Genomic DNA, 68,866 nt, shown 5'->3' with positions numbered 1-68,866 from the left:
ATGGGAGGGTGTATCGGATCCAGCCGGTGGAGGGAAGTGGGCCTGAAAAGAACATCCATAGAACAGAACTAAGAGTTATACCAACAAATGCTCGGCCAGACCTCAACGCCCCGGGAACATTGGCCCACAAAAAGAGAGGCCCGCCACGCACAGGGCAAGAAGGGGTTACCCGGAAAGGGCCCATAGATGATGGGGAAGACAACAGTGAAGAGGAGTGTGAGGCAATCCTACTGGAATCTTCAACCAGTCCGCACCGGTGGCCACAACAAGCTACCAACCAGCCTGACTCCATAATCCTGTCTGAGGCCCACCACCAGTCGGAAGTCGGAGGCACGGAAGGCGGGACCCCCGATCCATCGCTGAGTGTGGGGGATGAGACAGAGGACCACATAAGCCCCAATACCAGCCTAGAGCAGGTGGATACTGACCCAGACCCCCCCTGCCACAACCCCACACCTAGACATTCAATAAGGTCAAATAGAGGCCAACACAGTAACCCATTCCATCTGCCAAGAACTATCCCTGGCCAAGCTAATGCTGCTGAAGGCAGATCATAGCCCCCATTGCCCCTAGCTAGCTGCTATAGATCGTTGGGAGAGTGGGGAGGGAAGTCCTTGCCGGGACGGCAAGTTTCAAAGTTGGGGTGGGTGTAACAGGGTGTTATTTACTCCATCCCTATAGAGGGAGCCGATATAGATCTCAGCCCTTCAGGGACTGGAGTGGGTAAGAGGAAGAAGCTGATTAACAGATTCAATCAGAGTAGTTCAAGGTAGCAGGTGGAAGCACCTGTACGTGAGTCGCCATTCTTTTGTCTGTACAGCGTGTGAGCGGAGTCGCAGGAAAGTTTGTTAAACTAACCGTGGAATAAACTAAATAGCCTACTAACAGGACGGCTGCTGCAAGCGGGTAACCACTTTATCGGCTGGGTAACAACTTTATCGGCTGTGGCAAGCGGGTAAAACACTTGTCTACGTTTGCCTTGGGCCTTATGAGGTGGGCCGTGATCAGCTCGGCGTTACATTGCTGCTACAGACAACCAGTGGGCAGATAATTGCCGCTTTTCCCCTAGTATTATTTTGTAGAGTAAGGTCACACCTCCAAAGAACATTTGATGGTTTTGTTTTCTTTTATTATTTTCGTTTTGTTTAATTGTGCATTGGGAGACTAGCCTTATTCAGCACTCCATACAGAACCCAGGACAGGCCAAGCCCTGACTGAGCCCCATAGTTTCACTAGTAGCTGTGTTTGCCTTTCTTATAGAAGTGTGTGGTGACTATTGGTTGCTGTGTATACCTTTCTTACGCGTGGTGCAGTATTTCCTAGTTGCTGTGCTTGCCTTTCTTATAAAGGGTGCAGTGTGTTATTCCACAGTGTGATACTGGCTACTGGCCTACCTGGGTCATGTCTTCGGATATGTTGTATTTGACTGGTCCTTCATATTTTAAACTTGCATTTGTGGTATAATAAACTGAATTTTGTATTTTTTGATACTAAGACTAAGATTTCTGGTAATTTTCCCATTTAAAATGTGTCTCCTCTCAAGTTAGAAAGTGCAATAAGACCAACTGAAAATGAAACCTGGCGTTTTTCTAGGCTTATTTGACATGGAACTACACTCTCATCTGGCGTAATAATCAAGGCAACTTGCAAACGTACCACAGGCGCAGTAATATCGTACGCAGCACCTGAAAATAGTCCCCATAGACAACAAGCAGTAGTAGTGCCAGTAGTCTGCAAGTTGCCTTGATTATTACGCCAGATGAGAGTGTAGTTCCATGTCAAATCAGCCTAGAAAAACGCCAGGTTTCATTTTCAGTTGGTCTTACTGCACTTTTTAACTTGAGAGGAGACACGTTTTAAATGGGAAAATTACCAGAAATCTTAGTCACTTTTAAACATGAAGCTAGCAGGCGAGAAGCTAATGGTCTAATCCGATTCAATGATCTATGCTAGGCTGAAGCTAAAAGTTGTATCGCCAGACTCACAGAATGGCTGGATGAACGGGAACAAGGTAAATATCGATTGTTTTGCTCGAGGGGAGGTGGAAAATGAGCGTATTTCCAAAAATGGCGGAATATCCCTTTAAGTAAACTCTGTGGCAGGGAGACCTTGGGAGATAGCATCCATCTTGTTACAATAAGAAAAAATATAAACACCCAACAGGTAAGTGAGAGTAACCTAGAGGCAAATGAGGTAGGTTTCTGAAGTAGCTACAGTCAAACTGCTAAATAGATTTGCCATTCAAAATGTAAAGGGTAACAGTTTTATTTTTACAGGTCTTGGGGAGTTATACTGCAAATGTCTAAAAAGTTGAATGAACCCTTTTATGGCCCCAGAGGAAACTGCAAATAATCTGATAAATTGCCTCCAGTGATGTCACTCAGTGGTCAAGTTGTATCGTGGATAATGTCGATACCAGGTGTTGAAAAGGAAGAAGATATGTGAATAAGATATGTGGAATAAAAAAGGTATCTTAATATGTCTGTTTCTGCTGTATTGATTTGATCATAATCATATGTTCAACAGTTTCATAGTATGGCAAAGAAGACAAGTGAAATACTTTTAAAACCTGGCACCCACTTTACCCATAATGCAATTGCAACTGTGTGACAACATGGAAGTAATTTATCAGCTTAGATGCAGCTTCCACTGAGCCACAAAATAATTTATACTACTGTTTTTCACATACAGCGCCCTCCATAATTATTGGCACCCCTGGTTAAGATGTGTTCTTTAGCTTCTAATAAATTCATTTTTTTTCCAAATAATATAGGACCACAATGAAAAAAAGCCTAAAATCCAACCTTTAATACAAGTGCATTCATTTAGAAGGAAAAAAATCCCACATTAAGAAATAATTATTTTACATCAAATCATGTGTGCCACAATTATTGGCACCCCTGATGTTAATGCTTCGTACAACCCCCTTTTGCTAATAAAACAGCACCTAATCTTCTCTTATAATGTTTCACAAGATTAGAGAAAACAGAAAGAGGGATCTTCGACCATTACTCTTTGCACAAAATCTCCAAATCATCCAGCGACCTGGGTCCTCCCCTCTGCACTCTCCTCTTCAGCTCAACCCACAGGTTTTCAATGGGGTTGAGGTCTGGGAACTGAGATGGCCAGGAGCTTGATACGGTGTCTGGTGAACCATTTCTGTGTAGACTTGGCCATATGTTTAGGGTCATTATCTTGATGAAAGAGCCAGTGACGACCCATCTTCAGCTTTCGGGCAGAGGCCACCAGATTTTGATTTAAAATGTCCTGGTATTTCAAAGCATTCATGATGCCATGCACCCTAAGGTTCCCAGGCCCTTTGGAAGAGCAACAGGCCCACAGCATCACAGATCCTCCCCCATACTTCACAGTGGGCATGAGATGCTGTTCTGCATACTCATCTTTTTGTTACGCCAGACCAACTTAGAGTGTTTGTTGCCAAAAAGCTCTAAGTTTGTCTCATCTGACCTAAGCACACGGTCCCAGTTGAAGGCCCAGTACCGCTCCAGACGTTTGTGCTTATGATTTTGAGTGAGAAAGGTTTTTTCCGTGCATGCCTCCCAAACAACTTGTTGGCATGTAGATGGCGCCTGATGGTTGTTTTGGAGATTTTGTGACCCCAAGATGCAACCATTTGATGCAATTCTGTAACAGTGAGTCTTGGAGATTTTTTTATTTCTCTTACCTCACTGTGCGTGGTGGCAAAATAAACTTGCGTCCTCTTCCAGGCTTGTTTACCACTGTTCCAGTTGTTTTAAACTTCTTAACGATTCCTCTGACCATAGATATGGGCAGGTGTGCGAGGCTATTTTCTTGTAGCCATTGCCTTACTTGTGAAAGTCGACACACATCTGCCTTACTTGAACAGTGTGTTCCTTTGTCTTTCCCATGTTGAAGAGAAATGGCCTCTGTGTCACATCACATTTATAGCCCAGGGAAACAGGATGTTAAGAATTACTATTTTAATATTCTTACATACTCTGATAGACTTTGTAAACTACTGTAGTAATGACAGAAATGACAGAAATACTTTAATTACATTTATTTCCTAGGAATTGTTAGGGGTGCCAATAATTGTGGAACAGGTGATTTTATGAAGAATAATTATTTCTCAGTCAGGGATTTTTTTCCCACCTTAAAATTCACGTGAGTTGAAGGTTACATTTTTCTTCAATTTTCAGTGTGAGAGTATGCTTCTACAATAAAAACTGAATTTATTTTAAGGCTCTTAACACATCTTAACCAGGGGTGCCAATAATTATGGAAAAAACTACTGTACACACATTAGGCTTCTGGACACTTAAGACTGGTGGAGTCATCCTTTAAAACACAGGGTTAGAAAGAAAAAATAAAACTTACATCTGTAAGAAGGATCAGCCCAGTTTGGTCCTCTCTAAAGTGTGCCATGAGCAGCTGAACAACACAAAGTGCCATGTCATTATGTTCTCCATTAGAGAGGATATCCTTGACATCTTTGTTGGTAGGTTTTTCCCTGAAGTATTGTTTAATAGCTCTTCCACATTCCTCCATACTGAGTTCCAAGCTGCGAAGCACATTGATGTTTGTCAGCAACTCAAAATGTGCGTATATATACTTTGGCATGAAAAGAAAAGGCCATTTGCTTTTCACATTTTGAATATCTGGTGGTGGAAGTGTATTTATATGGCGACGTTGTAGAGGGAATGTGAGCTCCATTAGATGTTTCACTTCTGCTCTTTCTGCTCCACCTGCACCTTCCTGTCTGTAAAGCTCCTCAAGTCCTCCTCAAGCTCCTCAAGTCTCTGGCGGCGCTGCTTCAAAGTGTGCAACCGTATGTATCAGTTGGACCCCTCTTGCCTGTAGAGGATCGGTGGCGTGAGAAGCTACCATCACGGTTCACATTCTCAATGCGGTTCTTCACTTGGATCAAAAGTGATGTATAACCTCCACACAGAAGTGACCCATCTGGTGCAATATCAGCAAAAGTCTTTTGGTACTGCCTGATGATATTTCGAACCACAGTTAGGCACTGTGCGCGAGTGGGGTTAGCTTCATACCTTCTCATTTCATCCGCGAGTACTCGTACCATCTGGCGTCGCTCCACTGATTTAGGTCTCCTGCCATCTGCAATTGCAGAACGAACTTCTGGTGGCATTTGTTCCCAAGGGACCTGGAATGTTTCTGGCCATGTTTTCATTATCTGAGATGTGGAAGGTGTTGGCTCGCCGTTTCTTGCTTGACTTGAGCATGATGAAATGGCGGATGGTTGTGATGGCTGTGATGAGCTAGAATGAGGTGGAGTGCATGACCCAGACCCAGACCCAGACACCGACCAATCAGTATTCAGTGGTGATGAAGTTGGAATGACTTCAAAATCCAATGTGACTGTCTCTGCAGCAAAAAAAAGAATTAGGGCACATAAGGTAAGCGTACCCATTAAGACGTACCCATTAAGCCCACCAAATCTAAGTTCACATATTTGTCATAGACATTTAGAGTTTATAAACATGATCATATGTTAAAATGATGGATCAATCGCTCATTTGAAAGTATATTAATTTACTTCCATATTTCAAAGAACAAACTAAGCACTCAGAGAGCGCAGACCTCCGCCTGTATTGTTCTTCCTAGGTTGTCATACATTTGAACCTAAACTATTCAGATCGCCACCACGTGGCCATACCATGCCATTACACCACTAAGCCAAAAATTGTTTCTTCCTTGAGTCATTTCTGACCTTCCCTGAAAATTTCATCGAAATCCATCCATCACTTTTTGAGTTATCTTGCTAACAGACAGACAGACACAGACAAACAGACAGACAGACAGACAAACAGACAAACAAACAAGACAACACAGACAACAACCGCATATGTCGTGACAGCTCTCAAATCCATCTTTGCGAGACATGGAATTCCGGACGAAATCGTGTCGGACAATGGTCCGCAATTCTCAACTGCAGAGTTCAGAACATTCACACAGAAATGGGAATTCGTACACACCACGTCAAGTCCAGGATTTCCACAGTCTAATGGACAAGAGCGATTCAGACAGTCAAGAATCTGCTAAAGAAGACTGGGGAGTGTCAGAGTGACCCATACATTGCATTGTTGGAGTATAGAAATGCACCACTTGATGGCGTGAAACTATCTCCTGCTCAGTTATTAATGGGACGCAGACTGAAAACAAAACTTCCTACATCAGCACAGCTCCTGAAACCACACACAAGAACACACATAAGAACATCACAGACAGGCAGCTGAAACAGAAACATTACTTTGATCGTGGAGCAAAACATCTACCATCTCTTGAGGAAGGAGAGAAGATCAGAGTATAGGCTAAGAGTGAAAAACAACTGATGAAGGTGAGCTGTTAAAGGAAATATGTTTATTCTATGTTAAAGAGAGAGATGTGATGTATTGTAGTTAGTTGTAATAGCCTACTCCTTGCCTGTTGGTGGGGCCCTCTTTGGTTTGTACCTGAGTCTAATATGTAACAAGTGAATTACATGAGTTCATAGTGACCCAGTAAAGTGATGGTCATGCAGGAAAGCAGTCTCCGTGGTTTCTCATCAAATATAATAATAACAAATACCACAATGCTTCTAAGATGATACAGCTTCATGTTTTCCGCATTACAGTGGCACACGGTGGCATATTTCGCGCCATTACCTTCACTGGCTTCATATGGCTACATTGTTAAATAGTGAAGATACCGTTATAATCACCCACTTTCAGTATTGGACCGATTATGTATCTTCAGTTTTAACTTGACGAGAAGTCATAATCCCAAAGCATACTTCGTTTGACTCTGTCCGTTTCTTTCCAACTTCAATGAAGACATACATTTGCACAGACGTCTGCATAGTGGAGCAGCATAATTTATTCTCTCGTCTTTTAATTAGTTTGAAATGGAGATTGAACTCGTTATGTCAGTCTCTCTACTGTGTTCGAAGCTGCAGATGTCTTAGCATAGATATGCGAGGCAGCTGCCAGCAAAACCTTTTTGTCAACCGTGAGTTTTTGAATTATAAATCTACACACCTCAAGCATGTCTTGACTCTTTATAAACATACGTCAAAGCAATGTAGTTTCTTTGTTAAGCTATGTAAATGACACCATTTTACTGTAGGCAGTTCTTCAGTTCACCTTGCATACTTCAAAATCAAAGACTGGTTGGTGTTCTTTCTGGATTTAAATGGCATTCAGAAGGTCAATGAGAAAGTCCACGTTCCACGTTTTCATATCAACTTAAATTAAGGAGGTGGTAGATTAGTCTGGTTCTTTTTTAAAATAAATCACGCCTCTTTCATAAGCCCGCCTTGATTCCGAATTTGCACGGTGTGTAGGGTGACCACCTCCAGTCAGACAAAATGTGGGACAAGTACACTCTCAGAAATGGAAGTACCAGTGTGTACCTAAATCGGTACAAATGCTTGTCGCTGGGGCAGTACCCTTTTGAAGTACAATAATGTACCCCTAATGCAGGTACTGTTTGGTACCCTAGCCATTTGTACCCATCAAGGTACACTTGTGTACCTGCAATGACCGAAATGTACCTGTGTATATCATTACAGCATAGCAGCCTTAAAAGGTACTAATCTGTACTTTAAGGGTACAACCCCAGTGAAAATTTAAGGTGGTATAATTGAAATGTATTCACACAACCAATAAGTAAATTAAAATGTTTATTCTGAGAGAAAAATCACTTTGTGATATTACACACAATACTCCACATGAATACAGGTACATAAAAGTTAGCATGTTCATATTAAAAACACATTCATATCAAAACATCAAAGTATCTTACATTAATCAATATGCATATTAACGTAAAACATGTTGTAACTCTTTATGTAAGTGTAAATATAAAACAGTTTGATCTCAATATTTTGCTTCCACATTGTGTTTATATGCAGAGGGAAAAAAATGATTAACTTGCACCATAGGTGATCAACATTAATAACCTTGATCTATATTATAACAATATTTGAGTTAACAACTTCACACAAAAACCTTGCATGCTTTTAAGTTCATTTTAATACTAACATATGAGATGAAAATGTAGTATCTGCTTACCGTCACCATTACAAATGCATTAAAATGTTAGAGAAAAGCTCCCAGCACTATCGCATCTTGTGCTTGTCACTTGAGGTTTTTACAAAACTAACATTGTCCTTGCAGTAACTTTGCAGTTGCTATAATCTTAGAATTCTCATGTTTGGATTCACAGTGCATACACTAATTGAGTAAAAGATACGCGTCTTGAAATGTGATACAATGAGTCACAATGACATAATTGAGTAGTATCTCAGAAAACAATGTGAAAGCCTAAGCAAATATTATCAAGCCATATAAACATATACAATATAAACACACTCCAATCCTTCCATTTGGGTAGAATGAGGCGTGCCATTAAAAAGCCAAGAGTCTCAAAAGGCACTAAAGTTCAATATCAAAAACTGGCAGAAATCCAACAAATTCTTCAGGAGGACTTCGACTGGAACCTTACTTGATCTACAGGACGTTGACATATTTTCAAGCAGTGGTATCACCAATGACAGCAGGGGTTGTACGTCTGTTGGAAGCAAAATGTAAACACAAACCTCAGAATTAGATATTTTCAACCACACAAATAAATAGCCTCAGACAGATTGTGTAAAATACACATGTATGCAACTACAGTATGTCAATCCACTCACCTGGCATAGATCATTGCTAAGTCATTGCAAGTTCCGTGGACTGTCTGACTCTCCCAAAACTTCTCCATACATCCTTTTCACCTTATATTCATAAAGCTGCCCGCTCCGCTATGCGTTTGAGAGAGAAATGGCATATGCAATACATTAATATAAATTAAAAAAAATGACACAATGAAACAGCACAAGATGACCCTAAGCAATAATTTCTCCTGAACAAACTAAACAATCTAAAAATTGTCTGTATTATTTTCATTTCTATGTGTATTTAACATCAATAAGAAAAATACTATCAATACACTAAGAAAAACGACCAAGTTGTGTTACTTACGTAGCCATTCCTTCAGTAAAAGCAGAGCCATAGTTTTCTCTATCACTCTGAGTAGAGGTACTTCCACACGCCAACATTCTGCCTTGGTGGTTATCTGTGTGAGAGGGATTAACGTTAGCAGCTAGCAGAACGTTTCATAAGGTTCATAATGGTTCATAAGGTTAGGTTACTAGCGAGTGCTAATGTTAGCCTTTAAGCCAATTTGACTCATTCACTAACTTCACATCAAAATGGGAAACAGTGATAAAACCATGGATAAAACACACACAAAATGCCTTTCCTTAACATCTATCATGATAGTCATGCATTACCGAGGGCGTTTGAACACCGTTTAAAAATATTCATAGCTAACATAGGCTACGTTGCTAGCGAATGCTAATGTCAGCCTATTATGCCAACAATTTGACTCAGTTAACAGTATTCAATATTTACAAACCCGAATTTCGATAAATTGCAACTATACCTTACCTCATGCATTACTGAAGGCGTTTGAACACCGTTTCAAAATATCTGAATATAGCTAACATGACATGGGCTACGTAGCTAGCGAATGCTAATATGTTAGCCTTTAAGCGAACAATTTGATTCCGTTAACAGTATTCAACATTTACAAACTGAATTTCGATAAATTGCAACTACATCTTACCTCTGAATAGCGTTGCCTCCTGTTCCATAAAGATTATGCCAGCACCACAGCACGTTTCCCCACACCAAGCTCCTCTGCTGAAAACTGCTCCTCCATTACTTTCAAATTTCAATACTTTGAGTGAGACGAAAAAATAACGGTTGCTCCCGAATCTCCTCCCCTATCAACTTCTGAGTGACAGTCCATGGGCTTTTTGTACCCATAGGTACAATATGGTCCCTTGGTGAAAAGGTACATTATTTATGTACCCGAAATGGTACCTATTGGTACCAATACAAGGTACAGGGTCAAAATTGTACTTGAAAGAACGAAAATGTACCCCAACAGTACCCCTATTTTTGAGAGTGTAGCATGGTAAAGAGGGACAATGTGGGACAGACGTAATAACTTTGATATATTGCCAGATTTGATTTACTAAGCAACATTTTTTTTAATCTACCGACATAAGATTAAGACACTACCTAGGCTAAAAGACAAAACATTAATTTTGCAACATCTCATCTTTATTGGGACTATCAAAATTGTCAGCTGTCCAAGGGACCAGGCATTATGCAGCTGAAAGAATGCACTCAGTGAATCAAATTCTTAAAATACAACACACAAAAAAATATTAGACCCACCTAGCCTAAATTCAACCAAATATGAGGCCTATAGTCTATAGTTGAGGCTTAAAGTTGAACTATTTCAGTGCAAATAGGTAAACCAGAATCTTTTATGATTTGCATGTTTCTTTGATGTGTTTTTTATTATCTGCCAAGGAGGTTATTTTCATCTGGGCGTGTTTGTCTATTTGTTTGTCTGTCTCCGTTTCTCCCGTTTTAGGGGAAACTGAGGGAATGCGACCATTCAAAAACATGATCTGGGTTTCTAACGATACAAGCTTAATGCAAATAGATGAAGTGTCCCTTTAAAGGGATATTCCGCCATTTGTGGAAATACGCTCATTTTCCACCTTCCCTCGAGCAAAACAATCGATATTTACCTTGTTCCCGTTCATCCAGCCATTCTGTGAGTCTGGCGATACAACTTTTAGCTTCAGCCTAGCATGGATCATTGAATCGGATTAGACCATTAGCTTCTCGCCTGCTAGCTTCATGTTTAAAAGTGACTAATATTTCTGGTAATTTTCCCATTTAAAACGTGTGTCCTCTCAAGTTAGAAAGTGCAATAAGACCAACTGAAAATGAACCCTGCCGTTTTTCTAGGCTGATTTGACATGGAACTACATTCTCATCTGGCGTAATAATCAAGGCAACTTGCAGCTACTGGCACTACTACTGCTTGATGTCTATGGGGACTATTTTCAGATGCTGCGTATGATATCACTGCACCTATGGTACGTTTGCAAGTTGCCTTGATTATTACGCCAGATGAGAGTGTAGTTCCATGTCAAATCAGCCTAGAAAAACGCCAGGTTTCATTTTCAGTTGGTCTTATTGCACTTTCTAACTTGAGAGGAGACACGTTTTAAATGGGAAAATTATCAGAAATCGTAGTCACTTTTAAACATGAAGCTAGCAGGCGAGAAGCTAATGGTCTAATCCGATTCAGTGATCTATGCTAGGCTGAAGCTAAAAGTTGTATCGCCAGACTCACAGAATGGCTGGATGAACGGGAACAAGGTAAATATCGATTGTTTTGCTCGAGGGGAGGTGGAAAATGAGCGTATTTCCAAAAATGGCGGAATATCCCTTTAATCCGATGTCTGGATTTCCCAGGCTAAAACACTGGCACATCTCATAAGAAAACGAAATTCTGACAAATTCTGACAATTTCAATACAACCATATGGTTAGTCTATGCTGACAAGAGTCAAAAGTAGGCTAATCTATTAGGCATAGGTTCATGTTTGTGCCCACTTCGCAGCCGCTGGGGTAGCGGTTTGTTCTGGGCTCCAATGGCCTTCCATAGTGACTGGCAGGGAGAAGTGAAATTTGATCCTGATGGCTTCGCTATTCATACCCATTATTCCGACTGACACGGCGGCAGATCAGGTCGGACCACAACCGCAGACAAAGTCCATCTCGAATGCAACGCGCTGGTCACGGAAGGACTTTGACTTCGAACATAATGTAATTCCTTTAACAGGTCAACCATGGCGAAGACCGATGGAAGCTTCTATTTCCAAAGAAGTGGACTATTTTGGATTGTAACTGTAACTCTGTCCATGAGCTACTACACGGTAAGTTGGTTTTGTTGACTTAACAAAAGCCGAGGTGCCTATACGAAGTTCGTTATGACACAAAATGATCACGGTCTTGCTACTGCCACGTGAGCTTTATCATGCCCATTTGAAAAAAAAGGTTTTAAAAAGGGATGCTATTCTGTAGATGGGAATAATCATGCCGACAATAACATAGCCTAGCCTATTCTTTCACACAACTTTACGTCACAGACCACTTGGAGGTAAACAATATTGGATTTTTGGTTGATTTGACCATCAGTTCAAACGTCAAAACAGGGATTTTCTTTGGATAGATAGTAGCTAGCGTCAACAAATCTAGACTGATGCTAACATCTGACACTTCCGTGTGACGTCGAATAGCACATAGCCTAAAGTTACCAAATTGATAGCAGTGAGCTAAGTGAGCGTGACAAAAAAAATGTGCGTTCATTATTATACGACACGACAAAAATACTTTCACAACCCCTGAGCCAGCTCCTAGGTTATATGTGAATGTCAATGCCTTGCAGCGTTTGTTTGCACCTCCAGCAGCCTGTTACAGGTGCGTAGGAATGCAAAAGATCCGGTGGACCTAAAAGAAATGGACAAACAGACTCTGTTGTTCTCAATGGGAGGGGACCAGAGCCCGTCTACGGAGAGCCTGCCACTCGCTATTAAAGCAACACCATGGAGTTTTTAACCTTCATAATATATTTCCAAGACCCTTGTGATGGTACATTGATTTACAATCGGTTGAATGACACGTCTGCCATAGCCTGACGGTGTCTGTATCGCTTTTACTGGCACTACGGAACTTTGGATTTCGGGTGTGCATCCATATAAAAACCCAAGGGGGCAGCGAATCGTTCTGAGAGTGTAGACAGTATGGCGGCCGCCATGCTAAACAGTAGACCGTGGCTATCTGGCCATAGAGCTCCACAGTCCCGCCCACAGCCTTGCCCGGAAGTAAAAATCCAGTACAATTTCTCCATTGACAACTGGAGAATAAGCCATAAAATCGTAACCGTCCATGGTAGACTTAAAACCAGCTACGATGTGGCTAAGCGATTATACCGGATCATATAGGCCTAGATGTCAAAAGTTAACGGGGCATCAACCTTGTTTTTGAGAAAACAATGTTTTATTCACGATTTAACGAGAGAGTACTACACTACCCAACACCCTACCGTGTAAAACTGGTGAAAGCAGAGCCTTTGATTGGTAGAGATCGCCGTTGCCATGGCAATCCCAAACAAACTGTACTCAACTTTTCCCGCGCCTATCGTCCGGCCAGCGTCTCGCTGGAACTTCAAAACTTAAAATGGCTGCAGGGCTGTCAGGACCGATGTGTGGTCTTCCGAAAAAGAAAGTTTTTCTCATCTTGAAGGTTGAATTTACTCAATGGAAACGGTAGGAAATAATCATCTTCTTTTCTCAGATTAATATGGAACCATGTTAAACTATCGTTAGGCTGCAAATGTTGGAAATGTGTGTACGTTTGCAAAGCATCACGGGATTTGAGTTTTCTAACTCGGAATTTAAGATATGTACACAGTCTTGTACCTTTCGCTTTTTTTACATTTTCTGTTAATTTTTTCACTCGAAATTATAAGTTATATGCTTATGAGTCACATCGTAGCTGGTTAGCCTAAGGCATGGTCTAAAACTCTTTATATCTGGATTTTTCCAGAAGTCAATGGGAGAAATGAATGAGAAATTTTCTTCCGGGCAAGCACCTCTCTCGGAGGAGGGGCGGGACTGTGGAGCTCTATTCCATTGAATCCTATGGGGCGTAAGCGCCACTTTTGACATCAAATAACGTTACAGCTGAAGCGTTTTAAGCCTTTGAACATTTTCTATTGTCGGAGTGCATACTACATTGTGAAATTGGCGTCATAATCTCGTAACTGTTTTATCGGCAGAGTAATAAACTTTTTCCGAGATCAATGCTAACATGGAAATGCGCATGCGTCCATAGAGAGTAAAGCGTTGCCATAGGTCAGACTACGTGCCTACGTCACATATACGACACCTGAGCCTGCGCAGAAGACCTATGACGGAAATAGTAGGCAAAAAAAAACGTTGAAATTTGCTTCCTCGGTCTCTGCTGACGTCTACGTGATAGCTCTGTCCATATCTTGTACTGTCTATGAAAAAAACCTACAAAATTCGACTGCTTTACGGCATAGGCTACACTTCCCTCATATTCAGCCCAATAGCCCAATAGCTAGCCCAATAGCGTGTATGTTGAATAGACCGTTGATGGCCAAAGCAGAAACCCAGACAGTAATTTAGCTCTTGCCGACGTCGGGGCGGTGTGCCTGCGCCGACATAAAATGCCCCGGCGCTAGATGCATAGGCTACCAATACCTACACTCTTCCATGAGTGGGGTCAAAAATGACCCCAATTAGAATGCATGCGTTTTTTGCTGTAAACTCAAATAATGTCTTTCATTTTGGTTAATGATGATGATTTTTATTATATATTTGTCAAAACAATAATTATTTCATGTTGGAAAAGTGATTTATCACTTTTTATTAACATTTTATTACAAAACAGCTTTTAGAAAGCCAAAAAAGGTAAACATCCTAAAATGATCTCAACATAGGTGAATAGGGTAACATTTTTAACTTAGAGATATCTTAATGAAACTTTACCAGTTGAATACTCACATAAATAGGAGAAGAAAACGTATTGCAAGTTTTCTGTATTTTATGTTTGAATATGCTAATTAGGTCATATCTAATTAAATATGCGCTAATTTGCATATATGTTTTGATGCGAAGAATCTGACCATTGGAAAAAGCCAGGTTGAAAATGATTTTTTTGTAGTGTTAATATATCAAATAAAAAAACATTTACAGAGGTGATTATGAATATCTTCTTTTGTTATCCAGTAAATCAGAGAATACTGCCAATTAGCTAAAATTAATTGATTTTCGCCCTATTTTTGGACATAAAAAGTCATAAAAATCAGGCCAAGAATGCTATATCAACAAATCCCTCTGTAAATATCGCTTGGTGAATTCTGCTTTACAATAATAGGAAGAGTGGACATCAAAGGATCAAAAAGCGACGTCGCTATGAACACTTGGCCGCCACATTATATGATGATACAGTTTAGATTTATGTTGTTGTGTAAAAATAGCCTTCAGGATGGTGAGACTGCTGACATGAGATGTGATAATCAACAGTAAATGTATACCTGACTGCCACAGTTGATAAAAATCAAAAGATCCTAGGGTTAACTTTTGAAATTCCATAGAAAATGCTTGGGGTCATTTTTGACCCCACGTATGCGGATCGGTGGTACTGATACAAAACATGAAATTACTTAAAAAATGTAACAATTAGACACAAATCCAAATGGCCTCATGTCAAAGACAACCTATTTGAGGAATACATGGAAGGTTAAATGAAAAAAATGTAAAATTAAGGAGATACTGCAAGAAAACAACCTCTGGGGTCATTTTTGACCCCACTTATGCATCTAAGGGTTATGGATATCGGTAGCTAATCGGCAAGATGTCGGGAAGATGTCGGCATTAGAATGATCGTTGACCATGAGCCCACCTAAACCCGATATTATCATGACCTATGCGGCGCGGTCCCACTACAGCGAGGAAAGCATTCGGACGGCGCTCTCCCATTGACTTTCAACACTCACCATTGAAAAATACAACAAAAATAACAAATCCGCTCAAATAGTCTGTCAGTTTAAAATAAAAGTCAGTCAATCAGTCAATCAATAGGTGGATTCGACTTCAGTTTTTGCCTCGAGCAATTTTTTGCAATTGAGTTAATCGAGTAACTCGATGAACGTTTTAGCCCTAGCTTATGTGTTTTACATTACTTATCTCTTTTGCAATACTTATGTGTTATATTAATTATTTATATTTCAGTGGACTGTGTTTTGGTCTGACGCAATCCCATATGACAACTTAGGCCCACTCGGTTCCTTGACAAAATATCTTGTGGATAACCATTACCCTCTTCTGCACTATGGGTGAGTATCATTAGTAGTTATTGTTGTGCATGACACTTCATTTAAGTTTCTTGATTGTTTGAAGCTCATATTTCTGCACATTCCTGTTAAAGTTTCAAAAGGATACTGTTTGTGTGAACTAATTATGTGTAACTTGGAAACTATTGCAGTTGGTGGCTTGCCTGGGCTATACATTTTTTTGAAGCAGTTGTTGCCATGAAGATATGCAGGTAAGCTTAAGCATCTGTCATAGAATTATGTGTCATCCTATTTACAGTAAAGGCCATGGTTGTGCCAGCAATTTCCCATGTTAATGTTATGTGGGGCTAGGAACTATGATAGCTGGGAGCATTGAACGTGTCATTATCCATTTTGAAGGCCAATAAATGGGAAATCTTTACACAATTATTACAGGGGTTGTTATTCTTAACAACCAAGATTCATTAGATCAGATGAAGCCTGATTGGCATATGTCCAGTGATGACAACCCCTTGCACACTAACTGTGCGTTCAGACCAAGACCGTCAAAAGTGTCAAGAGCGCATTCATTTTCTATGGAGAGTCGGCGTTACCGGCGTCAAAAGCGTTCTGGGCGTGAGCGTGGCTTCATGAGCTTCATGGGCGTCAAACAAAGTTGAGCCTCAGTTGACTTTATGGTAATGAGCAATGACACGGTTCGGCATCAACTAATCAGAATGTCAAACTCGCAGAATTGCTGCTTGTGGTTTGTTTGAATGTTTCAGGTCATGGCTTTGACGCTTTCGCCGCCGAACTGGGTTGAGCGTCAAGCTATGAGCTTCACCAGCGACTTTGACGCTTTTGATGGTCTTGGTCTGAATGCACAGTATGTGTAGTCCATCATCCAGTCGATGCAATCAATGATGCGAAGAACCTCAAAATCTTATATAATCTAGTCCACTAGTCTGTAAGAGTCTGAGCTCAGCCAAAAAGCTGAAAAGACACTAGCAGGAGATGGAAGAGGGGGCATGGGAACAAGGTTGTGTAATGGTTATGTTCTGTTATGGATGGACTTACAACAAACTACAGGGACATTTATGTATGTATGTGTGTGTGACTACAATTAAATGTGTTTGTGTTACTCAATTACCGAATTGGTCTATTTTCCAACTTTTCACATATAAAGCGCACCGGACTATAATGCGCAACGGACTATAATGCGCATTGACAAAACAAAACAGAAACAAAACAGTCTGATAAGTCAGTCAATCAAACCTTTTCAAACTCTTTCACAACTCTCAACATTGTTCAAATGTTAATGGTATTATAACTCATCATTGTTGTTGTTATAATGACCGTATTCACAATAACCTTGTTCAGTTGTAAATACAAAAAACACAGTCTGATACACTAAATCAAATGTTAGCTTAGCCTAGTCACATAACTCTCAACATTTTCAGTTATAACGCACAAAATACAGCACAATAGGCTACATTCACTTTTTCAACGAATCCCTCAAATTCTTCATCTTCGGTGTCCGAGTTTAACAGCTGGGCGATTACCTCATCTAGCATGCCCGGATCCCTCTCGTCATTATCCGAGTCAGTGTCGTTACTGTTACCTGGCAGTTCAGTGATGATTCCGACCTTCCTGAAGGCACGGACCACAGTTGAGACTGATATCTGAGCCCAGGCATCCACAATCCATTGGCAGATAGTAGCGTAAGTTGCCCGGCTCTGTCTCCCTGTCTTGGTGAATGTGTGTTCACCTTCTGTCATCCACTGCTCCCATGCAGCTCGCAGTTTAGCTTTGAACGCCCTGTTGACACCAACATCTAGTGGCTCGAGTTCTATAGGTAATCCACCGGGAATGATGGCAAGCTCCAAATTAGTTTGCTTCACTTGGTTTTTGACAGCATCTGTCAGATGGGCGCACATGGAGTCGCAGATCAATAGGGATGGAGATTTGTGTGAAAAGCCATCCGGTCTCTTGGCTTAAATTTCTCTCAGCCACTCACTCATCTTTTCCTCGTCCATCCGTCCAGCCATCCAGGGTCCTTATAGTATACACACACATGGTGTTATGGTGAAGCACAGTAGGCCTTACTCCTCCACGCTCCTGACTACGGTAGCCGTGATGCTGCAAGCGGTGCGGTTTTTTAGTTTATCAAAGTTAAACATTTTGACAGAGTGCTGTGAACCACAAAAAAATCGATTCGAGGTCAGTAAGCACAACCAGAATTAATAAACATGTAAGGCGCTCCGTATAATAAAGCGCATTGTCGTTTTTTTTTTTTTTTTGAGAAAATTAAAGGCTTTTAAGTTCGCCTTATAGTAAGGAAAATACGGTATCAATTTTCAAGTGTTTTAGATGTTATACTTTGCTGTTACTCAGGATCTTGATCAATATTTGTCTGTAAAACCAGTGGAAAGTGGATTGTGAAGACTGAGTCTGATTTAACAAATGAGACCCAGAATTAAATAATAAAAGTAGATGAATAAATATAGATTATACAAAATATTGTTAGAATGGGACAGTGGACAGTGTAGACAATACTGTAAAGCAGTGGTCCACAATTATTTTCCCCTAAGGGCCAAATTATGTACAGCAAGTGAGGCTGATCAATTTCCTCGATTCTGGTACATTTGAACAGATTTAGGCTACTCTTATCTAACAAAGTTAAAGCTTTTGATTCAATGACTATATCGGAACCTCATAATAGACCTACTGTAATTTCCAGACTATTAGCCGCGGCTTATACATTGATTTTGCAAAATATCTTCAGCTATGAGGTTGATACAGGGGGGCAGTTAATATGATGTTACTATGGTTTTGTTTCTTTTAACTTGCATAAAACACTATCCTGCGGCTTATACAATGCGACTCATATGCGGGAAATTACTGTAGTTAACCTTAATATTTCTTTAACCCTTTGCAGACTGCACCGAACATTCCATTTGTTCATACTCAATGGCCTCATGGCACAAAAGGCTGTATTGTGTGATTATGCTACATGGCAGAGATACAATATACCCACCACTGTAATCAAGAGAAATAGAGCTTTCCAATGGAATACAATATAACTAATACATTTGAAGAGAACACACATATCTTTAAAAAATGTCTTCAAAATTCAACCCCAAAAAACACGAAAATATCAGTAAGTGAAGATTAATCTAATTTTTTCCCCAATTTCTGTTGTAGGTAGAGAAAAACCTAGAGTGTATAGGAGATTCACAATTTCGTCCTTTATTCACTGAAAAAAAAGAATCAATCTGTCACCTTCTGTTCAAATGTTATGATAAATTTATTGGACCTTTGTAGATGGCACAAAACATTCCGTTTTTTCATACTTGATGCCCCCGTGATACAAATAGGCTTATTGTGTGGATATGCTACATGGCAGAGATATAATATACCCATCATTGTGATCAGAAGAACTAGCACTTTAAAATGGTATACATCATGGTTAATAAGTTTCAGTGTGACACACATTGTTTTTAAACAACACCTTCAAAATTCAATCATAAAAAACACGAAAACATCAATATATCAAGATACATCTAATGTTTTACCTAATAACTATCGTAAATAGAGTGTATGAGATATATACAATGTTATGCTCTCTTTAGTGAAAGAAACAGAATCAATTTACTCATAACTGCAAGTTGAAGTAACAAGTATCATTTTTAAAGAGTAGAATGCTTTCATTTCCCGATTTAAAATTCAACTCCAAAATACACAGATATATTGGTCATGTAGTAAAATAAGTGTATTTAACCATCTCAGTTGTATAGCTAAATGTGGCATGTTTTACCTTGCCTCAAGAGGCAATAACCTTTGTGAGTTAGGAAAGACTAAAGGTCAAGTAAAGACTAGCTGATGGATGCTTCTCTCTGTGTATCATTCTGTTACGAAAACAAGAATAGAGAAATTACACTGACACAAGTTTTCTAATGGAAAAAATATTTTTCATTACATTGCATGTCAATGCAATGTACTGTTATCACTGTTCTTCTTATTTTTATTATATCTTCCGACCAAAATCAACGATCAAAGGCTCTAGAACCACTGAACCGTTTGACGTCATTCAAGCACTCTTACAAAGGTCTTGAAACAGAGATTTGTTCTATTATTTTTCACATTTGTGAACTTTATACTTTTTGAGATATTTACGATAAAGGAGTTTAAAATTCCCATAGAGTTTACATTGAGACCCTTTGGCGGCAAAGATTAACTGTTACGTCAGTGCTCAGCTGTTAGTAATCAAGGATCTCTCGCTGCGCTAAACCAGGCTAAACGTGAATGTTAAGTTACGTCTACTCATTAAGCTGTAACAGCTGTGAAAACATTATACCATGCCACTGCTGTAATCCAGGACGTTATCGTCTTGTCCCCTGTTAGGCTACTCCTTACTTGATTTGTTTATATCGTTACAGTAGCCTAACCGGTTTGCTCTCGGTAACGTTATCAACAGCTATGACAATCTAACCTAACGTCAAGGTAAACACTGTATTTAGCTAACGACAACCAAACTTGCTCCAGGCTAACGTTTAACGTCGGGGTAGGCTGCAAGGCGAACAGGGCTTAGCAAGCTAGTCGTTTCAGCTATAGGGACTTGCCAGCCAGGCAATCATTTAAAGCAAATTAAATCATTCACAAATTAAAAACCTAAGCTTATTGTACATTCAACTATTAGGACAATCACACACCCGGAAACACTTCGAAGAACATACTAGCTCATCCTGTAATATGTGTAGTAGGCTAGCCTACATAAAATATCCTACTGTAAGCTAACGTTACATGCTAGATATCCTACCTGTTGCTGCATCATCGTTGATTGCCGTTGTTTGAGATTGTATTCCGTATTCCGTGTCTAAGTCTATAGCCTATGCCTACTTTTGACCTGCATTATAGTGTAGATATGAAGGCTATGTAAGCTATCCTACCAGTCGTTTCACTGTAGGCTACTAAAGTGTCAGCTCTTGCAACTCGTTTGAAGTTGGCAACTTCATTTCAGTCTTAAATTCTAATAAATGAAGAGTTATTTTCCAAAATAGCCTATATCCACAATTTTGATGCATTTTCATAAATCACTTTTTAAATGTGACTTTCCAAGTAATTTCAGTGGAATTGTAATTGGGTTATTGTTATTTATCTATTCGTCTGTGTAGCCTAGTTGTCTTTTTAACTATAGGCCTACAATGTTTTACACAGTCAGTAGGCTAACCTTTTTGCATTTACATGCAATGGTAATTCCTTCCATGGAATTAAATTTTCTAGTTTTATTTTAAAATTGATCAATTATATGAAATCTTTAGGAACCCAGGTATAACACTATATGTCATGATGTAGACAGATTTTTTTTTTTTTCGTCTCAGTGAAATTACTATTTTGTGTTTTGACTTTGTATTTGTTTTGGTGAGTGTGAACACCAATACTTGAAGTTTGGATTCCTATATGTTTACAGAACTATGACAAAAGTATGACCTCATAGTGTAGAAGCGGGTGCGCACATCTGAATATTTTAAAAGTAGGTGCTGGACTCAAAAGAGCAACAGTAAAAAGGACAAAAAAAGTCTGCACACTAAGGCTCCAATATTATTTCTTTTATTCACCACATGTGACATTTCGGGCCACACTGCCCTTCCTCAGACACCAAAGTATGACCTCAAACTGACATACTGTAGCCTACCTTGTGCGCAAAAGCCAGATGTGTCTTGTATTCATACCATCAGTGTGTAGTTGACACAATGTGTGCTTAGTAGATGATGGCTTGTGTTTACTGATTGATACAGAAACACCATTTTTACAAAGGTGTGAAGAGTTAATCAAGCTGTGTTCGCTTTTGCAAGAGAACTACAATGTTTGATAGTTTGGTGAAAGGTTTTGCTATTTGTGTGTAGAGTTTTGCAAAAATAGCCAATAGTTACAAAAAAAGTGCTTAACCAATCAGAAAAAACTGTAAATGCAGTTGAAATGCGGGATGAAACTTTCTGCCACCTGGTGGTTGTTTGGGTACATTGCCTTAGCCTCGAAAAAAATCGGCTTGACGGCCTGCGGGATCTCTTCGGGAGTCCCGCGGGAGAAGGTGCATTCTCAACCCGTACCCACTGTATAATAGCAAGCAAACACACTGAAGATCGACCACAGTGGATCTATAGTTTGCACGTGGTCCAGCGAATAAATATGCTTACTTCTTACATCAAGGATGGAAAACATGTGAACAGTATGATCCATTTACATTGGATATTGATAGACTAAACAACAACTTTGCTAGTGCTAGATTGCTAAGTCTACCATCCTGTTCAGAGTCTATAGTGACCATCAGAGTCTCTAGCAACCTTGAAGAGACTGACGAGATAACAGTGCAATCGTGGTTGACATACTACTGAAACATTAATGTTAAAAAGTTGATTTTCACAAAAAGATCGTTTTCTCAATTTTTTGGTCAAAACAGGTGTTTTTAGCTAAACTAACCCATGTTCTACTGACGATTACTAAAGAACGGAAAATGATAGAAACAAACCGGTCTCTGAGAGGGGTCCCAGAACTCCATAACAAAAAACTGCTGGAGTGTTTTAAGTATATGGCTGTTCGTAGTTCCACATACTTATCACATATACAAAGTATGAGCCTATTTGGCCGACCCACATCTTCCGACCTCCTGCTGGTTTTGCCTGGTTTTCTCATGCAATGACTCTTAAATAGCTTTATTTCTGCATCAGCTGATGTATATGTCATGCAGGGAGGGAAGAGGAAACCAAGACTCTAGCTGAGTGCACCACTCTCTGTAAGGATCTGTCATAGTTTTAATCATTGCTGTTGCATCATTCTCTCGCCCATTACTATTTAAATACTGCATTGAATAATGACATTGATGAGTGCATAACGATTGCGTGATGTGTTGAGGTGTTTTTTCAATCTATTTTTGAGGTTGTTGTTTAATGTCAATATATGAAGAGTTTGAGAGTCCAAAACGCTCCAGATAGTCCAGATAGTTCAAAACGCTATATATCCATTTTAAAAACATTAAAAAGTCATGTTATTTAATTGTGTATTTCAGGTAATGTCAATAAGAGTGCAGTTGTTTTGTTTTGATTGAGTAAAAATAAAACAACTAAACATACAGTAAACCAATACAGTTCCACTATAATTACTCGCAAGACAAAATGTATGTGAAAATTCATTAAAATGGTGGATATAGCATTTTAGATAGATAGATAGATAGATACTTTATTGATCCCCAAGGGGAAATTCAAGGTTTTGGAACCAAACTTTTCATATTTTTATCGTTACAGTGATAAAGGAGTGGAGAGCTTCAAAGCACGCTGTCTGTGGTTTGTACAGACATTCCTGTTTGGGTTTGCCTCTCTTGGCTTGCTTATTAAGTACAAGCCTGACCGTGTACCAAAAGAAGACTGACTCGCATCGGATGCTGCTGAAGAGTCTTTATGAACAAAGCATTCCTCTACACCTCTACAAGTCAACATAGATTATCATTGGACTCAATACTAATACTACTACAGTAATAAGAAGAATGTTGATGGTGGTGGTGATAATAATTGGAGAATTACCCTCGTGCTGTGACTGAGCTTATTGGCTGGCATACAGCCTGTGTCATTACTTATAAAATGCTTGTGTCATCATTCAAGACAGTGTAATATACAGTATGAAGAAAGTGGATACCTATGTTAACAAACAATGAATTACATTAAATGTGAACAACTCATGTAACATACATGTTTAAAACATTGTGATGATTTCAAAAATGGAAAATAAATGCGAACAATTTAAAGGGACACTTAACCGAATAGCATTAAGCTTTGTATCTTTAAAAAAACAGTCATGTTTTTGAATGGTTGTGCATCATTGCCTCAGTTTGTCCTGAGACGGGAGAAATACAGATTTCTATGTTGGACTTCCTGCTTACAATGATGTAAAGATCGTCCTCGGAAGTTCTATATCTTTGTCGAGGAGGTGAGACTACTAACGCTTTCCTCATATGTGACCATTCAAAGCGAAATCAGTCGTTTTGCGCACACCGTTATTTTGAGAAAATCAACAATAACAAACTTCCGGGTTAAAATGTTGAATTTCACGTTTTCGCATAATTCGACTGTATACAGTCTACAGTTTCATATCGTGAATGCATTTCACGGAAAAACATACGTTTTGACTGTTAAACCCGGCGAAGATTCAACACATTTGCTGTCATTCCCGTTGTGCACGCGCCGCTTAAAAAGGTGATTTCTCCTCTTCTGGCATATCGTGATAGGAGAACCATGTCAACTTTGGATGCGGTTATCTTAGCGATAGTTTGTGTAATACCCTCAATATACATATCGTTGAAAAGCTTAGTTTATGGCCGTTCACGTGAGTACAATAACTTAATTTGATAAATTTCACCTAAACGACTGGTTCCGCTTTACAGGGTCACATATTTCCAAAGGGGGGTGGGACCCACTCACGCTACAGACCTATTACCAGGGGGTCAAGACCGTGTAGATTAGCTTTGGCATGTTGTAGTAAGTATGGCACCGCATGGAGCATTTAAAACCAGCTCCGTGCACGAAAATCCGTGTTGGGCTCGAGCTCTCATGCGTGTACATGTTGGTGGATGGGTACCTATTCGCCGGCTTCAGCCAGCACAACAATTGGGAGCACTTATGGTGCATTCCAGACAGCATTTAAACTAGAGACTTGGGATTTCTCCTACCTCCAACTACGAAAGGTTCACTGGAACGCCTGTCGAAGTGCCTCCTACCCGCGAACTCGTAGGAGCTCGACCTGCCCCGACCTCAACAAAATTAAGTCGGAGGATTATGGCGGCGCCCATGGAGACAAGGTCCATGAGAGGTAACTTCAAGGAATACGCTGTGAACTTTAGGGGAGGGTTGTTTTAGACATGGTAATTAACTTGTTCTTCATTATTATGACTTAAAATTGTGTCAACAAAGAATACAACATATTGTGAAAGTAATAACGTTATACATTTAGCCTAGCCTAGTATGCTAACGTTACGGCGGTTGCCCATGTTTTCTAAACCTCCCACTCCAAAATGCTTGGAACGCTTTTAAGTGGGAGGTTGGACGTTTCAGGTAGGGTACGTCCCACCTCCCACTCATTTGGATGAGGTCTGGAACGCAGCATAAGACTGAGACATAAGAGTGCATGTGCATGATATTACTGCGCCAAGTCGAAGTGCTCCCAATTGTTATTCCGCCACACAACAGTTATCCCTCTTACCCGCTTAGAAATGCACCACATTTTATTTTGACTCACCATACTTGGTCGTGTGACTACTCGTGTTACTGTATTGTAATAGGGAAAACATGAAGATGTTTGGTCGTTTCTAAATTCATCTCTGTTTGGATCCTAATGAATGAACTGGGCTAGCTAAGTGCTGTCAAAGTAGCGCCGCGCGCCAGAGCCAGTGAGTGCACACATTGAAAGGTGAGAGTTCAACCAAGTTCAACCAGAGCAAGCACACTCCACAGTTCTTCGTAAATGCTTTCTAGTTAATCCTTAATCTTTCTTGAGTTTGAGGCGTGTCCATCTGATACAGTCTCTTCATGTTGTGCCTTTGAGCTACTTTAACTAGATCTCAATGCAGTGTCATAATTAAACGTTAATGAAATGTTGTCCAGTATGTTCTCAAGAGATGACTTTGCTACACTGGATCTCTCATCAACATAGGTGTCATAGGTCAAGCATGTCAAAGCACAGAAAAGGGATTGGATGCAGTTACAACAGTTAATCATTAGAAGATAGTGCGCCATATTCCCGAAATGAATTGGTTTTCTGCTAACTTGCAGGACATTTCACAAAATGTATACAGTCAGCCCAGCCAGTCACTCAGAAAAGAATTTCAGGGTGATGCAAGATTTGATCCTGTGTGTGGGGCAGTCAACTGGTCGTGGTGAGAAATTATGTTGGACCTTTACAAATATGAAGATTACAAATAAAATATTTGAACGTTACATTTAGGTTGGACCAGGATGACAAATCCCCAGATCTCTTGAGTGGTTTTAGATACTGATGGTGCTCAATGATTAACCGCCCTGAGGAATGGGTACTGCCAAGCTTAACAGGTCACTGTGTCCTTTGCTAATGGATTTAAAGAATTAGCCTGTCTGAATTATCTGTCCATCGCTCAGAGCTGTCAAATGTATTTCTCTTTACTAAGGAGATGTTATCTGTCCAGCAGTGGGATAACACTTTCACTACAGATCTAGCAACCTGCATGCTGTGTAAATGTTTGTCTGAAAAGGGAGCTCTCCATTATTTTTCAAACCATGATTTATTGGCAGACCATATGGATGTATGTACTTGAAATGCTCTCAAAAGAAAAAGCAGTACATAAGGCTAACTCTAGGTACTATTAAAGCAACACTAAAGCACTTTTCCTCTGTCGCACACATGCTATTTGTTTATCCACAGACAGACAATGAAGGTAGAACATGTTGCATGATTTTATGAAAGTATGAAGCATGTTAAATATGTAGTTTCTGATGTCTCATTTCATCGAACTACAGATACACTACCCCACCTCGTAAAGTTACATAGTGTGGTTGTAGCCGATAGAGGGCCGCAAAGTGAAAGCAGAAGTGCCGTTCACCCTGTTACGAGTTGATGAACCGCTGAAATGATTTTGGAAACATTATTTTGAGATACGAAAAACTCTTTAGTGTTGCTTTAAAGGAGAATTCCTGCGATTTTCACATTGATCTCCATTTCTCGAGGTCACTGAGTACTTTCTGTACAAAAAAACCCTTCAAACAATCTGTTATGCCTAATTGGAGTTGCTGCAGCCATTGGCTAGAGCCGTTAGTGCTCCACTCTGGGATCTCAGCGTGTAGCACTGTAGGTGCCTGGCAGCTCTAGCCGTTGGCTACAGCAACTCAAACTAGGTATTACCGATTGTTTTGGGGGATTTCTTTCACGAAAGTACACTTATGTTTATTTATCTCCCTCAACAATGGATTTCTCTTCTCTGATTGGCTGATGGGGTGGCCATTAACTTTGTATAACGTGCTGCTACCTTCGAAGTAGTTCCAATGTGTTGCCTGTATCACACTTGAATATTAATTTGCCAAACTCGTTGCGAAGTTTAAACGAACTGTCACATTGCATCCAAGCTGAAATACAGACGTGCAGAACATAGTAATATTGTAGCATATGACGGAAGTGGATTCTAGTTGGATGCCATAAGCTAGTTCTATAAAATAGCGATCTTTCAAAGTTAACGTTCATCAGAATCCTGGGATATGCCCGCTTGACAACGGGAGAGAAAGAACTAACTACTGGCTACTGGCTTCTGGCCGTAGCAACCAGACATTTAGAACTAACGACTGGCCTTTGGCCATAGCAACCATCCATTTAGAACTAGTAACGGCAGTTTTGTCCTGCAAGTAGAAAGTTGATATGTGGCGGCAAGTAGTGCCACAATCAAGACAATTTTAGCGATGTAAACGTTTACATTGTAATAGGAAATTTACACTGCACGAGTGGCAACGGTGGAATAAATACAGGTGAAGAATACAAACGGGAGATAAGCGGGATAACGGCCTTCGAGGTCGACCGGTTCGATGGAAATAATGGCTAGGCGGAGGCACGTCGCCGGAGTTCTAGACCTCCACCTAGCCATTATTTCCATTGAACCGGTCACCTCGTCGGCTGTTATCCCTTGCATATCTGATGGTGAATGATTTCAGATGAGTAGGGGAGCGCCGGGTCGATTGAGACATGGGGCAATTGATACACAGCGATTTCCACAAAAACCATGTAAGCTTGAGCCGTCAGATTTTGACACTACATACAGCACATAACACCTACCAATCCTGGCAAAGCTCCTGAAATTACGTCACGCCATTCAAAAGTTATTAGCGGGAACTGGTTTTCGTCTACGGTAAGTAAAATCTTACATGCGGTAGTTTTTTTGTGATCAAAAGTTCTATTTTGTGTGCCATGCAATAATAATATGATCAAACAACAGATGCATTCGTACTTAAACAGGCCCTAAAGTATGCAATGTCATAGATTTGAAGTTTAGAGGCAAAACAGGTTTAAGAGTCAGTAGTCGCTGGAGGTTCGATAGTACAGCTGTTTAAATGTCCCTGACGCTAACCCGGAAGTGGCCACATTACACGATCAATATCTGTATAAATCACCGAATTAATAACTGTTTTGCAATGAACAGCAACTGATTTGAGTTAACAACTTATTTGAATGAACAACATATATTTTGAATGAACAAAACATGTTTATGACATGAATCCACAGATATTCAGCGAAGTGAGGGAAACAAATATTACATGCAGTAGATTTTTTTGTGATCAGAAGTTACGCACGGGATACAAATATTTGTTTGACCTATTTATATTGCGAGAAATTATGTGAAATTTTCGGGATGACGAATACACTAGTATGTTGTCCGATATGCTTCATAAAAACGTGGGTAAGGTCAGTAGTTTCTGTTTAAAACATGCTGTATTAATTGCCCCTCCTATGTGTCTCAAACGACACGCATAGGTGGGGCATTTGAGACAAATGTCAACTTACATTTAAAGTTTGAAAACAGCGCGATCATCCAACATATGTGTTATATTACACATGTAACTAAGACACAACACATGTGAGTTGTTGATCACATGATAAAAATGTTTGTGTACATAACCTAATCTTTGAAAAGATTGTTTAACTGAAAAGTGTATCAATTGACCCGGCGCTCCCCTATCAACATACACAGGTCCAATGAGGGATTCACCACAATGTGTGTGGTGAGGTGTGGTGTGAGGTGTTTAAAGCTCATGTGCATGCAATAAAGGCTATCTTGGTACAGACCAACAATACTGTAATGCAAATCATAGAAATGTTTTGTTTTATTTTATTGTTACAAGATGTCAGTGCATTGAATACTGATACATATAGGGCTCTGTAGTGAGAATTGTCAGAGTAGCCTTGTCAGCACCAGGGTACAGTGAAAAGACCCCTCAATACACAAAAGCAGAATTAACTGGAACAATGTGTACCATTGACTTGTACCACCTTACAATTCAATTATTTCTCTATGAAGTACCACAGGACAAAAAGTCACAATGTGTCTTGTCGACGAATTGATATTGCAGTACACAGAGAAACACCTTATTAAAAAGGTGGTCATAATGTTTTCGCACATCAGTACGCTCATAATTCAAGCATTATGTTTATATCCTTATGTCCTGAAATTAACACACACACACACACACACACAGACACACACAAACATTTGTTCATACACTTCTCTTTACATACCCCAATAAATAATGTGTGGTGTCCACTTCTATGTTCAAAGAGTTCATTTGTGGTGACAGTTGCCATCAATGTATGAATATTTCAATCGAGAACATACTGTGGGTTAACTTTTATTTTTCATGGATATCTGATATGTTGGATTGAACGTAGATGGATAAACTCTGAAGTAGACAAAGGCCCCTAGTTTGAGAATATAAACTGCTGAAGGATAAGACAGGTTTAAAACTTACCAAAAGCAGGAAAATATTGGGAGCAAGAAACCAAACAGCCTATTCTAAATTATTTTGCAAAGAATCTTTTGTTGCTAATTTCTCCCTAATATCTCCGTTATTCAGCCTGGGTGGGTTATTCATCTGAAAACTCAAACTTTCTGCTGGGAGCATAGATTGTAAAGGCATAACAGCATGTTCCTTTCTGACAGGGAACATTTGGATGCGCTTGACAAAAACAAAATCACTGCTCAAGTCTGGGAAAAAAATATCTTGTTCCTCTTTTTTTTGGAAAAGTGCAATTGTATCTCTTTATATTTCTTTCTTATGCCTATATATCTCTTACATTTATTCAGCTGATGCTTTAAGTGAATTACATGCCAATTCTTACAAAGGCCAGTTACCCTTGCTCAAGGGCACATTATTGAATCCTGAAACTTTTCTGGCTACTGCTTACTTAAACAATAAACAATATATTTATGCAATGGATGACAACCTTTACATTTCTTTTCATTTCACATATTGTAGTCTGTAGAGATTGTATTCAGTTTCAGCCAAGTGTAAATTAACATACAAAGACCCGTTAGCACTACCACTTTTTCTTCCTTTTCATGCATCAGGTGTTTTTTTCTGCCAGTGGAATATCCCAAATCACTAGTAGGCTATTCAGTGCAATCAATACCCTCAGAGAGACTGCATGGATTTCACAAGCAGATCTGGGAGTTTGCTTGCACCTCTGCAAATAGTCCCCAATAATTGTGTCTATTAAGCAAATGCATACTACCTTGTCTCCTCTTTGTCCTGCTGGTCCACTGCTCAGCTAAACAGGCTTTGGATCTCCTGGAGTTCTGAATGTGCCAATTCACTGACTGTAAGAATTCTGTTCCCATGATCATTTCAAATGAAAGACCTTGTACAAGGGAGTCGCTGTGACGCAGGTAGGAAGGTGTACCACACTTCTTCATTGGAAACTTCAGCTCGATAGAAATTGGCCAGCAAAATAGGAATAATTGTCAAAGTCATTTCATGTGTCTATCATGACAGCATTCCATATAATTGTTTACAGACCTGTTAGCGATGTTGCTTTTTTAATGTCAAACAAAAAGTATCCTTAACAGTGCCAATAAAAGATGATTGACATGACACATATTGATTGTGACATATTTGATATTCTGTTGTCAAACAGAAATGTCTCTTTGACACCTTGCAATAAATTGCCACAAATTTTGAATGAAAGAATGACCATATTCAGTCAGAAAAATGTCCAATCTCTAGGCTAGTACTTACAATGGCATTTCTGCAACTTAGTTTGCATACCTTTTGTTGACCAGTTATTGACCTTTTAACTTGATGTTAAGTTTTTGGCTTGAAGTTTGTTTTAACACAATCAAAGAAAAAATCTATTACAAATTATACTGCTGAGAAACAGAAAACTACAGAATAATACTTTATATACAAAGTAAATTGATATTCATTTGATAAATTAATATTATTTTTTCCCATTTGATGTTTTTAATGACTCTTTGAATGACCATTGATGGATAGTGTCCTACATGTTTTTGCAGAAATATTTGTAGTCTCTGCTGTTTTCATTCTCAGAGAAGGGGTCAGTGAACTAACTGCATACATGTTGTGACTTAAAACTTTGTTTGCATCTCCTCTTTTTGTTGCACTCAGCTTCTGTGTCTGTGCAAAGGACTATGCTTAGGTGTATATTTAGCAGTAGCTCTAAAATTGGGGTCACCGATCCAGCCAACACAGTGTAGGGTAGCGTTCTGAGAGTGTTCGTCTTAGCTGGCAATTTTGTGTCTTATCCCTGGTTTCCACCACACACTCCACCTACAAACACATGAAAGTCATTATTATCACACATATATACTGACTGAGCAATAATCACAGCATGTGTTTCACATTGCTAGAGACAAAAGACAAAATACAACCCTGATGACATGACATGCTCGCATGACAGCAGTAGTAGAAATTGCCCAGAAAGCATTTATTTCAGTACTTTAGTACTTAGTACTTTGCATTGCATTCCACTGTATATATAATTGCACATATTTGATATTTCCCACCATTGTACAAGAACAAGCCAATATGCAATTTGTAGAATGTGAACCCATTTGAACCCAACTTCAAAAGCAGCAGTGCTTAAAAAAGTTCTTACCTGGGTTTTAAAGAGATCTGCTTTGTCACTGTATCTCCTGTGACAGATATCTAACAACCTATGAGGATATCAGGGAGAAAAGAGAGTATTAGTAAAGAGTATACAAGTAAGTAATGGAATATTGGGCCTATGCAGCAAAATTCTTTTTAAATGTTTCATAATATTATATTCTTTCTTATTTTTGCAACAAAGTTCCCCAATTTGCTCTTACTGAGGTATGCGTAATGATGTACTGTATCATGCTTGATCATATTAAAGGTGTCCATAATTTAATATTATTATCATTAGTTGGCCTTGCAGGTGATATATTTGCTGAACAATAAATGGCACTCCCATCAGCGGATTTATCAGTCCGTGTCTTATGAAATCCATGCATTTTTTATGTTCCTCAATGTTATGTCTATGTTTATGATATTTGGTCAACATTTCTGTATCATGAATTCTTTATTTTAATATTTTTATACTGGATGTATGTTTTCTATGAGCTGTAATCATCAAGATTAAAACAAAAATGCTTGAAATATATTACTATTCTATAGTATCTTCGAGATTATATAAAAGTTTCCCTTTTTGAAATAAATTACCAAAAAGAGAGATGCACCTGTATGTAAATATATTAATTAAGAAGAATAGGTTGAAATTGAAAAGTTGAAAAGCTTACATTAAGCATAATAGTAACAGTGATAATAATTATGATGACAATAATGATGATGATGATGATGATGATGATGTTAATATTGTTATGAGTTAATGAGTTTTTATCTGAATAAATACCATAAACATATAAACCATAACTCTGGTTAAGTGTGACTATATGCCACAGAAGGCTGTTTCAGCCAGTGCATTTATTCCAGTGTATCTCTTTTTCAAGGGAGCCCTAGAATTTCAACTCAACTGCATTTAGTTACAAAAATCATTGGCAAAGCTTTAGAATAACATGTGCTTATATTACAGTGCATAATAAGCAGTTAACAATTATTTACCAACTGTTAGTTAACTGTTGTTATCCTTTAATAACATTAACTAATTATTTACATACAGCTTTCTTGCTGGGGACTGCAGAATTTACTACAAGTAGCTAAGAAATGTCTTTTTCACCATTAACAAGCTGCTTGTTAACACTTGCAAGCTGCACGTTAACTGTTAACAAATATGCTTGTAAGTAACTTAAAAGGCTGCTTATTAACACTTACAAGCTGTATGTTAACAGTTAGTTAATGTTATTAAAGGATAACAACAGTTAACTAACTGTTAATAAATAATTGTTAACTGCTTATTATGCATTGTTAATAGCTAATAAGCACATGTTATTCTAAAGCGTTACCGTGTTTTTATTCTATCCTATGGATATGGATCAGTTACATTGTCCTGGCGATAGCAAACTTGTTTACAGAAGGAAACAGCTGCTCGCACTACGAAAACAAGCCAGTGATGTTCACGCTAACATCCCTGAGGAATTGTGGTGCTTTTGGGGCTGTAGAGCAAACATCAGTGCAGTATTTCCCTCGCTATGCCTGCTAATAACGGCGTTAGTCTACTGACTTTAGTGTTAACTGGCTGTGACTGCTGCTGTTTCAGCTAGATTGTTGACCTTTCACAGTTTTCTTCTAGAAATGTGGCCAATTCGGCTACTGATACAAATGGAGTTGATCAAATACAACTCAGTGTAGCCAGTTCGAATGTCACACATGTAAGCTCAAATAATGATCTCATAACACAAAGCCTACATGGCCACAGGGATTGTGTTATGACCATATAGTTCATCAAATGAAAGACATAACTACATATTTTTGCAGATCTGCACTACACTAGCAGTAACCAGTAAATTGTTGCCACAAGAGACTCATCTAGAGAATTTGTGCTGGAGAGATATTAGTTGATCTAACAAATCACCCATGTCAACAAATGCATCAATCCACTTACCTAATATCTTCACGAGCTAGCATATCTAGCAATTTGGCCAATTCTCCAGGCCATTCACCAATATGTACTGTGAATCGGCTGACGCGATCATCCAAGAATAATGCCCGGTCAACACAATGTCTCACAAGGTCCAGCTCCATGTTAGCACTGCTGACAACTATTGTTACCCTATAGGAGAAAGACAAAAGGAAATAGTTGACAGACTTCTGAATATTTTATTCATCACAACATACACAGAGATTGACAACATAGGGTGGATTGTGTTTGCATTGGTCCATGGATTCCAATAATAACTTATTTTTGAAAATTAAAAAAATAAAAAATAAAATTAAAAGTTAAAAGTTCTGTGTGTGAATGCATGTCCAACTTTGACTAGTTGGTGGTACTACTCTCGAGGTGTAGACATAAGACATGGTGAAAGAAATCCTAGGACTGTCCTGAATCAATATGCCAAATCTCACAACATTTCCCCAGACAATTATATGAGCCATACTCACATGGCTGAAGAAAGACGGTGCTTAATAATAAGAAAAAGAAAAAGTAGAAACACTATGAGTGCCTTCGTAGCTTCCTTACTTGGTCCCCAGTAATAAAGCTGCAAGTGTCATACAACATTTCACTACCTTCTGATGTGTATGTCTAATGTATGCACATGTATGCCTAATAGGAGTTTATAGGCACTGGAAGTGCTTTTCTCTTCTTTGCACATCATGTCACTATGGCACAGACACATTTTTAACATGCACATAGTATTATGGTCAATGAACGAAAAATCTTGAGACATCTGGTCTTTATGATCTGATGCATCATAATTAATTGAATACATAATTACCTCTCTGCAACTGCAATCACTTCACATTAGAGTGAAAACTACAGTTATCACCTTGTCAGATCTGGCAAATCTGCACACTGAAATTGGCTTTGCTGACTGCTTGGAAAGGAAATAATTTAAGTTCATTATGCACCCGTATGCATGTGTCAGTCAAAGCTTGCCAGTGGGTTTTCTTGAAGCTTGGGACTTTGTAGGCACTGAAGAGAGATTGACAGGTCAACAATCAATCGTCGCTGTTAACTAACAGTGGAGGATAGTTAGCTAGCTAACTTGCTAACACTGCTCACACAGCATTTCAGATATGTTTTGGGGTTACAATAACTGCTTGTATTTCACAAAATCCAAGCATAAAGAGCCAAACAAATAATGTTTATCTGCAATTACAGCCATCTCGGAACATCTACTAAAGTCCGGGCGGCATATTGATTTCTTTTGAATTTGATTGGCTGGCACTTGCGCTACTGCTTGAAAAGTTGACCATTTCACTTTTGACTCGAGCAATGTGAGCAAAGCAATGCAACACTCCCACAATTCTGTTTCGCAAAGTCTAATGTCAGCAATGAAAAGTAGATGAGAAGCGTCAACATCAAAATCTCCGCTGCATACGTGTGACTAGGCTGATACAATTGTGCAGGGCCGCAGAGTCGTCGCGGGAGAATGTGAAGACCATCTCCGGATCAAAAGTGAAGAGGGCGTATGCATTGCAAGGACCAGCAAACAACAGACGGACTGAGAGCACAGTGAACTGTAAGTTCTGTGGGAAATCACATGCAAAATGAAATGCCCAGCATATAGCAAGAAGTGCAAATTGGCATAGAAAACAATTTTGCAGCAAAATGTAAAGCAAGTAAGCAACAGGAAGAAAGAAAAAGGTGGCCCTGTGCCACTGCTGGACAAAAGACAGTGAGACCATGAAACTGATCAAAGTGCATTACGAGAACATTCTGGTGATTGACAGTGTTTTACAACATCGCCAGAAGTTAGGCCTACGAGGGGCTATTGGTCAATGTAACAATGTAGATAAAAGCAGAGTATAGGTACATTTTCATTGGTGATTGCTACCTTGAAGAAAAATACAGACTGGAGATAGACAACTCGGTGAAACCTGTGCAGCTGCCTATCATTTTTACCTCCTCCGATATTAATTAATTAAATTAGCCATTGTTTTGGTTGTGAACTTGTGGCCCGCTATGTACAGTAATGGCTCGGAAAATATCTGGCCCGAGGCCAAACTTAATTGCCGACCCCTGGTGTAGTGTAATGCCTCAGATACCGTCTGGGCGCGGCACTGGTCCAGAGGGGTAAGCCCATAGCATCCACAAGCATCTCACAGAGAGAGAGAGAGAGAGAGAGAGAGAGAGAGAGGCTATGCCCAAATAGACAAATAACTCATAGCAGGGATTTTCAATTTGGTGAAATTCCACTGTGTACTTACAGTACCAGAAAAAGACATGGTGTTAGCAGACACCTTGAGCCGAGCTTATCTTGGTGAGTGTTCATCCTATGGCTCAGTGGAAGCAGAAATAGAGACTATTAATACTTTACAGCATGTGCCCATCTCAATAGATTGCCTCAGTGACAGCCATTCAGCAACAAAAGAGGATCCGACACCGCAGGGTTTCATTGATGCCATACAATAAGGATGGCAAAGGACAAGACAAAAACATCAAGTGATATAGGCTATACCTTCCTTTCCAGGAAGAGCTGAGCCAGCAGGATGGAATAGTTTTCCGGAGCAAACGGGTTGTCATACCTGATGCACTAAGGACAGACATTAGCTGCTCACCAGTCCACGGATGGGGGCCTACGCCGAAGACTGTTCAAATACTCAGCTGTATGTACTTCATGTAGCCCATCATGTTTTTGACATCCTATTCAGGATCTCCTTTCACTATTTGTTGTCTCCCTAGTCTTTCTGGTAGAACTTACACTTCTCTTATCTTGGGGTAGCAGCATGCCTATGGAGAGTGTGTGTGTACTGGCTGGCCATGAGTGACCAGATCAAGACTTATGTAGCCAAGTAGCACACTGATTGCATAATGATATGCCTAACAGACCATGGGTCTAAGGTAGGGACAGATCTGCTTTCTTTTGATGGTAGGGACTCATCTCATCACTGTATATTACTATATCACTTACTATATCATTTTTTATTTTTTTGGGGGAAATTGATTATCTCTCAGAAACAAAATCTACAACTGTGACAAGGTAACTTAAAACCCACTTTGCAAGACAAGGTATCCCTGACATTGTCATCTCGGGCAATGGACCGCAATACACATCGCATGAATTTCAAAGATTCAGCCAACCCATGACCTCGCTGTCAATACAAGAGACTTTTGCTCAAAGCTAAAATGGCTGGACAAGATCTTTACCTTGCTCCACTTAATCACTGTTATAGCTTTACAAGGCGTGGTCACTAGTTCTGCCCAAAGACTTCTCAGCCACCGCATCAGAACACTACTGCCCCAAAAGCAAGTCTTCTACAGCCAAAAGTAGAAGAGGCACAGCAGGGTCTGGATAAAAACCAACAGCACCAGAGTGCCTAATACTACAGGTCAGCCAGAGACCTACAGTACATGCACAGATACAGCCATTTGAATCCCATACTGTCTGGAGACTAAAGGTACTGAGGGTTGCAGATGCATGAGCCAACAATGTTCAGGTGCAGTGCTGACAGGCAGGCTCTCAGTGAGCCTATGGATATAGACTGGTATGCCTCCACACACTGACTGTCCCTGACACACACACAAACACAGACACAGGTGAAGCCATAAAGCTGCAAGGACTTTGTGACTTAATAATTAACAGTTTGAGTGCCAAAAACGCATTATTGCCTTTTTTGTTCCCATGCGTTGAGTGCCAAAAACGCAACACACTCGTTTTGTGATTTTGGGAACTCTATGATGAAAAAAACTGAAATAGATGACGACAATTTATGCAACGCACATTGACTTTTACGCACAACATTTACTTTTGATGGTTGCCGATTTGGGTCGAATCAGTGACGTATGCTCGTCAGGTCGTTTATCACCAGGTGGCAAGGTTGATTGAATGTCTGAAAAAAAATCTAATGTTGATGTATACAACATGTTCTTTTGGTGATGTACTGTATGTGTGGCTACAAAGATGCTCATGCTCAAATAATAATGTGTTTGAACAACCGTTCAACCACTCCCTCCGCCCCCGCCCCCAGCAAATGTACCTGGTTTAGTGTACCTGCAGTGTGTCAAATGTACCTGGTTTAGTGTACCTGCAGTGTGTCAAAGGAATCAATTGCAAATGTACCTGGTTTAGTGTACCTGCAGTGTGTCGAATGTACCTGGTTTAGTGTACCTGCAGTGTGTCAAAGGAATAAATTGCCTACCATTCCATCCTTTAACATAGGTATCTACTATTCCTTCACAATCCAGTCCTAATGTAAGACATTGCAAGATATTTTGTAGTGTATATCCAGAAATTGTGCTCATTTTACTTAATTGTGCACACAATTGACTAAATCTTGCGCACGTTTTACTAAATAGTGTGCTCATTTTAATTTTGCAAAATGTCTGCCCAATTTACTAAAATTTGCGCAAGATTTGCACGCACAATGCAGTAAAACGTGTGCTTGGTTTAATATACGTTTACATGGAACATAGGTTAATTCCGCTTTATTGTATTCCGCTGAACGTCTGGGGGTCGGGAAGGGTTCCGATTGGACAGGCGGCGCATGAACGTAGACTCATTAAGGTCTACCGGAAGAAAACAAACTTTAGCTGGCTAGTGGCTTTTTTTGTCATCTCGGGTTAACGTTAAGGCATGGACAATAACATAATGAAAACGGTTTTCGCAGTAATTCTGATAGTAGGCCTACTATTTAACCAGCAGCTCGAGAATATTGTCAAGCTTCACGTTTGCTAGCTGAGGAGGAGAAGAGTGTCTGAGAAGTGGGGAAGAAGACGGAGCCGAATTAGCAATGAAACGAGCAAGCGCTTCTTTCTTCCTCCTTGTACGCGCCAAACAAATGGAATAAACTTTGAATCGGAATAAAGGTTTACATGATCAAGGAGGGAGTTAATTCCGCTTTAACATCCGAATAAACCAACCACTTAATTCGGAATTAAGTTTGATTCCGAATAATCATTTTCAAGCGGAAGCAAGTTTACATGGTCTCTTTTAAAGCGGAATTAACTTTTATTCTGAACTAACTTGGTTTTATTTGGAATTAAAGCTCTCATGTAAACACAGCAAGTGTTAGTTCACCAATGGCATGGATGAGAAGATATTCATTAGCCTAATGTTAACACGCTTCTTTGGCTGTAGCCTACTTTTTATCTACTTTCTTTTTATGACCTAATCACTTCAATATGTTATTGACATTCTAGAGAGGGTTTAGAGAGAGATCAGTGTTTAGCTGCCTCACAAAGAATAATAGGCTTTGTCAGTCTACTTCTAAAATTCTATTCAGGATGATTTAAAACATTTGGGGCTTGAAGCCCCGGCAACATGGCCTGGTGATGCCCATGGGTAGTATTATTTATGTTAAGTCCAACAGATTCTGGCATCTATCCAGACTGCTAAATAGACTGAAATCTCCAGACTGATAGTCTTACCTTTTACCTTTAAGTTCTGGCAGTAGACCAGCAATGATAGCTGCAAGTCCCATGGCTCCCTCCATGTCAACCATGGATCGTTCGTACTCCTGAAACCTCAGCATAGCGACCAGGGCATCTTCCTCTCTGTGTGAGAAATAAACTTGTCAGTGTTTTCAGAGCAGTAAGAGCTGGTAACAACGGTAGGTATACTGTATGTAGATAGAAATGATAGGATTTGTACATACATACAATGTCCATTGTCCTCTATCAATCCTTAGGTTATTTTAGGATCTTATCTCACATGTATTCAGTCCTCTTACTCACAAGGCTGGTAAGGAGCTAGATGTAATTGTATGGTTAACAGATACGTTCCTACCATAAAGTGGTGGAGAAAACTCCAATGAAGCAGAAAGCAAATAGCTTTGATAGAATGAAAATTAATGGAAGTGCACCTGTATGAGTAGAGAAAAGACCTTAAGATTAAGGGCCTTGTTTTGGCAATCTAAATTAAGCATTTATTATGACGCACAGCGAAGCTTCATAATAATAGATTTAGTCAGATTTTGACAATTTTTAGTGCGGAGCAAATTTCCATCAAGGATTCCTGGGAGAAACCGTAGGGCCTTTTTTCCCATATGTTGGTCTGAAGGGGCCATGTCATCGCATCCCCTAACCACACATTTCATGCGCCACCTCGCCAGCCTCGGTTGCTAGGTAACCAAATATTTACGCCAAAGATTCTAGAGCGGAGCGTAGCGCTCTATGATCTTTGCTTTACACGTAGACTGCGGTTTTATGCATTCACTTAACTATAACACCATCAGAAACATATTTGTAAAAAGAGTAATTATGATATGATAGGTATGATAAAAAAACATTGCCGGGAATTAGAAAAAAGTAAATTACACCCATTATGTTTGTGTGAACTTAGCTCAGTGAGATACAGCATACAGTGCGACACAGGCGGCCCGGGTTTGCATCCTACCATTTGCAACAATTTTGAAGGTGCATTTCTCACAGCTTAACCGATTTAAAGACAGAACGTTAGGCTTGTTAACTGTTAGTTACATAGTTCACGCTTTAGATTGGGGGGCTGCAAAATTTCCTACAAGCAGGTAAGAAGTGTCTTGTAAACTGTTAGTTACATAGTTCTCACTTTAGATTGGGGGGCTGCAGAATTTACTACAAGTAGGTAAGAAATTTCTTTTTTCACCATTAACAAACTGCTTGTTAACACTTACAAGCTGCACGTTAACTGTTAACAAAGATGCTTGTAAGAGCCTTTAAATGCTGCTTATTAACACTTACAAGCTGTATGTTAACAGTTAGTTAATGTTCTTAAAGGATAACAACAGTTAACTAACTGTTAGGAACTAATTGTTAACTGTTTATTATGTAAGGGATAACGGCCGATGAGGTGACCGGTTCGATGGAAATAATGGCTAGGTGGAGGTCTAGAACTCCGGCGACGTGCGAAGCACGGAGACGGAGTTACCTCCGCCGTGCCATTATTTCCATCCTCGACCTCGAAGGCCGTTATCCCGCTTATCTCCCGTTTGTATGCCATTATTTCCATCCTCGACCTTGAAGGCCGTTATCCCGCTTATCTCCCGTTTGTATTCATAACCTGTATATTTAGAACATGGTGGAATAAAACTGTTGCGTCCGTTAACATCGCTAAAACTGTCTTGACTGTGGGACTACTTTCCGCCACATATCAACTTTCTACTTGCAGGACAAAACTGCCGTTACTAGTTCTAAATGGATGGTTGCTATGGCCAAAGGCCAGTCGTTAGTTCTAAATGGCTGGTTGCTACGGCCAAAAGCCAGTCGTTAGTTCTATCTCTCCCGTTGTCAAGCGGGCATATCCCAGGATTCTGATTAACTTTAACTTTGAAATATCGCTACTTTTATAGCCTACATGGCATCCAACTAGGTACAATTCACCTCCGTCATATGCTACAATGTTATTATGGTTCTGCACGTCTGTATTTCAGCTTGGATGCAACGTGACAGTTCATTTAAACTTCGCAACGAGTTTGGCAAATTAATATTCAAGTGTGATACGGGAACTAGGCCCTACTTGAAAGGTAGCAGGTTATACGAAGTTAATGGCCACCCCATCAGCCAATCAGAGAAGAGAATTCCATTGTTGAGGGAGATAAGCACTGTTAATAGCTAATAAGCACATGTTATTCTAAAGCGTTACTGAAATAGCTACTTTTTTTTGTCTTACAGCCTGAAATCAAAACCCATTTTAAAAAAGTATTTTTCCAGTTTTATTTACAAAGTTAGCTGTACAACATCAAAATAATGAAAAAAAAAAAAAAGTCAACGGTTCTGAAAATTAATAACAAATTAAAAACTAGAATAACAGGGTTGGAAAAGTCATCATACCCTGACTTAATACTTTGTAGAGCTTCCTTTTTCTTTCATTACAGCCATCAATCTGTTTGGATATGTGACTATTATAGCTTTGCACACCTAAATTGGGGAATATTTGCCCAATCTTCTGTGCAGAATTGTTAAAATTCAGTCAAATTCTGTAGGGAACGGTGATGGACTGCTCTCTTTAAACCAATCCACAGATTTTCTATAGGATTTAAGTCAGGGCTCTGACTTTGCCACTCAAGGATGTTCACCATCCTATCCTTAAGCCACTGCTTTGTTCTTTTGGCAGTATGTTTAGGATCATTGTCGTGTTGGAAGGCGAATGACCTGCCTATCTTCAGCTGTCTAGGAGAGGGACGCAGGTTTTACTTAAGAATTTGGGTGTACTTGGCAGCATCCATTTTCCCTTCCATCCTGACCCATTGCCCAGTCCCCGCTGAAGAGAAAGATCCCCTCAACATAATGTTGCCCCCACCATGCTTCACAGTAGGTATGGTGTGTTTTGGGTGGTGTACTGTGTTTTGTAAATAAAACTGGAAAATATATATTTTTTTAAATTGGGTTTTGATTTCAGGCTGTAAGACAAAAAAAGTAACTATTTCAAAAGGGTATGATGACTTTGTATAGGCACTGTAGTTATCCCTCGTACCTGCTTAGAAATGCACCACGTTTTATTTTGTCTCACCATACTTGGTCATGTGACTACTCGTGTAACTGTATTTTAATAGGGAAAACATGGACGTGTTTGGTTGCTTCTAACTTCATCTCTGTTTGTATCCTAATGAATGCATTGGGCTAGCTAAGTGCTATCACCGTAGCGCCGCGCGCCAGAGCCAGTGAGTGGACTAGATGGACATTAGGGTAAATTTATATGCTAGGTCTACTTAGAAATGGCATGCATTCTTTTTACCCGCGGACGCTGGGTACATGTACCCAGCACTTTTTGTTATCACAGATTTTGTCCCCACCACTTTTGACAACTGAAAATAAAATGTATTTAACAGAAATCTCTTTAATACATGCCTACGCTTGACACTTTACTTATAACCGTACATGCACGGAGAAGATAGCGCATTTTGTAACATTGTAACAATGGATGGTCAGCTATATGTGATAGGGCACTAAGGGCAGTGAAGGTGATTCATTGTAACCATCGACTAGTAGGCCTAGCTCCGCAAAATAAATTTCTAGCAACTTATATAGATCTAGGTATGCATGTCTATGTTGATTCAGAGATGGACATAGGCTACCGTAGGCTACTGTGCATCAAGCTACGACAGCATCTGATGTGGTGAATTAATGACTAATGTCAGTTAAACATGTCAGAACTTTTGATCGGCGTTTCAAGTGCATGCCGCGAATATGAAATAAACTCGACTGACTGAATCCCATATATTTGTTGGCAACTGTTAAAATATTCAAAGCCATGCACTGGTAAGGCATGGTAGCTACGACCGGATAAACAACCAATATTTTGTTTCACTGTCCTCCGCTGCTCACAGCACAATTTCAAATAGCCTACGGAACTACGATTAAAAGATTTAATCTTTGTAGGCTACTGTATTTCGTAGAGGGCCTAGGTATTTACTTTGAAAAATGTCTCTGCCCCCCGCGAAAGTAGGCATATAGCCTACATTGCATGAGGATTACTCTGCAAACCAAAGCATACTAAGCAGGCATAGGTGCAATTGAACTAAAAGACCCCAGCTGTGGCGCTACTGGTTAGGGCACCTACACTGCACACTGGTGACCCGGGTTCAATTGCCACTCCGTGATCCTTTCTGCATCCCATCAATAAAAGGCATAAATCGCTCCAAAAATATATATATATAAAAAAAAATGAAAGATGTTCAGTTTTGCGAATTATGCGATGTCTGTTGAAAAGAGCTATATGTTTTTCTAAATTTTAAGTTAACTTCTATGTGAATTCGTGGTTCAGCATTCACACACACATTTTCACATTTACATAATTAGTTTCAGGCTCAGTCAGACCAAGTGTCTGTCGAGGGGGGGGGGGCAGTCGTCCTCAATGCTGCATACTGTAGGTGATGTCTAAGGCTTAGTTCACACTGGCAGTCGAAATCCGATTTTTTGCTTATCTGGATTGTATCTAGCTTGAATTTTGGGTAGTCTGAACGGCACAAAACCGCATGAAATGCGATTTTTCCAATGCTGATTCGCACCACATACGGAGGTGGTTTCAACATCACTTACTATCGGATATGACTCAATCTGAACAGTCGAACAACTTGAATAGGATTTCAACATGCCCCTTTCGTCATTTGCACTGCGATAAAACAATTGCAACGTAATTCTGAGTGACGGAAGTGATTGATTGATTGATTCAGCGTGTGCGCCAGGGCTACCAGCAAAACAAAAATCAACGTCAGACTCAAGTCATTATTTTATGGTGAAACATGGAAAACTGTAACGTTAAGGGTGACAAGGTATTTGCGCCGCGGCTACGCATAATACGTTGGAAAATATAAAAAATAAATCCACTTTCATCCATGAAAAGTTGGTTGTGTACAACTCTACCTAATGAATCCAGGTGTGTGTAATTCATATCGGATCTGAGCATTGCACGCCAAGATCGGATGTGATCGGATGTGATCACTTGCAATATGCAATGAGAACAGTCAGTCAGAAAGATCAGGTTCTGATCGGATATGCAAGACATCTGATTTCGACTGCCAGTGTGAACTAAGCCTAAGTGAACTGGTGAGACGAGTGTGGGGGAGGGGGAATGATCACACAAGACAATTGCTCCTCATGAAGCTGTTACAATGGATAGTGTGTTATGTACTGTAGGCCTTAAGTGCTGCGCTGACATCAGCCGTCTGAAGGCCTATACCATCTTTAAGTGTCTTTGTGCGTCTCCGAATCCGATGGAGACTGAAAGTTGGTACAAAAATAAATGGGATGAAGTGGTACAAAAGTAAATGCTTCAACACAAAGTCTATGCCACTGCTCAGGGTGAAAGGATATAGTGAAAGCCTACAGTCTAAGGCAGCGATTCCCTTCCTTTTTATTTTAACGCACCAACTTAAACATCTAGACCTTAAGCCACACGTTATTTCACGTCACAGCTATAGTTCCGCTTCGGCTCGTCACGTGACTAAATTCAAGACGTGAACTAGTCACGAATAAGTCACGTGACTAAATTTAAGATGGCAACGAACAGAAAACTTTCGGAAGTGACTGCCTGAATAAAAAGTCATGTAAGTAAACATCCAGTGCTTTTTCATAGTTATTGATGTCTCGTTTGAAATGTCATGGCCCTCAGAAGTCTACCAATAAAGTGTGGAGCTACTTTGAGCCTCATAAATGGTGTAAAACAGTGATTTATTTGCATGGCTAACCCGATGCCGAGGCACTCACATTGAAAACCTGTTACTAGCATCTGCTAAAGAGGGGCAGCTTTCTGAGTGCAGGGGGCAGGTCGAGATCAGCTATGAGACAAACGCTCACACTCGGTATCATGTTTCAACACACTTAAAGTCAATATCACACCGGAATTCTCCTTTAACGTGGAATAAGGTTGGAAAACAACGACCAATGATCACCAAATTTCTCTCTTATATTACTTCTCATAAGCACATAAAACTCTCAAAATATCGAATCCAAATTCCAATCATTATGGACGTTATGTCAATTTACACATTAAGCTTTTTCATGTTAAAGCGTAAGTTTGGCGGAAAATGAAAATAAAGCTATTTTCTGAATGAAAATACATCAACTAAGCCATGGAGGAAGTAATTTTCGCTCATCACGCAGTACAGAGCTAGCACTGGCAGGACCTACAGCCCAAAATCGCAAACAGTGGGTTAGCATGGGGCTTTCAGCCATGCGCTTTCAAAATCGCATTTTTAAACCACTAACATTGCTCAAAACAGCAGCAAACCTCGTCAGCAGCTTGCTCTAGGTGTCTACACATAAAACGAAGCACCAATCAGTCTGTAAACTTTGGAATAGTCTGTATACACGTGGAATCAACTCGAGACCGCAACCCCGTCTGAAGCACAGAAATGTCTCGCGAGATCTCCTGTTGTCAGTCATGGTGTATGCACTTTTCAAAAAAACACTTTAATATTGCTTTCTCTATCACCGGTTTCATATATAGTGGAAAGTCAGAGTAAATGACTGAACACGTAATACCTCACTGTGACAACTTTGTTCACAAGCTTCTTGGCGAGCTGGAAAGAGTTTGTCCCCATGGAATGTGCCACCAGATCTGAGGAGCACAAGATTCTGTTTAAACCTAATGAAATGTCAATGATGTCACAATGTAATAGACACAATTATCATGAAATCCTTAATACAATTCGAATAGTTTTATTTAAAATTTATGGCAATGCTAGTACTTACATTTATTTTATTTCAAGTGTATTCATAGCCATTTATAACGATTTCCTCAAGGTACTTTGCACTGACAAAAGCCTGAAACCCCTAAGAAAAGCACTAAGATGACCGGGGCAAGATGTCAAAATGGGCCAAATGTCCTTTTAAGGAGGTTTAGGAGCAGAGCATCAGCTTGCTTTGGGCCATCCAGGTAGACATATAACAGTGATGCCTTTCCATCTGATGTGATACCTGCCTCTGACAGCTTTTTATCTCAGGACATTTTGCCTGATGCAGTTTCATCTGACACAGATTTTCCTGACACTTCCATGAACACAGCAGAAGTTTTCCCGAGACCTGATAACTTTTCATCTGATGTCTGAGACGTGTAATTTTGTACATTTGACAAAGGTTTTCCTGAGAACTGATGCCTTTTCATCTGATGTCTGACACCTGACTCTGACATCTGAGGATGTCCTAATATGTACACCATAAGGACGGTACTTGCTGTGTCCTTTCTATCTCCAGTGCAGCAGATCTAACTTCAATGGTATGGTACTCCATGAGAGAGTGATAGGTTCCAGCTGGCTTGTCATTGTTGATAATTGATAACTCCTTTTCAATGTCAGAAACTTTTGTCAGAAATCATGCCTACTCTAGTTCCCATTTCTAAACTGTGAGCAGGCACAGCTTGGCACAGCACTAGTCAAAGGCTATATTTGAATGACAAAAGAGCTGGCAAAAGATCATTAACAGCAACAATAGCATCAAATTAGCAGTATTTCTTATCAGATTAATTAAAAAATATATATATACTTTGACATTATTATCATTTAAATTTGGATTTTTCTTTTTTGGGGGTTGCCCAAAACCCAATGTAGCCCTTGAGCCAAAAGGTTTGCCCACCTCTGGGTTAAGTAATATTGGCTTCTCTGGGCTATAAAATATAGGTTCCTTACTCTACCCTACACAAGAACTTAAATAAATGTTGAGGTTACAACATCATACATGGAAATATATTTTTTTTTTAAAAAATGCATGACTGACTATCATGCAAATCAGCAAACATTTCCTATGAAAAACAGGACTCCAATCCCTGGAGAGAACTCTGAGGAAGGCACCTCTGAGGCAGAGGTAACCAGTAAGATCAACGGAAAATGTGAATCCCGCAAACGTTATTCTTCTTCTTTGTAAATGCCTTAATTGATGTTTACCTTTTAAAGTTATTGCTCTGTCAATAGCAGCAGATGCGATAGTAGAACATCACACTTCTTTAGCAACAGCCTTTTTGTAGTGAACAAAATCAACTCAAGTGTGCTCAGATGACTTGGATATCTATGTTACTGTTAGCCTGGCTAACGCCTCCCACTTCTCAAATGAGACGTGGTCTGGCAACCAGACGTTCATTTTCTCGTATTTGAAAAAATGCCCAGATCCGTTCATTGGGCGCCACGGATGTCTATCAAATGCGCATAGCTCACCCAACTCGTTCGTATGCAACGCTAAGGGCTGCCGTAAATCCTTTGGCGTCGAATGTAGACGCAAGAGGGCAACGGAAACTTCTCGGATGTTCTGTAATTGGTTCGCCAACATCAGGCGAACATTAGGGCGTTAGTTTCCAGACTGGCTTAGCAGCGGGATTGAAATCACTGCGCAAGGCAGTATGGGAAAACCCAGGCTATGTTACTGTTGCTCATTGAATGAAGCCCATCCAATCATTTGATTGGCCAGGATTTTTCACAGAGATCTCTGTCTCTCGAGGTCATGAGTAATGTTGGTTAAAAAAAGAAATAAAAAAAAACGATGCTACTGAACTGAGTTGATGATTTTAAAGACCCCCCCTAGTGTGTAGCAGTGCAGCTGCCTGAGTTTTTGTTAACAAACTTTTTAACCTATTATTTCCACAGAAATTACCATAGAAGATAGTCTCTAGGAATGGAAGGCATATTTTATTATTAATTATTACTCATTCATACTCTGGTCATATTATGAAATGCACATCTAGGCTAGTTGTATTAAATAAATACAACACATTTTATTACAATAAATTATTACAATAAATTATTACAAATTATACAATAAATTCACATTTCTGTCATTTGTGACTTGTGAAAATAAATATTGAGTTTGTATGATTTATGCTATAATACATAAAATTAACATTACTGTTGTTATGTAAAATAATTAATTAACATATTCATTAATATATTCATGAACATTCATTTTGGTTTGTTATTACATTTTCTTTAAAAATGTGTAACTCATGCATTTTGTAATAGCCACTACAATACAGTATGTGATACTTTATTACATACTCCATTCAGACTGTTTATTACAAAATGCAGCAGATCAATGCAGAATTTTGAAGTTATTAGACAATGAGGTAAAATTTCTCTTTGTGAAGTTCGGTTTTGCATAGTACATTGTCACAGGCTGTGACAAAGAGTTAAGACTGACACATTAAATTGCAAGCTATTCAGTGTAGGCTAGAGGTCTTGCCGCACACACAATTCCCCTAGTTTGAAGAAATCATCTGGCTGAATGTGTATTGAAGTGAACACCAAAGTTTGACACCAAAAGAGCGTGGTGACACATGAACAGAAAGGTAGAAGACTGGGGTTCCTGCTTTTCTTATTGCAATCGAAACTTCCATACATTTCTGGCAAAGACTTGTAAACAAAATGTAAATAAAAGTGTTGACATTTAACATAGTAAATCATTCACTAAAGATTGCATTGTAACAACAAACACATGGACACATACCTCTGTAGAGCTTTCTGTTTGGGTTGCCATAGAGATCCTTAATTGGAGAGTCCGTTTTAAGAGATTGGAGTAAGAGGGGGAATTCCTCTGGTTCTACTCCCTGTTAGGTATGACATTATAAAGCAGAATTGTAATCATGAGCATAATTACATGTACATGTTCGACTGAACAGAACGACTGAAATTATATTTTGTATCCTTCACATAATGCTGTAGTACCTTTAGTGTGATCCATGAAATTCTGAAAGATAATGGCCGGGTTTCACAGATTCGTTAAGAAGCTGTTAAGTGCTAAGAACTTTTTAGGAGCACTCTAAGAACGTTCTAAGAACGCTCCAAAGAAGTTCTTAGCACTTAACAGCTTCTTAATGAATATGGGAAACGCGGCCATTACCTGTACTTTTACAATTTCCCAAATGTGTTCAATCAATCTAAATGTTGATTAAGTTATCTTTGTACAGAATATCTCAATTATACATTTTACTGAAAATATTCTTTTTTCAGCTCGAATCCCTGCAATGATACAAAGCAAGTACACTTACTATGACTGATATGTTGGGATTTAGATGCTTGATTGCTGCAGCTACACCTGCCAGAAGACCACACTGCCCACCTGCAGGTATAATAACCGCATCCAGTTTGGGCACCTGCTCATAGATCTCCATACCCACTGTGCCCAGTCCAGCCAAGTACACTGCGCTGTCATCCCTACAGGAATGAATTAGAGATCATCACATCACATGCATTGTAAAATGTTGGTGTGTATCAGTGTGTGGTAGTGGGTGAATATGATGGGCTCACTCTTCAAGGCATAAGTAACCATTCTCATTGGCCAAATGGTGTGCATGGTGCTGGGAGTCATGCGCAGTGCTGCCATATGAGATCACCATGGCCCCATATTCACGGTACATGCGGAGTCGAGACTGGGAACTGTTCGCTGGCATGATGACAAACACAGGAATCCGCAGCTCAGCAGCATGATATGCAACTGCCAAGGAGAAGTTACAGTCTGTGGCCACAATAACACCTTTCCTCTGCTGATCCTGTGTGAAAAGAATGGGGAAATATGCATAGAGGAGCAAGAATAAGGACTTTTTCTGCATTCCAGTGCAGTATTACAGATGATATAAATATAAATATGAGATTTTCCTTTTTCTCAAATAAATGTACTTCCCTTCAAGGTTGTACTATTCCTCATTGTGAAAATACAATAAATCACCAAAAGATTTAGAGGGGACAGTATAATTATGTTCATTTACATTATTATGCTCAAATATAACATAACAAAGTTATCAGACTATGGGCACACTGTTTACATGCATCCTGAACACTTCACCTTCTAGAGTCTGGAGGACAGGGTGGAAAAGTATATTAACGGAAAGTTTTACTAAAACATGTTCTCTTAAATCATACTGTTGTTTTAATTACATTGTGTGCTCATTTTAATGATTTAGTTTGCATGTTTTATTTACAGGATTACAGAGGGCCAGCACAACAGGCCAACTTTGTAGGATGCACACATTTGAAGATTCCCTTGATCATTAAGGCAGAAGTGAAACATTGTGAAAACACAGATGTTGCCTCTTAACAAACGTAATAAGAAGGTAAACAACACGCTACAACCTAATTGCACTGGCAATTCCTTGGAATTGCATTTCTAGTAATTATTATCATTCTTTTAACAATTATAATATAATGTTTGCTGGTGTATGCATATACAGTGGGGCTCATCTTTATTTGATCCCATGCTAAAGTTGACTAAAAAGAGGAATATAAAATCATCTTTTGGAAATTGATCTTGATTGATTGATATTAACCTTTATAGACACCAGTTTTCTTTGTGAATGAATACTGTTTTTTTTTTCAGTTAGCCTATAAGCTGGTTTCATGCTCATTGAGCTCAAAGCAAATCAAACCAACTGACAGGCTAACTGACAAAAAAAAACACCATACCAATTTCTAGGTATGGTGAAGGGTATGTGGTGATGTGAGGCTATTTTAATTCCAAAGGCTAAGGGAACTTTATCAGGTTACCCCCCCTCCACCACCTCCCCCCACCATTCAAAATCAATTGTATTACATTGCTGGAGCATAGTAATGTTATACACCATGTGAAAGATTGGACTCTTGGGAATCCAAAATTGACCATTTTGTATGTACAATCTGTATGATGCTTTACGTTGTCAGATTAATCAAACTACGTCTTAATTAAATTTACAATTTACTTAATTAAATTGTAATAAAAAAAATGCCCTCCTCCCCCTCCTCCGCTTTTGGTGCAACCTTGACATCTGGCTGCAGTGTAGCTGCACTACAATAAGTAGATGCAACATATTGGGTTCTGAAATATTCACAAGAATCTTCATGCTGTTTCATCCAATATTAGTTGTGCAGATGTATATTCCATCTTATACCATTGAACCAACAAAGTACATTTATAATTAGAGACTTTTGTGTAATTATTCCATATTTTGTGTAGTCATTCTATAACAGACCACCTGACATACAATCCAAATAGTCTACAAGAAACCTCAGAGTATGTACTTTTAATTTGAGATCAAGGTTATGCTTCTACACAAAGGGGTTCATATGCAGTAAGCATTTGAAAAATCGGATGGGCATACCTTGGCAAATAATGGTCTACACTACAGCACTCATATTTCATGCTATATTGATCTACTTTTGCACCCAGCTTCACAAGACCTGGTGCTAGGGCTCAGTTGTGTTTCTAGGTCATCGTATATGACTTAAAGGGGTGATATGGTCAGTTGAAGGCTGGCTTACTATAGGTGCCTCTCATGCAGCGTTTATACGTCCTCTCTCGCTCCTCGGGCCTCGATCCTCACTGATCTACATAAATGATGATGGGGCGGCAACAATGGGATAGTCTATCCCTTCTTTTATCTTTCTTTATGTAGATCAGTGAGTATCGAGGCCCGAGGAGCGAGGGAGGACGTATAAACGCTGCATGAGAGGCACCCATTGTACGATTTTGGTCTGTTTTAACAGTTGGCGACTACATTTCCAAAATCGTCAACTAAATCGTTTAGTGTAAGGTGCCAATCTTAGCGGTTTTGAGTCCGTCGGAGTCAGTCTTTTTCTAGTTTTGCCGTTACGACAATATCAAACATGTTTGATATTATCGGAAGTCTTTTCAGTCGTGGCTCATGCAAATAGTGACGTGCACATAAAAAACCAATAGTGACCAAACAGGAAGGGGCAAAATAGGCGACAGCTGTAGCCTATATGATTATTTGTTATTCAATTTCTTATAAATTATTAATCTAATTATTCTACGTGACAGAACAGCTTATATCTGTTAGGGATGTCACACATGAAACAATGCTGCAGAAAAAAATACTTTGATATGAGTAGGCTATCGTATATGAGTTCCTGTTGATGATGACGTGTAGCCTACTGCACGATGGAAATAATTTGAAGGAATCTAGTAGCAGTCTTGTAAATAGTGACCCACTGTCTTTGCAAAATCCTAATCTGAGACTGGCCTGTGACTAGAAACTCGATGAATGGTCTTTAGATGTGAGAGGGTCTGAGACTGTAGTCTTTCCAAATCTTTGCAAAGTCTGTCAAAGTAAGGTAGGCTTTAGAGAAGCTTGCAGTCCGCCAGGAAGAAAACAACTAGGCTATATTCTAGCCTCTGCGGCCCTGTGTCAGTACATCACACAGTTGTTCCGATTGTCTCTCCTGAAGCCTCTGTCTTAGCTTTCCAGAGAGGTAAAGCATTTGATTATAGGTCAAACTAGGTGGGAACAGTGGCCTCTAAAGCAGTGCAATTGCTGTGCAATTTTAGGCAAACCTTAAAAAACTATACTGCCCATGATGGCATTCAAAAATGCAAATCTGCCTGCCCCTATGGGAATTTAACATAGGGGTGCAAATACTTATGACTCCTGTATTTCAAGGGAAAAACATTCATTAATTTACGAAACATTATTCATTCACAAAGAAAATCAGTGTCCTTAAAGGTGAGATATTCCTTCATTGATCTTAGTGTCTCAAATAAAAAACAATTTCCAAAAGATGATTTTATATTCCTCTTTTTAATCAACTTTACCATGGGTTCAAATACTTATGAGCCCCACTGTATGTATTGTATGTACGTTGCCAAGAACTAGTTTGTTACTAATAACAACTTCAGTAAACATAATAGAATTAACAACACCAAATTCCACAATAACTAGTGAGATAAACCTACAGTAGTCTTATGTAATGTTATGTAGACAGTTCCACAAAAAAACACACGTTAAGCTCAATGGAATCTAACATCCTTGCACTATTTAATATGAAAAAATCCAACCCCAACGTTACAAAAAGCCTGTCTGTGCTCAATGAAATAATCTAGCAATCAACAATATAGCTTTTTTCCATCCAAGATGACTTCATTGAACTGTGTTGACTTTGCCAATCATTACGTTCTGCAAATAAATAAAACAAGTAGGCAATCTCTTAATCCTGGCTGGTGATGGCATAAGCCTAGGACGCAAACAACTCTAGCTTTCCAGCAAAGCTAATCATTTGCCTGCTGATTGTGGAGCTGAGACCTGTCAATATACCTGAAAAGCAAATACTTTACAACTGACTTACTGGTTTTAGGGAGGAGAGGAGGTGAAGTACCCCTCTCTCTTTTACAGATCCTGTATAGTTCAGATGTTCCTTTTTCATGAAGATCTCCATGCCATATTGCTTGGACAATCTAGAGTACTGTAAGAGAATAGAATACTGTAAGGCTCTTTGCTTTTTTATTATGTCATTTTGCTGCATTTTAAGTCAAATGTTCAAGTGAGTTGAGAGAGGTTCAGATAGGAAGTGGCATATCTGTAGTAAAGTTGACATATTTGCTTGTATCACTGATATAATAGCATGTATGTTATGCTTTTCTGATGGTCTTTAGATAAAGGCTGCTTTTATTTACATTCATATTGTTAAAGGGATGGTTTGGGGTAATTTCTCCCTAGGGTCCTTTGCCTAATGACCTCGAGCCAAACACACATCTTGGTCGAACTCTGGTCGCATGCATGTGTGTATGTGTGTTATGAGTGAGATCATGGTGCAAACGACCCTTGGGTGAAATTACTCCGAACCATCCCGTTAAAGAATCATAGTCTAGAGGAATCAGAGGTTGACTTACTGTGCATGGCGTCTTTTGTACCCCTGACTGAATTTTAAATGCTGCAATGCCGATCTCTTCAAAGCGAAGGTACTCAGCAGGAACATTGCTTGTGGTTGTGCACACACTGCCACACTTTTTGCTGGGCTTGACTGGGCACATTAGTTGTATCTCAGGTGCCTCGATTACCTTACATTCAGAAAATTTGACATCCCCATTGAGGTATTCCTCTGCACCAAAGTCCTTAAGACGTTCAGGACAGATGAGAGTGGGTCGACGGCCCACAGCACCATTGCTGACAGGGAATTTCTTCTCACAATGAGCATCTTGGGCTGAGTTACTCATTTTCCTGCGGCTTAAACGCTCTTCCTTGCTGTGATAGTGAGATTTTGAAATGTAGAGATATTAAAAAAAGATGAGCCATATTTCCTAAATGCATATTTTGTGCAGACAACAATGTACTATAGTATACACATAACATTTACCTCTCAAAGTATTGTTCCAAGTACAAACAAACAGTATGCTACTTTAATATCCTGGAGTATAAATGAGAAAAAGGAGAATTTGGGGTATAAAGCATTATAACTCAAATAGAAATGAAATGATATACCATAAATGCTGTTGTAAAGTGACATTTAATTGTGAGGGTATACGAAAACTACTGGGTTGATGACAAAAAGATATCAAGAAGACCGCTCCCTTCAGAGGATTTTGCTTAGTCTTATGTCTGAACACACATCCTTGGCAGGTTGGTGTCCTTCCATTGTCTATAATTATATGAAATTGAACTGCTAACAATACAGAATAACCCATACAACTAGTTCTCATAATTCCAGAATTCATTATCTTCATATTCATTATCTATATTAATCTTATTTAAAAAGTATTTTTATCATCACTGGTCAATGTGGCTTTATACATTTAGTTACACAGTAGAGAACCACATTGATAGCTCCAGAAATTGAACCGATTGAGATAGTCTATCTCAAAGTCTCACATTCTTCTCATTCATTTATTTAAAAATATTCCACTTCCTCTACACATCAATGTATACATACAGATCTTTGTTTAACCCTAACTGTCTGCTCATGTTTTGTCTAGGTATCTAGGTAGAAAGGCAACGATGGTACATAATCAAATGAAAAACATCTACTACACAAGTCAATAAAAAGATTTTTGCTCTCTGGAACTCAGTAATTGCTTTGGGGAACTATCAACAGAGGTGGGTTGGCCTCTGGCCAGTATCCTTGAGGGTTTGGGAGGGGTAAAATGTTCTGCAGAAGATACAACAGACTTGGTTTATACAGATATTAGGAAGTGGTGGTTCTTATTCTTCAAATAAGAATAAGAAGAGAGGGAGGAAGATGACACTGGGAAAATACGTACTAAAGAAACTAAAGAGGAGGTTTCTATGTTGATTATGTAATCTCTGGCAAACTATAAAACATTTAGATTTGGAGCAGAAGACAAGAGGAAAAGATGCTGTGTCTGTTTTCTCCCACCTTTGCCAGAAGGGGTCATACTCTTCATCGTCGCTGAATTCCACTCGCTTTGGTGACCCATCACCAATATAATTTGCATAGAAAATCTGAGCAGCAAAGTTCATCCTGGAGTGCCGACTGTTGTTGTCCTTAGATTTACACTGTGGTATGTTTCTCTGACGAACTGTTGTGTATGAGTACCACAGTTGCGAGTAGTTGCTTCAGTTGGAGTGAACACACTTTCACTGTGTTGCGTCGGTCCCCGTGTAACACTATTTAAGGAGGGATTACTCATAGGTACTTGCTAGTCGGAGCCCTAGTCCAATTGGTCCTCTTGACTTCTATCCACAGATATTTTTATCCCAGACTTGGATTATACCCTGGTTTTACAACCTCTGACGTGTGTTAATCAGACTCTCTAAGGGGATAGATTGGGACTTAATGTTTATCTAAGGAACAATGACCTACAGCTACTGGCAGAAATGCAACAGGATCAAAGATGAGACCACTGTGACTGGAGAACGTGGTACATAGATTTTTTATGAGCAGAACCTGTAAATTGGATTGTCAAACTTTTAATTCAAAGGTCAATATTGTCATGACTTTTATTACCTCCAAATCAACTTAATATCGTGATCTGACTTTTAAAGTTTATAACTCAACCTAGAACACATGCATTCACAGTAAAAAATAAATGAATAAAAAACAATTCTGAATAACAATTCCAACAATATTCCGTGTTGTGGCAACATTAGATTAGTACAATATATTTCCAGTAGTTTGTATCATCCACTAAAGCTCACATTCTAGCAATGCTATGAAGGAACATATTGGCAGGTTGCACACAGTACACAGAGATAGCTGAAGGGGCAAAGCCACTGGAGCAGTTTTAGGATTAACAGGCTTAAAGGCCGTGCTTAAGGACAATGGCATTAGTTGTCCTTTGTATTCCCTTGTTATATTCAAACCTGACTCCCGAGTCTTCAATGGAACATTTCCTTTGCATCATTACAATTCAGCAATTCTGTTTTGCATCAAGCTCATTCATTTATAGTACACAAGGCTTAAAGAACAACAAATATTAATTTGCCAAATAATTAAAGGGGTCTAAATCAAGTTCTGTCTGTTCTGTTAAATTCAGTAACATGTTTTGATTAGCTAATCATTTGGGGTGTATTTACAGTATAGTATTGTGGTCTTGAAAGAAAAAAATAGGGTTTCATAAGTTCATGAAGGCAGTACTGTAAAAGGAAAGTGACATGAGTTAAGGAGTCTTACAACCAGACTAGACAGCTTAGATTTCTCCAGACATGAGCAGGGTAAGATTTACTTGAGGGGGGATGGGGTGGGCGGATCTCCCTCCTTCTGGTCTTCATATCCCTGTCTCAGGTTAATTATTATGACCGCCGTGCAGCAAAGACTTTTTTTTAAATATGTATTATTATTATTATTATTATTAATAATAATAATAATAATAATAATAATATTGTTAATATTTTCTGTGCTGAGCAATTTTCCGTCAAGGATTCCCGGGACACTGAAAGACCGGAGTGTACGAAACTTGGTGGGCATGTGGCCCCACAAGGATAACATGGAACTATTGTTTTTTGTTTTGATCCATCCAAACTTCACATGTGGGTGGGTTTCTCTGGCTGATGCGTAGAAGACCGCAGTGGGTGGCTGGGGATCTTGATCAATTAATTAATGGGGAACTAAGCGTTTTTCTTTTTTCTTAAGCCTAATTTACCTTAAAGCCCGTGCGCCAAGTTAAATTTATAATTATGATTAACACAAAATATATAGGGGAAATACACGTTTGACAAGTCGATGTATTGTTTTGTATGTTTTTCGACACATAAAGGCACAATATAAGATGATAAAGTTTGTTATTTTCAGTACCTACTTAAAACTCCCCCTGCCCTCCAAACGAACCGGTTGACGTCATAAGAGTGACTCCTGCAGGTCCCTGAGAGAAATGGCGGGTTGCTCAGGTTTACAGCTGTTAGGCCTACCTGTCAGTCAAATAACTCCGCCATGACCCAACTAATTTTATCATTGAAAACTTCCTCATAAAAGTCAAATCATTAGCTTTCCAGTGGTATGATTGGTTAAGGGACTTGTGTAAATCGAGAGTTGAGGTCTTCTTCAGCTGAAGGAAAAGCAGCAAGATCAAGCCCAATAGCGCATCACATCACATCACCTTCACGTCTGAAGGAGAAAATGCGGGATCAACAGAGATTGGGTAAGTATTTTATGAGGTTATTAGTTGTTATCCATGTTATTACTTAATAATAAGTTTTAAAACTTATAATAAGTTTTAAAACTTATTGGGGCAATTGCTCTGTCGCTAGTTTGGAGTTTAACACGGTTTTAAACTCGGTGGTGACGCAAGAAGTCACGTGACGACTTAAGCTCCATTGCTGTGTCATATGCACCTGTGGTTTAACCTGCTGCTGCGTTTTACCTTGATCTCAATTGCTGTGTCTTCAAGGAAATTGAAATCACCCACTAGAGGGCGCATTAAATGCGTGTTAGTCTAATCTCGGAAAGGACATGGTTTTGCGGTAGACTAAACCATAGTTTGCAGAATAGCAAGATAGGTGACAGCTTACGCTTCATAAACCGACACATACAAACAGTGGCTAGTTTGGACTTATTACACAGTAGGCTCCAATAAAGGCTACAAGATAGCAGTTGCTTAAGTTGGCAAATGCCTAACTACAAATGTACAAAGAACGAGTAGGCCTATTCGTAAAATAGCCTAACGCACGGTAGATCGTACCATCAACCCTCGATTATGGTCTTTATTTAGGCTACTTAGGCTGCGCAAAGCATTTATTTGAGGCTGACTTCCAGGCAAGAGCTTTTGTTACGTGCAGAGAGACATGCGTTTTGTTAGCGGCACTGGTAGGCTATTAAAAGCAGTAGTTTTCAGTTTAGTTTGGGGTTTAATTTACTTTTGGACTGTTTGGTGATGTTGCTAAATGTAGAGACTGATGGGCACTGAAATATTATTATATTTCAGGGTTCACTATTACGTTTCATGTCGTTGAAAGGGATTTCCATCCGCTGTTTGCGGGAGGCGCTTTCATTCATTCAATGACTGAATAGAATAGAATAGAATAGAATAGAATAGGTACTTTTTTCATCCCGTGAGAGAGAGAACCAACCAACCAGCGGCGCTCGGGGAGCAGTATGATTTGAAAACGTCTGCCCCTATCCGACACACTAACATGCATTTCACAGGCATTAAAGACAGTTGTGACATTATGTAGCCTACACCGCACAGATGCATTTTGCCTGGCCATGGTGTAGGCCTGTTTAGGCTGACAAAATACGTCCCACATGGATTCGTAAAGGCTGGAATGCGCACGGAGCCATGGAATGTGGGTTTAGTGCCCAGCATTTTGTCCATAGTTGGGCTGAAGTGTGACGATTAAAAGACTTATTTTTGCTCCTCCGTGTAATGTTCTATTTAATTCGTGACAATTGATTGATTGACTGATTTAATGTTATAAATAGCATAGCCTACTGGATTTAAGATTTCAGATTCAGATTTCCACAAAAGTAGCCTAGACTATTTCATGATATATTTCAACATTACTTGCGTTTTATTAAAATGTACTTTACATTTCCAAAGTGTTTTGGCAATTAGAGCGCATTTAGCCACAAGAGTCATAAAAAGTATCCCGTCAAAATCCTGAAATGCGTTAAGACTGTTGAATTAGACTGCATCTGCTGGGGTAAAACTCAAAACAGCGTACTTCCGGCTTCCAGGCAGTTTAACCCCATTTAACTAGGAACCAGCTGATCCTGTCTCATTTCTGACACAGCAATCACGTTAAACTTCGTGCGCAGCTGCGTGTTAAACTCCAAAACCTCCGTTTTAAGGAGCACGGTTTTAAATCGTAGCACAGCTAGCGCAATGCTAACTGACAGAGCAATTGGCCCATTATTTTTAAGTTATTTCAAGCTAAGTTATTTTTGCCGGTAGCACCGTGTGTGCTATGCCTCATGTGTGATTCAGACTGGTGGTGTTCAAATTCATGATATTTTAGCACAATGTAATCTTTAGTAGGCTAAATCAGAGACACTTATGTAGGCTAAATGCATGATTTCCAGTCATTCTTGTGGGATTACTATATTATGTCAGCCAAGAACAAGACCGACACTTAAAATATTTTGTCTATTTTGAACGATGTTGCTTGTCATTTAGGCTATAGCAGCTACAGAAACTAGCTAAAATGTCGCTTGCGTTGCGTTGTCTCCATAAAATGAACTCCCGTGCATCCTTTTTGTCGAGCAGCTAATCGGTATTTTGTTGTCAAATAAACCTGTTATTCCATCGAAATATGAAGCACAATTTCAATAGTAGGGTGATTAAAGGTTGAATACTCATTGTTTCATTTAAGGCATTAAGATAAATTTCCAAAAGATGATTTTATATTTAACTTTAAGCATGCGTTCTAATACTTTTGGAGGGCACTGTATTTGCTGTAGCCTAAATAAACCACTATTAACTATCGATTTAGCGTTTTATTAAGAAACAGGAAGTTGGTGTTATAGGCAGAAAAGAGGTTATGAATTGGATGTAATTTGGCAGCTACATGTGGAATTGCTTCTGCTAGTCAAAGACAGAGCTCTGGCCTAAGGTGTGGCTTCGGGACTCTATAGCGCCACCTAGCAGCACATTATCTGTTGTGGTTGACACAAACATTCACGAAAATGAACCAAATTTGGTGGGCTTGTGTGTTATTGCTATGGCTTGTCAGAGGCAGAGCTTTGGCCTAGGGTGTGGCGTAGGGACTCTATAGCGCCACCTAGCGCATTGTCTGTTGTGGTTGACACATACATTCACGGAAAATGAACCAAATTTGGTGGGCTTGTGTGTTATTGCTATCGCAAGTCAGAGACAGAGCTCTGGCTTAGGGTGTGGCTCAAGGACTCTATAGCGCCACCTAGTGTGTTACCTGTTGTGGTTGACATACATTCACGAAAATGAATCAAATTTGGTGAGCTTCTGTGTTATTACTGCCGCAAGTCAGAAACAGAGCTCTGGCCTAGGGTGTGGCTTAGGGATTGTCTGTTGTGGTTGATGCATTCACGAAAATGAACCACATTTGGTGGGCATGTGTGTTATTGCTACAGCTAGTAAGGGATAGAGCTCTGGCCTAGGGTATGGCTTAGAGACTCTATAGCGCCACCTAGCACATTGTCTATTATTGTTGACAAATACATTCACGACAATTAGGTACGCTTGTGCGTTATTGAGTCATAGACAGAGCTCTGGCCTTGGGTGTGGCTTTGGGACTCTATAGTGTCACCTAGCTTGTTGTCTGTTGTGGTTGACACATACATTGATGAAAATTAACTAAATTTGGTGGGCATGTGTGTTGCTCATGCACATGCCCACCAACAAGTACGTGTTGCTTTGTTAGATTCCACAAATGTCACGGTCGGCACCCCAGGTGCTCGGGCCCGCCATCGCCGCTTGTGGCTATATTTTTAACACTATGCTTACTTTTCAATCTGTCCTACAAAAATCCTGCAAGGGTCCCCAAGCTTTTGTTTTTGGCTAGGTGACCCTATTTTGATGTCACAAATTTGGCCACCCCTATCATTCACACCATCTTTTTGTAACACCCAGTCGAGATTGACACTTTGATTTTCCCCAAATGTCCTACCAAGCTAATTCGTTTGGCTGTCTTTGATGTGTGTGTAGTTGTTTTGCCACTTTGACGTAATCATCCTTAATCAACATTCCAAACAATCAAGCATCTCATGCAGGCTGTCTAAGTTTATTTTTCATTGAATGAAGGATCTGATCACATGTTTTTTATTTTATTTTTTTATATAATGTATGTGTATTTTGATGTAGTGTATCGGTCAATTATAAGATACCAAGTATCTCAGGTGACCCCATTTGAATTTCAGGCAACCCCACACCACATGGGGTCCTGAACCCAAGGCTGGGAAACAATGCGCTAAGGTCTATCATATAACCTAAAATATAATAAAAAATAAAAAAATAAAATAAATTAAATTCAAACATGCAATATCAACTTTTAAAATAGATACCATTACATTTGTCTACAGCTTGGGAGAACCCTTCAACAGTAGTAAGTTCAGATGAGAGAAGGTGGGACATCTAACACCTTTGATTTTTTTTGTGTACCTAACTTAATAAGCATTTGAGTTGCCTCTCTGCTCACAACCAGGCGCGCCTGCAGGTGTATGTCCGTACTCACTGTGCGTACCATGAGGCTACTCATCAACGAAAGAAAATTCCCCTTGTGTGTATGTGTGTGTATTCACACCAAATTGGTCTTCCATACTTTCCCAGCTATGCACAGTATCCCATTAGCTGCATGCCATCAGGCTATTTTCAATTTTCTATATTAAGTAAAGTTAGTGAGGTTATCAAAATTAACTTAATGCAAAGCCATATCCATGCGCACACATTTTGTTTGTGCAGGAGAGGTTAAGCACGTAGTCGCGTTCTTTTACTCGGATATCTACATATGGTTATCAGTACACAATGGGAAGCTAAATCACAAACTCAATACTCATCATGGATATCGCAAGTTCTTTTAAACAACGAAAACAGAAAGGATGGAGGATGGAGGCAGCCCAGCTGGAGGAGTTATTCTAGATGGGCTGTTACAAGGTAGACAATGGTGTGCTTGTCGGCACATTAGACTAGCATTACAGATGTTTAAAACCAGACGTTAACGGTACGCAAGAACAAAACTAAAGGTAACTTAGGGCTGTGTAACGTTGTTCAAATGAGTAGGTCACTGTTAGATGTTAAGCATGAGATACACCATCCCGACGGTTGGACGTCTGGAGGAGTAGGATGGGGTTGGGAAGAAATCGGTCCGGTGTGTCCCAGTTCGTCGGAGGTGGTCGGGAGACTTTTTTCCCGTTGGGATCTCGTCGTGAGAGTTTGAACTTGCTCAGTCGGAGCTAGCGTCAGTGTCGGGGTGTTGGCGGTTGGGGTACTCAGATTGTTTGTGCGGGAGGTGTTGGTTGCTGCACCTCGAAATGGCTACTCCTTGGCTTGCTTTGTTTGCTAGTGTAGCACAGGCTGGTTTGGTTTGGTTTGTTTACTACTAGGCTAGTTGTCCGTGCTGGTTGCAAAACGAAAAGGCTTGCTTTGTTTACTACAGTGGGTACGGGTTGAGAATGCACCTTCTCCCGCGGGACTCCCGAAGAGATCCCGCAGGCCGTCAAGACGATTTTTTTCGAGGCTAAGGCAATGTACCCAAACAACCACCAGGTGGCAGAAAGTTTCATCCCGCATTTCAAAATGATGAAGACCGCATATCCGTCAATAGTCGACTCCTTCATCTCATTTAATCATTACAATGAAGGTGATGACTGGCAAAATTATTCAAACGACGTTTCAATGAACCATTGTTGAAATGAATGAAAATGGTTATAGAAAATCGCCTACAGCCTAACGCCGACACAGCTTGCCAACGTTGCCATGTTAATTTGGGCTAGAAGTGCTTGCTTGTGGTGGCGCTCCTCTCCGCTGCTTCTCCCGAATTGTGTGGCAAATTTGTCAGCAATCAGTTTAAATGTCAAATCATATTTATTTATCTTTGTCGCCATGGTATTGGGGGAAACGCGGAGAAACGAGATGGTCAGTCCTCGTATTTTTTCTTCGCGTTTCGTTATAAGAAATATATAAGTAATAGTTAGTCTTCTTCCGTATTGAACAGATACGGGACGCTCTTTGTTCCGACCTACAACCTAATGACACTTTAATGCAGCGTTTCTCAAACTATGGGTCGCGAAACGTGGAGACTGCTGCTGGTCCGCGAGACATGGAGTGAAATTAGGTCCGGTGATCTGATAATTTGCTCAATCGACCAAGCAACCGCGGACCGACAGAAAAAGAAAGCAAACGTTGCTGCTATCAGGAGGTGTGTCTGTTATTATGATAATTTTCGAGCATAACTGCTTGCCCATAGCTCAGTGACAGGTGTTAATAGCCTTGCCATAAGCACTGCTGTGGCATGCAGGTGCTTCTTTTATTATGTGGTTAGAGCATAAGCGCTTACTCATATAGACTATAACTCAGGGACAGGTGCAAAACCACCAACTGGGATGGATCGAAGGGCAAGCAAGCACTGCACACAACGTGAAGGCCTTTGTGTTGTCAACACTAAACAGAAAGTTTCCTACGATGGGGAGAAGTGGCCGCAAGGACTGCATCGATAAGATCAACGAATGCCTTCGCAAGCCCCGAAACCCCGGCGGATTTTCTTTCCTTTAATTCAATAAAAACATTGTTTATCTGAAGAACTTTTCCGAGGTTGTCTTGTCTACCAAATCCTAAACTTAAATAGCGTAAACATTTTATCTTATGAAAAAACTCTTAGGGGGAACAGTTAGGCAGCCCTTCCTCCATATCGTAGTAGGCCTATAGGCAATTTATTAGAGGCGTAAACAAAACTCATAAAGTAGGCTAGCCTGCTACTTTTTCCAGACTAAATGTGTCACTTTAGTGATTGGCTCTTTCAAATGCAAATGAGGTGGATGGGCTTTTGAATGGGCCTGCTGCAGGTGAGAGGACAAATCCTAAGAATTTATTGTTTTTACAAAGTGCCATTATCATTGCCATATTCTCTTAAAACATAGGCTATATTTGAAAACGAGTTGATTAAAGGTTTCTAATGGTGTTTCTATAATATGATAAAAGCAGAGATTGAAATGTGTTTTTCAAATCCCCCAGGGGGTATTTAGGTTAAGCACTCATTGCTTAACCACTTAAGCACTCATTCACAACTGTCCCATCGCTAAATGCTCTCTTGTGTTGCGTGATCACACAAGTATACCTGTCGTAGTGTGCTTTTAATTTGATAGGCCGAATTATTATCTCCGCCAAGGAGGTTGTTTTCGTAATTTGGTAATATGACCTATCCTTACTGACAATAATTTTTTAGGCATGAATGAATGGGTTTGCCCTTAGTTTAACACTAGAAGCGCCGCGCCGTTCTGACCCACTTATACCTAGAAGCGCCGCGCCCCGGTCATTTGACCGCTTTGACGACCTACTAGAAGCGCCGTGCTGTTGTGACCTACTTAAAGCGCGGCGAGGCGGTCAAATGACCGCTGAGTCCTTAGACTGGGAGGCTTTTACTTACACATAATGATCGCTAGATGGCGCTTCGTGCACGAATGAAATCGTTTGGTCATAAATTCAGTTTGCACTAAGCCATGTGACATTCGTGTCAGACCGTGTTGTTGATAATCTGTGGTTGTTTGTTTCATTATGACATACAGCACGTTTGAGTTATCTGTTCATGTATTTGTGTCGATTTGTGTTGTTTGAGGTAAAAACGTTGGAAGAGTTCTTGAACAAACCTTAAAGGGATAATCCGGAGTGAAATGCACTTTAGATCAATTTTTCGGACTATTGGGAGTACATACGTTGAGTTGACACCAAAATCATGTCATTCGGATGTATTTTGAGAAAGTTCGAGTTCACCGTTTTTAGCCAAAACTCGTTAGCCTGTAAGTGACCGGGGCAGGTCCTTTCGCCACTACAAAACGCTATTTTTATACCTCTTCTACTGTTCCAAACAACACTACACTTACGTGGTAGTGAGTAGAGGGTCCCTAAAGCCAAACCGAGTATCCCCACGTCTTTATGTGGTCGGATAGAGAGTCCAGAATGAATTTAATCGAGTCAGTACCTTTCCGGAAATGTTAGTAAAGTGTTGTTGAAGCGTTGCGCAGCTGCCGCCGCGACATTTCCGGAAGGTACTAACTCGATTAAATTCATTCTGGACTTTCTATCCGACCACATAAAGACGTGGGGATACTTCGGTTTGGCTTTAGGGACCCTCTACTCACTACCACGTAAGTGTAGTGTTGTTTGGAACAGTAGAAGAGGTATAAAAATAGCGTTTTGTAGTGGCGAAAGGACCTGCCCCGGTCACTTCCAGGCTAACGAGTTTTGGCTAAAAACGGTGAACTCGAACTTTCTCAAAATACATCCGAATGACATGATTTTGGTGTCAACTCAACGTATGTACTCCCAATAGTCCGAAAAATTGATCTAAAGTGCATTTCACTCCGGATTATCCCTTTAAGCAAACTTGACTTTCAACTAAAATGCTCTAAAAGTGAATGTGGCTAGTTCTAATTCACTCCCCAAATTCACTTCTATTAATTTAATAGGTTCGCGCCGCCAAAAATGATCGGACCTAGTCACCTGGAACAAAGAGCCTAACAGTCTGGTTTCAATTACACAGTAGCCAGGATTTCATGCCGCATTTTACAGGCTACCGTGGCTACTTTCTAAAACAACTTTCATTCATTTAGGGAGAAGCATCTTATAGGGTCTAGTCTAGCTACCTCGGAGGGAGGGAGATAGAGAGAGCTATGCTGAGCAGGCATAGGCGTGAGAAGTAGCATAGGCCTAATTTAAAATAATGAGTGAATGATATTCTCCGTTTTGCGAATGTGTAGGCTATGTTTGAGATGTCTGCTGAAAAAAAGTTGTACAAAAGTTGTAGTTGTTTCTACAATTTAAGCTAACTTCTATGTGAATTCGAGATTCAGCATTGAGACACACATTTTCACATAATTATTAAGCAAGGTAGTAGCTCAATGGTTAGAGCTTCGACTTCAGGACTCAAGGGGCGATGGTTCGATTCCCAACCTATTCATGACGGAAGTCCTTTTGAACAAGGCATCAATAAAAAAGGCTATATTCTGATCTTTTCTATTCACATAACTACACGCACGCTGGCGAATTCGAACATTCTGAAACGCGCATATGAAACATTGCGCATTCTTCCACGAGTTGCCTAAACAGTCAGCCTACAGACTAGTAGGCAGGGACAGATAGGCTAGATGGGGTGGGGGTGGGGAGGCAGTTAATTGTCCGTTGCCTCGGTGATGTCTGTAGCCTAGCCTAGACGAGTGTATGGGGGAGGGGGGATGATCGGTTTCAAATAGGCTGCAATGGATAGTGTTATGACCCCGAAGCCATTTGCTTTGAGAACGGCTGGCTGATGAAGTTGTTGGCTGGCTAGCTGGCTCAGCCAAAACCTTAATGCAGCCGCCAAAGTTTTCATGACTGATAATGGCTTTAGTTGCCACTTCATGTCTACAGATGTGTATATTGTATTAGATATCAACACACAATGTTATTGTATTGTTTTGGACAACGTTCTGCACGTTTCACTTCAATGTAGACTGCATGCGTTCATTGCGTTGTGAACGCGCAGCAATCTCTGGAAAGGAAACGGTGGAAGTCGCAGCAGTAGCCTAATAGCCTATCACGCTCAATGCTGTAAATCCATCTGTTCCAGAATATTTGGTTCATATCATCAATCTTTGGTTTTGGTGTTTGTGCAACCGGGCCCTGACGATTTAACAAAAAAAGTATGTAGGCCTAGGCCTAAGGTGAGATCAAAATCAGGCTAGAAGTAGTTCTACTTTGTTTCCTTCTTTTCCCCATGTCATTTTCATTGGTCGTCAACTCACTGTGAGTCCTGTATCGTAGCAACGAGCACAATACTGATGTGGTGTGTCCAGTGGGAAAATCTCATGCAGGCCTACCCAGCTAACAATTTCTGGTTAGGAGAACGTTTTTAGAACGTTTTTTTCCTGGTTAGGAAAACGTTGCCTGAAAGTTGCGAAAGTTGCCACAAGGTTCCCCAGGAAAGTTTTCTTGACGAAAATACTACGTTTTTTTCTGGTTGTTTATTTTGGTTAGCAGAACGTTCTCCTACCCTTTAGGGAACTTTACTATATTTGGTTGCATTAACGTTCCCCTAACCTCCCAGCAACAAAGTGTAAAGGGGGAAAAAATATGTAGAATTATCGTGACATCTTAACATGGCTCGCTGCTCACTCGCCGTCTGCGACGACAGCCTATTTGTAACCTGGGAGAGCGAACGTCTCTGATGGCTAAGGCAATGATTATATGTAGGCTATATGACTCTGTACTTACCATTAGCTGCTTGCTGAACTGCGAAGAACACGGCTCGTTAACATGACCATGTGTCAGCTAAGTACTTAAATGCGGTTAGGTCTAATACTTTCTTGTCTACGGTGTCTTTTCCTATAATAAACGATTAGTCAGATCAAAACATAAGCAGAGCAGGCGCTAGCCTAACACACTGTTTCAACATTCAAAACTGGCTGTTTTTATTGCATCGTATGCCATTAAAAGTCCTCGGTTCAGAATTATGATGGATTTTGGTTTATTTTGTTTTAAATTGGGACTGGGAATTGTGGGATAGGCTGAGTGAACAGCACAGTAACATAGGCTATAACTTGGACGACGTGTTAGCCTAATATAAAACAATTCTCCCCCGGGAACATTGTGCTGCTTAAGATGCAGTCTCAGCGTTTGAGAAATAATTCATTGGAGTCCTCATCATCATATTTTCATAACAAATAAAGCTTTAAAAACATGAATGCATTTCAGGTGCCACTCTAATCGATTATGGATTAATCCAAAACTATTCGTCAGATTAGTTAGCATGAAATCGTTGTGTGCCTGCCTGGGACTATGGCTAGCTAGCTCTTCCACCCGGTTTACCCTGTACAGTGTTTTTTAAAAGCCTGTTGGACTTAATGGAACAAGTGCATGGAGAACGATGTGAAGAATGTGATCGATACCATACAGCCAGCCTACGTGAGTAACTTTATCTCTGTGTTATCCAAATGTCTTAGCGAGGTTGAGTCTGCTAAAACACCAACACCCTAGAACTCACGGACCCGAGATGAAAGTTTCTCAACAGCTTCTTGCGCTGGCCCCTTTAGCAGACGGGCTGGCTTTGGTCGGCCGAATATCAATCCAACAGAGGGGGGAAGAATAGAATAGGGCTATATGTCGATTTTGCAACAAATTATTCCGACTTTGCAGTGTGGCTGCTGGCCGTGTTCAATTGGAAACTCATAGAAACTCTGGGGCGATTTTCATCAATCAACCCCACGCACATAACCAGAGAATAGGCTGCCGATATGGTTATACAAATAAGATACCTAAAAACAACTAAGTAGCAACGACGTGTGAAAAGAGAAATGCAACCAGAATATAACGTTTTTTTCTTTAGTTGTAATAACGTTCGGGAAACTTTGATAACCTGGAGCTAACGTTCTCTCCAGGGTATTAGAAGGTTACTGATAAACTAACCACAGGAGAACCAGCGGCTAACGTTATTTGCTTGCTGGGATTCAACCAGAATATAACGTTTTTTTCTTTAGTTGTAAAAACGTTAGGGGAACGTTATTTGTTTTGACAACCTGGAGATAACGTTCTCTAAACGTTATTAGTAGGTTGCTGAAAAACGAACCATAGGGGAACCAAAAGCTAACGTTAGTGAAAGTTAGCAGAACGTTAATTGTTTGCTGGGTAGTTTCTAAGCTATCGTTTATTTTTTCGCGTGTCACTATGATATAATTATTTTTAGATGCAAAAAGTCTAACTGGCTTAGTCAAAGTTTGTCAGATGGCGGCAGAAAATGATTGGCTGGCGAAATGTTTTTTCGTTAATGGTAGGCCTAAACATATTGTGATTCATCCGTTTATTTCAGATAGGTTTGTTATTAAAAACCATTAACAAAAAATAATTGTTCATCGACGTTGAAAAACAGTCAGTAAATTCGATGGAAGATCTTGTATTTCGCTCCTACCAGGATGTGAACACGGGTCTCCGGCATTGTAGACAGGTGCGCTAACGCTGCGCCACTTGACAGTATAGGCTATACAAAGGTTGCGTTAGGATAGGTTTGACTTGACGTAACTCAGTCTGTCCAGCAAATATGTAAGAAAATGCTTATACAAACATTAGCATAGATATAGTCTGAGCTTTAACTCATTGGCTGCCAGCGATTTTCAGTGCAGAGCGCTCCATACTGCCAGACGTTTTACAGCATTTTGACTGTTTTTCCAAGATCCACCGAACGGTGAGCTTTATGACTATGTAAACACCGAAGGTACCAAATGAAAGAGTAGACTCTCTTC

At 39.8% G+C, this 68,866-nt stretch overlaps 1 protein-coding gene and 1 long non-coding RNA gene across 2 annotated transcripts; one reads left to right on the top strand and one right to left on the bottom strand.

Moving 5' to 3' along the window:
• Positions 1 to 8,339: 8,339 nt before the first annotated feature.
• Positions 8,340 to 9,749, bottom strand: LOC134064346 (uncharacterized). Its single transcript, XR_009936291.1, has 4 exons — positions 9,655 to 9,749; positions 9,009 to 9,102; positions 8,681 to 8,788; positions 8,340 to 8,556 (listed from the first exon to the last, which is right to left on the bottom strand). It is a non-coding gene; the product is annotated as an uncharacterized LOC134064346 (long non-coding RNA).
• Positions 9,750 to 11,607: 1,858 nt separating this feature from the next.
• On the top strand, positions 11,608 to 23,570 carry tmem254 (transmembrane protein 254). Its single transcript, XM_062520263.1, has 4 exons — positions 11,608 to 11,835; positions 15,721 to 15,824; positions 15,974 to 16,033; positions 23,063 to 23,570. The coding sequence occupies exons 1-4, from the start codon at positions 11,749 to 11,751 to the stop codon at positions 23,184 to 23,186; spliced, it is 375 nt and encodes a 124-aa protein (XP_062376247.1). The 5' UTR covers positions 11,608 to 11,748; the 3' UTR covers positions 23,187 to 23,570.
• The last annotated feature ends 45,296 nt before the right edge of the window (positions 23,571 to 68,866 follow it).

The sequence above is a fragment of the Sardina pilchardus genome, chromosome 18 (assembly GCF_963854185.1).
Source record: "Sardina pilchardus chromosome 18, fSarPil1.1, whole genome shotgun sequence".
In the NCBI taxonomy this organism is placed as follows: domain Eukaryota; kingdom Metazoa; phylum Chordata; class Actinopteri; order Clupeiformes; family Clupeidae; genus Sardina; species Sardina pilchardus.
Note: the sequence above shows the minus strand (reverse complement) of the source record. Positions and strands in the feature narration are given on the sequence as shown.

Bases quoted from the DNA above. Each gene is read 5' to 3' on its own strand.
- tmem254 (XM_062520263.1), top strand. From the start codon at position 11,749: ATGGCGAAGACCGATGGAAGCTTCTATTTCCAAAGAAGTGGACTATTT. The intron at 11,836-15,720 runs GTAAGTTGGTTT...TTTATATTTCAG, and splicing joins TGTCCATGAGCTACTACACG to TGGACTGTGTTTTGGTCTGA. The intron at 15,825-15,973 runs GTGAGTATCATT...AAACTATTGCAG, and splicing joins TACCCTCTTCTGCACTATGG to TTGGTGGCTTGCCTGGGCTA.